The 72,089-nt window shown below is 37.3% G+C and overlaps 2 protein-coding genes across 2 annotated transcripts; one reads left to right on the forward strand and one right to left on the reverse strand.

The window, feature by feature from the left end:
• The first annotated feature begins 29,229 nt into the window (after positions 1–29,229).
• Positions 29,230–30,035, forward strand: LOC141614731 (uncharacterized). Its single transcript, XM_074433476.1, has 2 exons — positions 29,230–29,539; positions 29,980–30,035. Exons 1-2 carry the CDS (start codon positions 29,230–29,232, stop codon positions 30,033–30,035), a joined length of 366 nt encoding a protein of 121 aa, XP_074289577.1.
• LOC141612401 (uncharacterized) lies at positions 30,033–33,499 on the reverse strand. Its single transcript, XM_074431166.1, has 5 exons — positions 33,371–33,499; positions 32,375–32,441; positions 31,600–31,738; positions 31,299–31,506; positions 30,033–30,454 (listed from the first exon to the last, which is right to left on the reverse strand). Exons 2-5 carry the CDS (start codon positions 32,431–32,433, stop codon positions 30,258–30,260), a joined length of 603 nt encoding a protein of 200 aa, XP_074287267.1. The 5' UTR covers positions 32,434–32,441; positions 33,371–33,499; the 3' UTR covers positions 30,033–30,257.
• Positions 33,500–72,089: the final 38,590 nt, after the last annotated feature.

Raw genomic sequence — 72,089 nt, forward strand, 5'->3', positions numbered from 1 at the left:
TGAGCCGTTCGGGAGGTCGTACCGGACCCAGTTTCTGTTTCTACCAGTTATTCTATCACGCGTCCGAGTTTATTTCAGGAGTTAACCTATTCAATTCATCCTCTAATAACGAGCATTAATCCATTTTTTACGATTATCTAAGGTTCGACGAATAGTGGATTATGGCATACCGGCACCCGTAATGTCTTCCGTTGCTACTCAAATTTAGAGTCGCCTCTTTAGCTGACCCGAGGAACTTTTTATGTGATTTCCGGAGAATTTTGTTCCATGTCCCTGGAATACTGAAAAACCGTGTATTATACACTTCAATTTGAGCCGTTCGGGAGGTCGTACCGGACCCAGTTTCTTTTTCTCCCGGTTTTTCTATCACGCATCCGAGGTCATTTCAGGAGTAAACCTATTCAATTCAGCCTCTAATAACGAGCATTAATCCATTTTTCACGATTATCCGAAGTTCGACGAATGCTGGCTTATGGCATACCGGCACCCCCAAATGTCTTCCGTTGCTACTCAAATTTTGTGTGGCCGCTTTATCTGACCCGAGGAACTTTCTATATGATTTGAGGACAATTTTGTTTCGGGACCCTGGAATCCCGAAAAACCGTGTATTATACACTTCAATTTGAGCCGTTTGGGTGGTCGTACCGGACCTAGTTTCTTTCTCTTCCGGTTTTCTATCAGGCATCGGAGGTCATTTAAGGAGTTAACCTATTCAATTCAGCCTCTAATAACGAGCATTAAACGAGGATTAATCCATTTTTCACGATTATCTAAGGTTCGACGAATGGTGGTTTATTGCATACCGGCACCCCCAAATGTCTTCCGTTGCTACTCAAACTTTGTGTGGCCGCTTTATCTGACCCGAGTAACTTTCTATGTGATTTCCGGAGAATTTTGTTCCGGGACCCTGAAATCCCGAAAAACCGTGTATATACACTTCAATTTGAGTCGTTTGGGTGGTCGTACCGGACCTAGTTTCTTTTTCTTCCGGTTTTCTATCACGCATCGGAGGTCATTTAAAGAGTTAACCTATTCAATTCAGCCTCTAATAACGGGCATTAAACGAGCATTAATTAATTTTTCACGATTATCCGAGTTTCGACGAATGCTGGTTTATGGCATACCGGCACCCCCAAATGTCATCCGTTGTTACTTAAATTTTGCGTGGCCGCTTAATCTGACCCGAGAAAATTTCTATGTGATTTCCGGATAATTTTACTCCGGGACCCTGAAATCCCGAAAAACCGTGTATTATACACTTCAATTTGAGCCGTTTGGGAGGTCGTACCGGACCCAGTTTCTTTTTCTCCTGGTTTTTCTATCACGCGTCTGAGGTTATTTCAGGAGTTAACCTATTCGATTCACCCTCTAATAACGAGCATTAAACGAGCATTAATACATTTTTCACGATTATCCAAGGTTCGACGAATGCTGGTTTATGGCATACCGGCACCCCCAAATGTCTTCCGTTGCTACTCAAATTTTGTGTGGCCGCTTTATCTGACCCGACGAACTTTCTATGTGATTTCCGGAGAATTTTGTTTCGGGACCATAGAATCCCGAAAAACCGTGTATTATACACTTCAATTTGAGCCGTTCGGGAGGTCGTACCGGACCCAGTTTCTGTTTCTCCCAGTTATTCTATCACGCATCCGAGTTTATTTCAGGAGTTAACCTATTCAATTCAGCCTCTCATAACGAGCATTAATCCATTTTTCACGATTATCTAAGGTTCGACGAATAGTGGATTATGGCATACCGGCTCCCGTAATGTCTTCCGTTGCTACTCAAATTTTGAGTCGCCTCTTTAGCTGACCCGAGGAACTTTTTATGTGATTTCCGGAGAATTTTGTTCCGGGTCCCTGGAATACTGAAAAACCGTGTATTATACACTTCAATTTGAGCCGTTCGGGAGGTCGTACCGGACCCAGTTTCTTTTTCTCCCGGTTTTTCTATCACGCAGCCGAGGTCATTTCAGGAGTAAACCTATTCAATTCAGCCTCTAATAAAGAGCATTAATCCATTTTTCACGATTATCCGAAGTTCGACGAATGCTGGTTTTTGGCATACCGGCACCCCCAAATGTCTTCCGTTGCTACTCAAATTTTACGTGGCCGCTTTATCTGGCCCGAGGAACTTTCTATATGATTTCAGGAGAATTTTGTTCGGGACCCTGGAATCCCAAAAAACCGTGTATTATACACTTCAATTTGAGCCGTTTGGGTGGTCGTACCGGACCTAGTTTTTTTGCTTCCGGTTTTCTATCACGCATCGGAGGTCATTTAAGGAGTTAACCTATTCAATTCAGCCTCTAATAACGAGCATTAAACGAGGATTAATCCATTTTTCACGATTAGCCGAGGTTCGACGAATGCTGGTTTATGGCATACCGCCACCCCCAAATGTCTTCCGTTGCTACTCAAATTTTGTGTGGCCGCTTTATCTGACCCGAGGAACTTTCTATGTGATTTCCGGAGAATTTTGTTCCGGGACCCTCGAATCCCGAAAAACCGTATATTATACACTTCAATTTGAGCCGTTTGGGAGGTTGTACCAGACCCAGTTTCTTTTTCTCCCGGTTTTCTATCAGGCATCTGAGGTCATTACAGGAGTTAACCTATTCGATTCAGCCTCTAAAAACGAGCATTAATCGAGCATTAATCCATTTTTCACGATTATCCGAGGTTCGACGAATGCCGGTTTATGGCATACCGGCACCCCCAAATGTCTTTCGTTGCTAATCAAATTTTGCGTGGCCGCTTTATCTGACCCGAGGAACTTTTTATGTGATTTCCGGAGAATTTTGTTCCGGGACCCTGGAATCCCGAAAAACCGTGTATTATACACTTTAATTTGAGCCATTCGGGAGGTCGTACCGGACCCCGTTTATTTTTCTTCCGGTTTTTCTATCACGCGTCAGAGGTCATTTCAGGAGTTATCGTATTTGATTCAGCCTCTAATATCGAGCATTAAACGAGCATTAATCCATTTTTCACGATTATCTAAGGTTCGACGAATGGTGGTTTATTGCATACCGGCACCCCCAAATGTCTTCCGTTGCTACTCAAACTTTGTGTGGCCGCTTTATCTGACCCGAGTAACTTTCTATGTGATTTCCGGAGAATTTTGTTCCGGGACCCTGAAATCCCGAAAAACCGTGTATATACACTTCAATTTGAGTCGTTTGGGTGGTCGTACCGGACCTAGTTTCTTTTTCTTCCGGTTTTCTATCACGCATCGGAGGTCATTTAAAGAGTTAACCTATTCAATTCAGCCTCTAATAACGGGCATTAAACGAGCATTAATTAATTTTTCACGATTATCCGAGTTTTGACGAATGCTGGTTTATGGCATACCGGCACCCCCAAATGTCATCCGTTGTTACTTAAATTTTGCGTGGCCGCTTAATCTGACCCGAGAAAATTTCTATGTGATTTCCGGATAATTTTACTCCGGGACCCTGAAATCCCGAAAAACCGTGTATTATACACTTCAATTTGAGCCGTTTGGGAGGTCGTCTGGACCCGCTTTCTTTTTCTCCTGGTTTTTCTATCACGCGTCTGAGGTTATTTCAGGAGTTAACCTATTCGATTCACCCTCTAATAACGAGCATTAAACGAGCATTAATACATTTTTCACGATTATCCAAGGTTCGACGAATGCTGGTTTATGGCATACCGGCACCCCCAAATGTCTTCCGTTGCTACTCAAATTTTGTGTGGCCGCTTTATCTGACCCGACGAACTTTCTATGTGATTTCCGGAGAATTTTGTTTCGGGACCATAGAATCCCGAAAAACCGTGTATTATACACTTCAATTTGAGCCGTTCGGGAGGTCGTACCGGACCCAGTTTCTGTTTCTCCCAGTTATTCTATCACGCATCCGAGTTTATTTCAGGAGTTAACCTATTCAATTCAGCCTCTCATAACGAGCATTAATCCATTTTTCACGATTATCTAAGGTTCGACGAATAGTGGATTATGGCATACCGGCTCCCGTAATGTCTTCCGTTGCTACTCAAATTTTGAGTCGCCTCTTTAGCTGACCCGAGGAACTTTTTATGTGATTTCCGGAGAATTTTGTTCCGGGTCCCTGGAATACTGAAAAACCGTGTATTATACACTTCAATTTGAGCCGTTCGGGAGGTCGATCGGACCCGCTTTCTTTTTCTCCCGGTTTTTCTATCACGCAGCCGAGGTCATTTCAGGAGTAAACCTATTCAATTCAGCCTCTAATAAAGAGCATTAATCCATTTTTCACGATTATCCGAAGTTCGACGAATGCTGGTTTTTGGCATACCGGCACCCCCAAATGTCTTCCGTTGCTACTCAAATTTTACGTGGCCGCTTTATCTGGCCCGAGGAACTTTCTATATGATTTCAGGAGAATTTTGTTCGGGACCCTGGAATCCCAAAAAACCGTGTATTATACACTTCAATTTGAGCCGTTTGGGTGGTCGTACCGGACCTAGTTTTTTTGCTTCCGGTTTTCTATCACGCATCGGAGGTCATTTAAGGAGTTAACCTATTCAATTCAGCCTCTAATAACGAGCATTAAACGAGGATTAATCCATTTTTCACGATTAGCCGAGGTTCGACGAATGCTGGTTTATGGCATACCGCCACCCCCAAATGTCTTCCGTTGCTACTCAAATTTTGTGTGGCCGCTTTATCTGACCCGAGGAACTTTCTATGTGATTTCCGGAGAATTTTGTTCCGGGACCCTCGAATCCCGAAAAACCGTATATTATACACTTCAATTTGAGCCGTTTGGGAGGTTGTACCAGACCCAGTTTCTTTTTCTCCCGGTTTTCTATCAGGCATCTGAGGTCATTACAGGAGTTAACCTATTCGATTCAGCCTCTAAAAACGAGCATTAATCGAGCATTAATCCATTTTTCACGATTATCCGAGGTTCGACGAATGCCGGTTTATGGCATACCGGCACCCCCAAATGTCTTTCGTTGCTAATCAAATTTTGCGTGGCCGCTTTATCTGACCCGAGGAACTTTTTATGTGATTTCCGGAGAATTTTGTTCCGGGACCCTGGAATATCGAAAAACCGTGTATTATACACTTTAATTTGAGCCATTCGGGAGGTCGTATCGACCCGTTTATTTTTCTTCCGGTTTTTCTATCACGCGTCGAGGTCATTTCGGAGTTATCGTATTTGATTCAGCCTCTAATATCGAGCATTAAACGAGCATTAATCCATTTTTCACGATTATCTAAGGTTCGACGAATGGTGGTTTATTGCATACCGGCACCCCCAAATGTCTTCCGTTGCTACTCAAACTTTGTGTGGCCGCTTTATCTGACCCGAGTAACTTTCTATGTGATTTCCGGAGAATTTTGTTCCGGGACCCTGAAATCCCGAAAAACCGTGTATATACACTTCAATTTGAGTCGTTTGGGTGGTCGTACCGGACCTAGTTTCTTTTTCTTCCGGTTTTCTATCACGCATCGGAGGTCATTTAAAGAGTTAACCTATTCAATTCAGCCTCTAATAACGGGCATTAAACGAGCATTAATTAATTTTTCACGATTATCCGAGTTTCGACGAATGCTGGTTTATGGCATACCGGCACCCCCAAATGTCATCCGTTGTTACTTAAATTTTGCGTGGCCGCTTAATCTGACCCGAGAAAATTTCTATGTGATTTCCGGATAATTTTACTCCGGACCACAAATCCCGAAAACCGTATTATACACTTCAATTTGAGCCGTTTGGGAGGTCGTACCGGACCCAGTTTCTTTTTCTCCTGGTTTTTCTATCACGCGTCTGAGGTTATTTCAGGAGTTAACCTATTCGATTCACCCTCTAATAACGAGCATTAAACGAGCATTAATACATTTTTCACGATTATCCAAGGTTCGACGAATGCTGGTTTATGGCATACCGGCACCCCCAAATGTCTTCCGTTGCTACTCAAATTTTACGTGGCCGCTTTATCTGGCCCGAGGAACTTTCTATATGATTTCAGGAGAATTTTGTTCGGGACCCTGGAATCCCAAAAAACCGTGTATTATACACTTCAATTTGAGCCGTTTGGGTGGTCGTACCGGACCTAGTTTTTTTGCTTCCGGTTTTCTATCACGCATCGGAGGTCATTTAAGGAGTTAACCTATTCAATTCAGCCTCTAATAACGAGCATTAAACGAGGATTAATCCATTTTTCACGATTAGCCGAGTTCGACGAATCTTTGGTTTATGGCATACCGCCACCCCCAAATGTCTTCCGTTGCTACTCAAATTTTGTGTGGCCGCTTTATCTGACCCGAGGAACTTTCTATGTGATTTCCGGAGAATTTTGTTCCGGGACCCTCGAATCCCGAAAAACCGTATATTATACACTTCAATTTGAGCCGTTTGGGAGGTTGTACCAGACCCAGTTTCTTTTTCTCCCGGTTTTCTATCAGGCATCTGAGGTCATTACAGGAGTTAACCTATTCGATTCAGCCTCTAAAAACGAGCATTAATCGAGCATTAATCCATTTTTCACGATTATCCGAGGTTCGACGAATGCCGGTTTATGGCATACCGGCACCCCCAAATGTCTTTCGTTGCTAATCAAATTTTGCGTGGCCGCTTTATCTGACCCGAGGAACTTTTTATGTGATTTCCGGAGAATTTTGTTCCGGGACCCGAATCCCGAAAACCGTATTATACACTTTAATTTGAGCCATTCGGGAGGTCGTACCGGACCCCGTTTATTTTTCTTCCGGTTTTTCTATCACGCGTCAGAGGTCATTTCAGGAGTTATCGTATTTGATTCAGCCTCTAATATCGAGCATTAAACGAGCATTAATCCATTTTTCACGATTATCTAAGGTTCGACGAATGGTGGTTTATTGCATACCGGCACCCCCAAATGTCTTCTGTTGCTACTCAAATTTTGTGTGGCCGCTTTATCTGACCCGAGTAACTTTCTATGTGATTTCCGGAGAATTTTGTTCGGGACCCTGAAATCCCGAAAAACCGTGTATATACACCTCAATTTGAGTCGTTTGGGAGGTTGTACCGGACCCAGTTTCTTTTTCTCCCGGTTTTTCTATCACGCATCTGAGGTCATTTCAGGAGTTAACCTATTCGATTCAGCCTCTAATAACGAGCATTAAACGAGCAATAATCCATTTTTCACGATTATCCGAGGTTCGACGAATGCCGGTTTATGGCATACTGGCACCCCCCAAATATCTTCCGTTGCTACTCAAATTTTGTGTGGCCGCTTTATCTGACCCGACGAACTTTCTGTGTGATTTCCGGAGAATTTTGTTTCGGGACCCTAGAATCCCGAAACACCGTGTATTATACACTTCAATTTGAACCGTTCGGGAGGTCGTACCGGACCCTGTTTCTTTTTCTTCCAGTTATTCTATCACGCGTACGAGTTTATTTCAGGAGTTAACCTATTCAATTCAGCCTCTAATAACGAGCATTAATCCATTTTTCACGATTATCTAAGGTTCGACGAATGGTGGATTATGGCATACCGGCACCCGTAATGTCTTCCGTTGCTACTCAAATTTTGAGTCGACTCTTTAGGTGACCCGAAGAACGTTTTTTGTGATTTCCCGAGAATTTTGTTCCGGGTCCCTGGAATACTGAAAAACCGTGTATTATACACTTCAATTTGAGCCGTTCGGGAGGTCGTACCGGACCCAGTTTCTTTTTCTCCCGGTTTTTCTATCACGTATCCGAGGTCATTTCAGGAGTAAACCTATTCAATTCAGCCTCTAATAACGAGCATTAATCCATTTTTCACGTTTATTCGAAGTTCGACGAATGCTGGTTTCTGGCATACCGGCACCCCCAAATGTCTTCCGTTGCTACTCAAATTTTGCGTGGCCGCTTTATCTGACCCGAGGAACTTTCTATGTGATTTCAGGAGAATTTTGTTTCGGGACCCTGGAATCCCGAAAAACCATGTATTATACACTTCAATTTGAGCCATTTGATTAGTCGTACCGGACCCAGTTTCTTTTTCTCCCGGTTTTCTATCACGCATCGGAGGTCATTTCAGGAGTTAACCTATTAAATTAAGCCTATAATAACGAGCATTAAACGAGGATTAATCCATTTTTCACGATTATCCGAGGTTCGACGAATCCTGGTTTATGGCATACCGCCACCCCCAAATGTCTTCCGTTGCTACTCAAATTTTGTGTGGCCGCTTTATCTGACCCGAGGAACTTTCTATGTGATTTCCGGAGAATTTTGTTCCGGGACCCTGCAATCCTGAAAAACCGTATATTATACACTTCAATTTGAGCCGTTTGGGAGGTTGTACCGGACCCAGTTTCCTTTTCTCCCGGATTTCTATCACGCATCTGAGGTCATTTCAGGAGTTAACCTATTCGATTCAGCCTCTAATAATGAGCATTAAACGAGCATTAATTCATTTTTCACGATTATCCGAGGTTCGACGAATGCCGGTTTATGGCATACCGGCACCCCCCAAATGTCTTCCGTTGCTACTCAAATTTTGTGTGGCCGCTTTATTTGACCCGACGGACTTTCTATGTGATTTCCGGAGAATTTTGTTTCGGGACTCTAGAATCCCGAAAAACCGTGTATTATATATACACTTCAAATTGAGCCGTTCGAGAGGTCGTACCGGACCCTGTTTCTTTTTCTCCCAGTTATTCTATCACGCGTCCGAGTTTATTTCACGAGTTAACCTATTCAATTCAGCCTCTAATAACGAGCATTAATTCATTTTTCACGATTATCTAAGGTTCGACGAATGGTGGATTATGGCATACCGGCACCCCTAATGTCTTCCGTTGCTACTCAAATTTTGAGTCGCCTCTTTAGCTGACCCGGGGAACTTTTTATGTCATTTCCGGAGAATTTTGTTCCGGGTCCCTGGAATACTGAAAAACCGTGTATTATACACTTCAATTTGAGCCGTTCGGGAGGTCGTACTGGACCCAGTTTCTTTATCTCCCGGTTTTTCTATCACGCATCCGAGGTCATTTCAGGAGTAAACCTATTTAATTCAGCCTCTAATAACGAGCATTAATCCATTTTTCACGATTATCCGAAATTCGGCGAATGCTGGTTTATGGCATACCGGCACCCCCAAATGTCTTCCGTTGCTACTCAAATTTTGCGTCGCCTCTTTATTTGACCCGAGGAACTTTTTATGTTATTTTCGGAGAATTTTCTTCTGGGTCCCTGGAATACTGAAAAACCGTGTATTATACACTTCAATTTGAGCCGTTCGGGAGGTCGTACCGCAACCAGTTTCTTTTTCTCCCGGTTTTTCTATCACGCATCCGAGGTCATTACAGGAGTAAACCTATTCAATTCAGCCTCTAATAACGAGCATTAAACGAGCATTAATCCATTTTTCACAATTATCCGAAGTTCGACGAATGCTGGTTTATTGCATACCGTCATCCCCAAATGTCTCCCGTTGCTACTCAAATTTTGCGTGGCCGCTTTATCTGACCCGATGAACTTTCTATGTGATTTCCGGAGAATTTTTTTTCGGGACCCTGGAACCTCGAAAACCGTGTATTATACACTTCAATTTGAGCCGTTTGGGAGGTTGTACCGGACCCAATTTCTTTTTCTCCCGGTTTTCTATCACGCATATTAGGTCATTTCAGGAGTTAACCTATTCGATTCAGTCTCTAATAACAAGCATTAATTGAGCATTAATCCATTTTTCACGATTATCCGTGGTTCGACGAAAGCCGGTTTATGGCATACCGGCACCCCCAAATGTCTTTCGTTTCTAATCAAATTTTGCGTGGCCGCTTTATCTGACCCGAGGAACTTTTTATGTGATTTCCGGAGAATTTTGTTCCAGGACCCTGGAATCCCGAAAAACCCTGTATTATACACTATAATTTGAGCCATTCGGGAGGTCGTACCGGACCCCGTTTATTTTTCTCCCGGTTATTCTATCACGCGTCTGAGGTCATCTCAGGAGTTAACCTATTTGATTCACCCTCTAATAACGATCATTAAACGAGCATTAATCCATTTTTAACGATTATCCGAGGTTCGACGAATGCTGGTTTATGGCATACTGGCACCCCCAAATGTCTTCCATTGCTATTCAAATTTTGTGTGGCCGCTTTATCTGACCCGGGGAACTTTCTATGTGATTTCCGAGGAATTTTGTTTCGGGACCCTGGAATCCCGAAAAACCGTGTATTATACACTTCAATTTGAGCCGTTCGGGAGGTCGTACCGGACCCAGTTTCTTTTTCTCCTTGTTTCTATCACGCGTCCGAGTTTATTTCAGGAGTTAACCTATTTAATTCAGCCTCTAATAACAAGCATTAATCCATTTTTCACGATTACCTAAGGTTCGACAAATGGTGGTTTATGGCATACCGGCACCCGTAATGTCATACGTTGCTACTCAAATTTTGCGTCGCCTCTTTATCTGACCCGAGGAACTTTTTATGTGATTTTCGGAGAATTTTGTTCCAGGTCCCTGGAATACTGAAAAACCGTGTATTATACACTTCAATTTGAGCCGTTCAGGAGGTCGTACCGGACCCAGTTTCTTTTTCTCCCGGTTTTTCTATCACGCATCCGAGGTCATTTCAGGAGTAAACCTATTCAATTCAGCCTCTAATAACGAGCATTAAACGAGCATTAATCCATTTTTCACGATTATCCGAAGTTCGACGAATGCTGGTTTATGGCATACCGGCACCCCCAAATGTCTTCCGTTGCTACTCAAATTTCGCGTGACCGCTTTATCTTACCTGAGGAACTTTCTATGTGATTTCCGGAGATTTTTGTTTCGGGACCCTGGAATCCCGAAAAACCGTCTATTATACACTTCAATTTGAGCCGTTTGGGATGTCGTACCGGACCCAGTTTCTTTTTCGCCCGGTTTTTCTATAACGCGTCCGAGGTCATTTCAGGAGTTAACCTATTCAATTCAGCCTCTAATAACGAGCATTAAACGAGCATTAATCCATTTTTCACGATTATCCGAGGTTCGACGAATGCTGGTTTATGGCATACCGCCACCCCCAAATGTCTTCCGTTGCTACTCAAATTTTGTGTGGCCGCTTTATCTGACTCGAGGAACTTTCTATGTGATTTCCGGAGAATTTTGTTCCGGGACCCTGGAATCCCGAAAAACCGTGTATTATACACTTCAATTTGAGCCGTTTGGGAGGTTGTACCGGACCCAGTTTCTTTTTCTCCCGGTTTTTCTATCACGCATCTGAATTCTTTTCAGGAGTTAACCTATTCGATTCAGCCTCTAATAACGAGTATTAAACGAGCATTAATCCATTTTTCACGATAATCCGAGGTTCGACGAATGCCGGTTTATGGCATACCGGCAGCCCCAAATGTCTTTCGTTGCTAATCAAATTTTTCATGGCCGCTTTATCTGACCCGAGGAACTTTTTATGTGATTTCCGGAGAATTTTGTTCCAGGACCCTGGAATCCCGAAAAACCGTGTATTATACACTTAAATTTGAGCCATTCGGCAGGTCGTACCGGACCCCGTTTATTTTTCTCCCGGTTATTCTATCACGCGTCCGAGTTCATTTCAGGAGTTAACCTATTTGATTCACCCTCTAATAGCGAGCATTAATCCATTTTTAACGATTATCCGAGGTTCGACGAATGTTGGTTTATGGGATACCGGCACCCCCAAATGTCTTCAGTTGCTACTCAAATATTGCATGGCCGCTTTATTTGACCCGAGAAATTTGTCTGTGATTTCCGGAGAATTTTGTTCCGGGACACTGAAATCCCGAAAAACCGTGTATTATACACTTCAATTTGAGCCATTCGGGAGGTCCTACTGGACCCAGTTTATTTTTCTTCCGGATTATCTATCACGCGCCCGAGATCATTTCAGGAGTTAACCTATTCGATTCAGGCTCTAATAACAAGCATTAATCCATTTTTCACGATTATCCGAGGTTCGACGAATGGTGGTTTATGGCATACCGGCACCCCCAAATTTTTTCCGTTGCTACTCAAATTTTGTGTGGCCGCTTTATCTGACCTGAGGAATTTTCAATGTGATTTCCGGAGAATTTTGTTTCAGGACCCTGGAATCCCGAAAAACCTTGTATTATACACTTCAATTTGAGCCGTTCGGGAGGTCGTACCGGACTATGTTTCTTTTTCTCCTAGTTTTTCTATCACGCGTCCGAGTTTATTTCAGGAGTTAACCTATTCAATTCGGCCTCTAATAACGAGCATTAATCCATTTTTCACGATTATCTAAGGTTCGACAAATGGTGGTTTATGGCATACCGGCACCTGTAATGTCTTCCGTTGCTACTCAAATTTTGCGTCGTCTCTTTATCTGACCCTAGGAACTTTTTATGTGATTTCCGGAGAATTTTGTTCCGGGTCCCTGGAATACTGAAAAACCGTGTATTATACTCTTCAATTTGAGCCGTTCGGGAGGTCGTACCGGACCCAGTTTCTTTTTCTCCCGGTTTTATATCACGCGTCCGAGGTCATTTCAGGAGTTAACCTATTCAATTCAGCCTCTAATAACGAGCATTAAACGAGCATTAGTCCATTTTTCACGATTATCCGAGGTTCGACGAATGCTGGTTTATGGCATACCGCCACCCCCAAATGTCTTCCGTTGCTACTCAAATTTTGCGTGGCCGCTTTATCTTACCCGAAGAACTATCTATGTGATTTCCGGAGAATTTTGTTCCGGGACCCAAGAATCCCGAAAAACCGTGCATTATACACTTCAATTTGAGCCGTTTGGGAGGTCGTACCGGACCCAGTTTATTTTTCTCCCGGTTTTTCTATGATGCGTCCGAGGTCATTTCAGGAGTTAACCTATTCGATTCAGCCTCTAATAACGAGCATTAATCCATTTTTCACGATTATCCAGGTTCGACGAATGTGGGTTTATGGCATACCGGCACCCCCAAATGTCTTCTGTTGCTACTCAAATATTGTGTCGCCGCTTTACCTGACCCGAGAAACTTTCTATGTGATTTCCGAAGAATTTTGTTCTGGGACCCTGGAATCCCGAAAACCCGTGTATTATATACACTTCAATTTGAGCCGTTCGGGAGGTCGTACCGGGCCCAGTTTATTTTTCTCCCGGTTTTTCTATCACGCATCCGAGGTCATTTCAGGAGTTAACCTATTCAATTTAGCCTCTAATAACGAGCATTAAACGATCATTAATCCATTTTTAACGATTATTCGAGGTTCGACGAATGCTGGTTTATGGCATACCGGCACCCTCAAATGTCTTCCGTTTCTACTCAAATATTGCGTGGCCGCTTTATCTGACCCGAGGAAGTTTCTATGTGATTTCCGGAGAATTTTGTTCCTGGACCCTGGAATCCCGAAAACCCGTGTATTATACACTTCAATTTGAGCTGTTCGGGAGGTCGTGTCGGGCTCAGTTTCTTTTTCTCCTTGTTTTCTATCACGCGTCCGAGGTCATTAATCCATTTTTCACGATTATCTAAGGTTCGACGAATGATGGTTTATGGCATATCGGCACCCCCAAATGTCTTCCGTTGCTACTCCAATTTTGCGTGGCTGCTTTATCTGACCCGAGGAACTTTCTATGTGTTTTCCGGAGAATTTTGTTCCGGGACCCTGGAATCCCGAAAAACCGTGTATTATACACTTCAATTTGAGCCGTTCGGGAGGTAGTACCGGACTTAGTTTCTTTTTCGCCTGGTTTTTCTATCACGCGTCAGAGGTCATTTCAGGAGTACACCTATTCGATTCAGCCTCTAATAACGAGCATTAAACGAGCATTAATCCATTTTTAACGATTATCCGAGGTTCGACGAATGCTGGTTTATGGCATATCGGCACGCCCAAATGTATTCTGTTGCTACTCAAATTTTGCGTGACCGCTTTATCTGACCCGAGGAACTTTCTATGTGATTTCAGGAGAATTTTGTTCCGGGACCCTAGAATCCCGAAAAACCGTGTATTATACACTTCAATTTGAGCCTTTCGGGAGGTCGTACCGGACCCAGTTTCTTTTTCGCCCGGTTTTCTATAACGCGTCCGAGGTCATTTCAGAAGTTAACCTATTCGATTCAGCCTCTATAACGAGCATTAAACGAGCATTAATCCATTTTTAACGATTATCCGAGGTTCGGCGAATGCTGGTTTATGGCATATCGGCACGCCCAAATGTATTCTTTTGCTACTCAAATTTTGCGTGACCGCTTTATCTGACCCGAGGAACTTTCTATGTGATTTCAGGAGAATTTTGTTCCGGGACGCTAGAATCCCGAAAAACCGTGTATTATATACTTCAATTTGAGCCTTTCGGGAAGTCGTACCGGACCCAATTTCTTTTTCGCCCGGTTTTTCTATAACGCGTCCAAGGTCATTTCAGGAGTTAACCTATTCGATTCAGCCTCTATTAACGAGCATTAAACGAGCATTAATCCATTTTTCACGATTATCCGTGGTTCGACGAATGCCGGTTTATGGCATACCGGCACCCCTAAATGTCTTTCGTTGCTAATCAAATTTTGCGTGGCCGCTTTATCTGACCTGAGGAACTTTATATGTTATTTCCGGAGAATCTTGTTCCGGGACCCTGGAATCCCGAAAAACCGTGTATTATACACTTCAATTTGAGCCTTTCGGGAGGTCGTATCGGACCCAGTTTCTTATTATCCCGGTTTTTCTATCACGCGTCCGAGGTCATTTCAGGAGTTAACCTATTCGATTCAGCCTCTAATAACGAGCATTAAACGAGCATTAATCCTTTTTCACGATTATCTAAGGTTCGACGAATGCTGGTTTATGGCATACCGGCACTCCCAAATGTCTTCCGTTGCTACTCAAATTTTGTGTGGCTGCTTTATCTGACCCGAGGAACTTTCTATGTGATTTCCGGAGAATTTAGTTCAGAGACCCTGGAATCTCGAAAAACCGTGTATTATACACTTCAATTTGAGCCGTTCGGGAGGTAGTACCGGACCTAGTTTCTTTTTCTCCCGGTTTTTCTATCACGTGTCCAAGGTCATTTCAGGAGTTAACGTATTCGAGTCAAGCTCTAATAACCAGCATTAAATGAACAACAAGTGAGAACTATGCAATTATACAACTCAACTACTAACTGTGTTGTGTATCATCTAACCAAGTAACTCGACTTCAAGTGTGTAACTCGTCATGTAACGCCTCCATAAGTCGGATCCTTCCTCAAGGCAACCCAAATGCATGAGAGTGTCACAAGACTTGGTTTCCCAAGTTTGTAGTGGGAACAAACGAAGTAGAGTACTTTAAAACAATACTTATTTAACGACAACTTAACATATATAAGTGGTTAGGTCAAAAGATAACAAATGCTACAAGTTTAAAGGAGGCACCAAGCTCTCCCAATTAATACAAGCATAAGAATAAAAGGAGTCATGGAGTCAAAAACTAGATAAGCTAATATGTCGACAATCTAAAAGTGAGAACGCTCCCCAAAAGCCTCCAACCACGTATATGCATGCTATATGTCAGACACTGCTCCTCATATGGGAGGAAATCACCATATCTTAGCTCCCCATATGAGCGAAAATCACCATATGACTCACTACAGATATTTGAAAACCCAAGTGTTACCTTAATAATACAAATGCGCAATGAATGCTACTAAGAAACACTAAATGATCATATGATGGATGCTAAGATAACCAAACATGATTCCAACATATATATGAAATGCATAAGCTCATTCTCCAAGTTCTCACCTCTACATCACCGATGCCAAAGACACGTCCACGACACAATATACCAACACTAAGTACTCGAAACACGTCCGTGGTACCTAGCCTGAGAGCGACTCGAGTTGTAATACCACGGATTTATGACCTGTTGGGTACTCTAACGATTAGGGCTTACTCTGTCGAGTAAGTTAATTTTGCATTGTGGAGTGTGTTCTGCCTGATGGATACTCGATCGAGTGAGGGCAACTCAATCGAGTAAGTCGGGTTATAAGGGTTTTTGGCCGGGTTTGATCAACACGTGAAAGTTATATAAAGTGAAGTCGTCAGTGTCTTTTACCTTTTTACTTTATTCTAAACCTTTTTACAAAAGAAAACAAAACAACGTAAGTTCTTCTATCGCATTACTATCAATTCCAAGGGCTAGAATCGTCGGATTTCGGAGTTCTTTATACCGTTGAGATCGTCGTATTATGGGTAAGGTCCTTATACCGTTTTTATGTCGATTCATTAGTTTTATTTAAACCCTAATTAGGTGAATTAGGGACTATTGGGAGTATTGTTGATGTTAGATTGTAATTGTATGATTATGTGATTATCAGAGGTGATTTCGTAAAGGAATGCTTTTGATCTGTTGCTTGTGATTGTTGATCGGTGATTTCATTCCATGTAGGGTTTCCCTACTCAGTTATTTTGTTAATTATTATAATATGGATGTTGGTTGATTGGTATGTGATTATATCGTAATTGGTATTGACATTATTTTATATTAATATTGTAATTGGTTGTTGTTGATTGTCTGTTATTCGCGAGGTGCGCCCTCGGCTGAGTGGAGTCACTTGCGGGAGTTGCTTCACACCCTTGATTCGCCTCTTGTAGTTCTCATCACAAGGGGGATGTGCACATTAAGGAACATGGGTTATTCGCTCAACGGAGATAAGCGCGCGGGGCTAGGGTAGGAACGGCTGCGGTCCCCCACTGGCGGTGTGGAATATCTGTTGCGATGTATATTCTGGCAAGGCTAGACACTTTAGTGTGTAGTTAGATATTGGTGATGTGATGGTGTTGGAGATTGTGATTGTGTAATTGTTTGCTGTTTTATCTTATATTGTTTATGCAGTAACTGACCCCGTTTAAATGTTTTGAAAATTGTGGTGATCTATTCGGGGATGGTGAGCAGTTGTTTAGTAGGCATGGCTTGGATGCGCGCGGGTTAGTTGGGGATGAGTCACCACGAGCCAACTAGTAGTCTTCCGCTGTTGTGTCATGACATTTTTATTTACTTTAGTTGAATTTTGGTTTGGAACAGTTGTATCGCACTTTTAGTTTTGGTTTTCATGTAAACACTTTAAATTTATTTACTTAAAGTACGTTTCTTGATGGTCACTTTTAATTACTATGCCTCGGGTAACCGAGATGGTAGCATTATCATGCATTAGGTGTTCTTGGTAAGGCACCTTGGTGTATTGGGTGTTACAAAGTGGTATCACATCGACGATTTTGGAACCTGTAAGTAATGAACTAATGAACTTAGAGAGTCAAACTAAAATGAACCCGGGTAAGAGTTGTTATGAGCTAATGCAAAGGCTTAGGAGACGTCCTAAAGCCGCGGACTCGCCCTACAACTTTGAACCGGTCACTATTCGTGTCATGGAATCGCTAATTGCTTATTGATGTTCATATGCATATGTTGGTTGAAGTATATGATGGATGTTGTGGGGGGAAAGATGAAGGTAATTGTTGCATGATAATATGATTTGTGGTTTAAGCATGTTTATGACGGAAGTGAATTTATAATGTGGTTATTATAGTAACATGTGAATAGGGGTTGCAATATATAACATGTTTTTGGTTTTACGAAAAGTTATAAAGTTAAGGCATGCGGGTAATGTAGCATCGTCAGCATGACTCGATCGAGTAGGTGGGGCTCGATCGAGTTGGCTGAGCTCGATCTAGTGGGAATATGTATACGTTGGGTAGTAGCTACTGGTTTGTGCAACTCGATCGAGTAAGGGGAGTGCTCAATCGAGTGTTCGGTACTCGACCTAGTACATATGTGACTCGATCGAGTATGTTTTATGATAGTTCTAGGCAGGTTCTGGAGCTGGGGTACTCGATCGAGTTGGTGGCTTACTCGATCGAGTGACTCCTACTCGATCGAGTATGTGTTGTTACTCGATCGAGTAAGTTCTGTGCGGGTCATATTTGCTTTGAGCCGTAGGTTATGTGCTTACGTTTATCTCCCTTTATAGCTCAAAGATATGCCGCCAAAGAGGTCATATTTGTACGTTAGGGCTCAGGAGATGATGTAGAGGAGATCGCAAAGATGCTTGAGCATCAGGACGCGCTTATCGAAACCCTCGAGAAGATGGGGAAGGATAAGGAGGCTGGGGTAGACTTTACCAAGATGAGCAGTACGATATCTCGCTTCAACCCCACGACTTATGTGGGTACGGGTGCGCCGATTTTGTTCAACAACTGGAACCGGGAGATGAAGAATATCTTGGTAGTGGTACACTGTCCGGAAGAGTTTAAGGTGGAACAAGCTGCGTTCTACCTAAAAGATTCAGTTGGGGAATGGCAACGTTAACATGGGTTGATTATAGTGAACATCTTTATACATTAGGCATATGGGTTTTTAGAGTACTCTGTATAATTTTGATTGAATGTTTGTTTAACTAAAATCAAGATATTTGGAAATATTACTCCACCCGTCTTAATTATTTGTTTACCTTTGCATTTGGCACAAAGAGCAAGGAATGAAACCACCATTCATAGCTAATTTTATTGGATGACAAGCGGGCTAAGATGAGTGTGGATTATTAAATTATCACTAAAAACATTCTCAAATTAGTAAGGTAAACAAATGACCGACATCCAAAAATAGAATAGGTAAACAAATGACCGCGACGGCGGAAGTAAGAGGATAAAACTGGGAAAGGAGAAGGCATAATCCCACAAAGTTATCTTTTCAATCAAGTTCTGAGTCTAATGACATGCTTAAAAAAATATTTTCAAAGTAATTCATATGAAGTAGCTATTTCTTAAAAAATTTCAAATATTCTATTTTTTAAGTAGATCAAAGCAAATAAACAAAACCATATCAAAGCAATCAAGAAAACTCCATCAAAACTCAAGCTCATATCACTCAATAAAGAGTAATTATTCTAGCACTTAAATGTTTGTTGGGTTAACAAAACCATTCATTTCGAATTCATATTCTATAAGTCGATCAAAGCAATAATAGTTAAATAATAAAAAAAAAATTGAAAAAAACTCATTGCAAGTGAAACGAGAAAATTGAGTCATCGGTTTTCTTTCTATAAATTCTCATCCAAATAACAATTTATATTGTTTTATTTGATGTCAATCATGGTTGTCCAACCAGCATCAGATGTCCTTAGTCCTTACTGAAGGTCAATTTTTTTCTCTCTATATATACTCCTTCCATTCAACTCCACTTTGCATGTTTCTCTTTTACACACTATTCACAAGCGGACATTCAACTTCAATTTTCTCTCGATACATAAGTTAAAATTTATTCATGTAAGATCTTATTTGAATCATCTTTAAGAGTATATTAAAAATATCTAACTTTTATAATTTTTGCAAATACGTAGCTAAAGATATTTACCGCGTAAAAGTCGCGTTGGCAAACGTAATAAAGCAAATATGTAAAGTGGAGATAAATGGAGGGAGTATAATTTAGAGTCATTTATTGAAATTTTCGGTTTTTTTTTTCCTTTTGCATTTAGATTTAAAAATAGTTTTAATTAGAGATGGTGCCATCTAATTCAATAGATAACTTCATCAATCATAATATTGTAGAAGATATTTATATGTTAATGCAATCCTAACATGAGTGTGCTTTAAACTTGGCTAATCATTTTTTAGCCCAAATGGGATAAGAAAATATGTTTATGTGATTAGCATAATTATCCCTATATACTAATTGAGCAAGGATTTTTCTAAGCAATACTACTACGAGTTTTAGAATTTTAACAGGAGTATATTTATTGAAATTTCATATCTTTATGTGTACTTACTAAATTGAGTAATAAGAATGTTAGTTACAATTTGGTAAAGAAGGAAAGAATAATGCTTGAAAAGTAATCACTTAACATATGCTGGATTTAGTCATCATTGACATGAATGTTTATTTAAGATAAGCTCACATTGAATTGGCGCCTCAAGAGGAGGTTATAAATACATATGGAGAAATAGAGTATAATATAAATTTCAATATAATTTGTTCATATATATAAGGGAGACTTCTTTTAATGTTTTTGATTGGTAGTTGTTGGTACTCATATTTTTAAATCTTCTTATTAGGGGCCGAGGATGGAGCACAAACTTCATGTTGCGTATCTCTATGGCCGTCAAGATTGTTCATAAGTACCCGAAAGCTCATTTTCACTCTGCTTCAAACTAACGGACAACTCCCTCTGTCCTCTCATTTGTTCGCCCTTTTTATTCTTTGTGAGCGGTTTTCTAATCTAGTATCTAGTATCTAGTATCAATATATATACTTAAAAGAGGAACTTTTGAAGTGATTTCATTGGCTACTACATTTGTTCAATAAATTATGGGTATAAATAAAAAGAAATTATTAGATATTAAATTAAGGGATAAAGTTTGATGTATTTTTAATCGCCACCTAATTTGTTGAATACTCTAACAATAATATATTGTGTATAAAAAATATACATTAAAATTGTTCTTAATTAAGATAAAGTTTGATATATTTTTAATCGCACTAAACGTAAAAGACCCAATTGAGAGTTTTACTCATAAACAACTACTACTATTGTATATATAGCTATAATGATCATTGATCAACTCATATTTTTTCCAAGCATTGTTTTCGTTATCAATGCAGTAGTCATACTGAAATGATGAATTTGAGTTCTTTTGTTTCTTATTTATTTATTTATTTATTTGCGTGACTTTTAATTAGTTGTTCCATACTTCCATCTATATAAATCTTTAGACTAATCCTAACTATTTTGTATTTTTATACGTATATCATTATATTTTTTTCACTTATTCGTTTGCTTCTTGATTTTAATTTTTAATTTTTGTCATCCTTTTGTCCCAGGTCAAATTATCATGCATGATTATACTATTGGAGAAAGATCTCGACAGACATGTGCAACTCATATAATAAGGTAACTAATACTAGCATACATAATATTTTACAATTGAGTTTAATCGAGACTTTTGTGCTACATATAACATAGTACGATGGATGTAGTGGTGGAGTCAGGGGGGGGGCTAGCGAGGCGGTCGCCCCGTGGATGAAAATTTTGAAGTTTTTAATTAAATTTTTGATTTTTTTTCAAATGTACTTTATGAAATTAGTCGTTCACCCCCCCCCCACCTAAAAATTTTTCGCCCCCCTAAGTTCAAATCCTAGCTCCGCCACTGGATAGATGACAATGATTTAAAAAGTATTTCTTACGAGTAATTAACTAGAATTTGAACATGATGCAATAAAATAAATTAAAACTAGAGGCTTCGAGTGAGCTACGTGCATTGTTAAAATCTTTAATACAAAACTTAAATCCTACTCCAAAGGGAGTATAGGTTTGCCGTATAAAATTGTAACTAATAATCCAATTGACTGACGCTCTTTTATATAGCAACAAATTATGTTGCAATACTATTCCTATTTGGTTTATAGCTTCTCCATGACGTCATATAATATTTGTTTAATTAATGATTAATATTCGTTTTTGTAATAAAATCCTCCTATATGAAATATGATTACTAGATCTAAAGTATCATTCATAATATTATAAATGTAAGTGAAGGCTTTTAAATAAATAAGTAATTTTGTGTCTACCAAAAAAAAAAAGTGATTTTACGAACACTACTTTTTATCAGTCAAATTAGTATTACTAATTAAATCACTGTAACCAACAATTCAGAAATGACCCAAGTAACCCCAAATTAAAGTGACCCACGCCTTCATCCAACCTGATTCGAAATGACTCAAACTCAGAAAACACTTGACAATGGCACATCCGAAATCAAACCAAAATCCAAATTTAACTACCACAACTCGCAACTTTCTCTTTCAGTTATGGATAGTAAATATGTCGGAGCTTATATATAGATCGGTTACTCAAGTTTGATAAAAAAAATTTATATTGGGTGCTTAATTCATATTCATGTTGTCACGGGTCATTATATGCTAAGCCCAATCCTATCTTAATTTATGCTTAAGATATTAATGATTGATTAATTAACACTTGGTTAATGAATGAAAGTTTAAGACAACTCTAATTGGATGTGAATTATGACTATTGGTATCATATGAAACTTATTCTTTCAATTAGAGATGAAGCTCATTCCACTCGCAAACATTAAGCAAAATATTTTTAATAAATAAAAGAAGTATAGGGTATTCATCCCTTAAAACTAAAAGAGTAATCCGTTGATTTTAGGATTATATTAATTCCTTAATCGCTTTAAGATTGAAATACAATTTAGACGTAACTATGTAAGGTCATAAATCAGTTTTTCCCTATGATCAATTTAAATATGATAAATTCAGATACAAAGTTCTACCACAATTTGTTGAGAAAAATGAACATACATCGGATGTACTACCTTAAACTTTTTTGTTTTTGAGCACATATATGCGGATTTGGAGTTAGGATTTTAAGGCAGTGGGGGCGAAAATTTTCAGCGGGAACGAAAGGAAAATATTATAGGGGGTCTTGAAAAAATTCGAAAATTTTAACTAAAAATTTCGAAATTTTCAAACTTCGTAGGGGCGATCGCCACTGCACTTTAAATGACTATGACTCTATGAGAAGCTCGACTATTTTTGACTTAAGACATTACTCCGTATTTTCTAACTCTTGAATACTGTGGTGGCTAACTCTAACATTATTTATGTCAATTGTTAAGCATAAGGCTTTTCATATAAGTCATAGTATAATATATTTATAATAAAATAAATCTCTAACACCCAGAGCGCAGATAAGATGTCGTTCCGCAAAAAGAAGTATTTTATAAAGCCAACCTCATGTAAATATATAAGGCCATGTTGTGATATGACCCGGGCGTTGCCCGGGCTTGAAATCTAGTATATATATAAAAGAGGCTTTTTTCAGGCAATTCTAGAGACTCCAAGTTTTTTGAAACACTTTAATTAAAATAATAATATTAGTCTTAGAAAAAAGATAAGTACCATATTAATAAATACCAAAAATAAATCTTAACCTTAAAAAGATAAAAATAAAATAATCAGTGTTTGTTCCGTATTAGAATTAGAATGGAAAAAAATCATTCATTAACAGTATCATTGTGTATATAAACTCATGCCATGAATTCTTCTCAACCATTAAATGTTCCCCCTCCCCAAAAATTGAGCACGGCTCTCTAATTTTGCTTGCTATGTATTATGTTAATATTTGTCGCACCGAATATATTTTTTTATACAATGAGATCTAATTATGTACTTTTATATGATTTTTCAGGAAACAACGAAGGATAGTAATTTGAACAACGGTATTGAATCAATGCAACATCAACAATAAAATTAGTAGTTTTTTACTCTGTGTTACCCTATTAATGGAAAAAGGTGCTTTTCGAAAGAATGGGAGGGAATATCTTTTACTCCGTAATATGGCACATACTTGGTATTCTGTGTAGCGATCTTCTAACAATCTGTTACTCGTTTCTTTGTATTTGTCTCTTGAAGGACTTAATTGGTAAAATTTTATTATTATTTTCATGTATCTGTATTTATAAATTATTTATTTTATGTATTTATGATTGATTAAGTCCTTTTAATTTCATATTTTATGTTATATGTATTATGTATTAATGGGTGTGTGTTTTTTTGGTTTGCAGAAGTACAGTTAATGTATTATACAACCGGTTGTATAATACAACTTATTCAGGATTGTGGAGCTTTGTTACAAAATTGTCGAGCGCTATTAAGAAAATTATCGAGTTATAATACAAAGTTGTTGAGCTTAACAGAATAATTATTAAGCTCAATAACTTAGTAAAATAGCTCAATAACTTGTAAAATAACTCAACAACTTTGTGTGAGAGCTCGATAACTTTGACGCGGTTGTACATAACTATTATACAACTAGTTGTAGGATAGTATTTGTGGCAGAAGTACAGGTACATGCCAACGGCCGAACGTTTTAACTTATAACTTACTAAGCAAAATATATGGTATATTGGCTTCCTCTTTGTTTTTTACTCTATATAAGATTATTTTGATTATATATAAGTTTCTCCTTTGTTTACTACTTCCAGTTTACGTTCCTTTGTTCCTACATTCAATATGACGGAATATGAACGAATTAAGCTGGATCATGATTACTCGTGAATGGATCCGCAACGGGCTCGGTTTACGGTGTTAAGAGTGACTTTGAATCCGAGTTCTTAAAAACTTAAATAGGAGATGGATAATATTTGTAACAAATATGAATTGTATTATTCCCTTCGAGCAAGTTCGATTTCGATTCAGATTTTGAACAATTCAGATTATTTCTATGTCTTTTGTCGTGAAGAGTATACCTGTATATGTATTATTTTAATCACACACTATAGAATAAGATGGTCTAACATTAATAACAAACTATAATTGTCTTTTTTATAGAATGGGACCGTCTTATAGTGTGAAGCCGTCTCACACAATAATTATTGACGTAGACTCGGAGCATTACTCTGCATTTTGTATACCATTTGACTTCATTTCAGGGTCTACTTACCAAAGCCGGTGTAGATTGTTGGTGCACGAACACAATTTTACGCGATCGGTAATGATAGTCTCTTCAACAGTAACTCAAAACGACCTCGAACAATTGCTAGGGATTGAGCGCTTTAGAGAGGTTTTTGATTTTTGTTAATGGTCCAATGCTTAGTTATTTATGTTGCCATGCTTCGTTTTTAATTTTTAATTAAGGTTTGCATTTACATATAATGATGAATTATAGAAGTACTATATTGTCGAGTTCCAACTTTTATCTTTTAAGGGAGTGTTTTCTAAAATTTTATCTTATAGTAAAACTAAATGGTCGTATGCATATGAAAAAAAGATTTACTTAACAAATATATTACACTCCTTGCTAATTTAGACTCCTCTCCAATAAGAATCCTAACTGGTATATTGTATTGTAATAATTATATTATATTTTCTAATTTTACGTGATTTATCTTAGGGAAAAAAAGAGGGTTACCCTACGATATTTAAGAGTGTAAATAACCGTACTTTGGATAAAGAGTATAGAGTTGAAGTAATGCACATAGTAAAATAGAGTTATTTCCGAACATCTTTTCTATCCTCTTTCTTCTTCAAAATTCACTTTTAATTTTTCTAAAATACGCTTCTTGACGGGGACGGGGACGGAGCCCAAGTTACAAAGCTGTACCACCAAATGCTTCACACCAAACAGGGGAGGCCTAATATTGTTCCTTAATTCTGGAGGAATTGTAAAAAAGCCTATTTTATATATAGATATATTGATTGATTTATTCTACGAAGAAAAACTTACATTTTCCAGATCCAAAAAAAACTACATTTGTACAAGCTCACTCACAAACAGAACACTATTTAGTTACTCGTGCATGGCGATTATAAATATTTCAATGTATTTGTATATACTCACATTCTCACGAGAAAACTAATGTTAAGAAAGTAAACATAGCTTCTCAATTGCGAAGATACAATTAAAGACGAATCAATATTATAACCCGTACAACGTACGGGCACAAAATCTAGTTAAAGTTAAAACAAATGATTAAGGTAGATCAATGGGGTAGTCCATATAAGTTATGCACAAATTAAATACATAAAACTATAAAGTTATTAACGGTCCCGTTATTTTCACGGGTTCCAAAACTAGTTAGTTTAGAAATGTTTGGATGTAACCCAATGACTAGGGCTGAGCCAAAAATCCGATTATCCAAACCAATCCGATATCCGATCTGAATCCGAGTTTGGATATCTGATCCGAAATATTTGGTTTTGGTTTGGATATGGATATTAGAATTAAAACATTTGGATATCTGATCCGATCCGAAATTATATTTTTCTAGTATAATTTCGAGAAAATAAAATTTTATTTAATACGACGACTTAATTAATGTTTAAAATATTAGAGAAATAACTAGGTATTACTTAAATTTTATGTCGAGAACATTGGAGTAAGAATACTAAAGAAAATCATCATGTAAGACTATAAATATAATCGTGTTTCAAACTTAATTTTAAAGTAAATTCAAAAGTATGGATATCCGCATCCGGTCCGATTATTTTGGATACCCGAACATTGGATATCCGAAACATTTGGTTTGGATATTGGATATCTAATTTCAGGATTTTTAATATAGATATCTGATCTGAACTAGCACTTTGGATCGGATACCCGATCCGTACTCTGTCCTTCCAATGACAATAGAATTTGCTTAGCTCTATACTGTTGTACATCTCTACGGTTGATTATCCGCAACGATCTTATAATATCCCTAGATATATTTTGTATTAAAAAAATATTTTAGGTAGCTTCAGAAAGTTAGAGACCCAAAAATCGCTCAAAAAAACTTTATTAATATAGATAGATAGATATAATCACAATGAATTATTATAAAGCAGTCGTAAAATTTTAAGAGGACTAATATGGATGTCCTAGCTACGAGTTCCATAAAACTTTCCGGTTTGAACAAATATGGGTGGGTGAGAAAGGGTGGGAGGATACGGTTAGGAATGCATGGGATGAGGGTGGAGAAGATGTGGTGGCTTCACTGCAGGCCTGTGCGAGTATGCTTCAAAAATGGAATGGGAATAGCATTGGGAAAATAGTGAAGGAGCTCAACAGAAAACGGAGGAGGCTTGCACAGTTAAACGAGGGAGGGAGGGGGCGTGATGAAGTCCAGGAGCGAAAACAATTGGTGAAAGACATTGCTAGTCTTTTAAATCAAGAGGAAATTTTTTGGCGACAACGATCGAGGGCGTTATGGCTCAAAGAAGGAGATCGTAACACAAAGTTCTTCCACCGTAAAGCTGGGCAAAGAAAGAAGCGGAATCATATAGCTATGCTTATTGATAACGCCGGGCAGGAGCAGGTCGGTGTTGAAGCTATCACGGGTGTGGCCAAGAATTATTTCGAGGAGCTCTTTACATCCGGGCAGCCGAGGCAGTTTGAGGCGTTGCTTGATGGAGTGGAAGGGAGAGTGACGGAGGGGATGAATGCTATGCTCAAATGCGAATATTCAGAGGAGGAAGTGGTAGATGCACTTAATCAAATGAATCCTTTGAAAGCTCCAGGACCCGATGGTATGAACGGACTTTTTTATCAGACTTATTGGCACATCGTTGGGCCGTCCGTGATACGAACTGTTCTTGGCATCTTACGGGGAGCTCCTTTTCCAGAGGGCCTAAATATGACTAATATTGTTCTTATTCCTAAGAAAAAAGCTCCGGACAAAATGACTGATTTTCGCCCTATTAGTCTTTGCAATGTGATATATAAATTGGTGGCAAAAGTCTTAGCTAATCGGCTTAAGAGGTTTCTGGGGGATATTGTGGCAGAGAATCAAAGTGCGTTTACACCGGGGAGGCTTATATCCGATAATATTCTCGTAGCTTTTGAAATGTTTCATTTTATGAAGAATTCGAGAAATAAGAATGGGAATATGGCCCTAAAGCTTGATATGTCGAAAGCCTACGATAGAGTTGAATGGGTGTTCCTGGAAAGGGTCTTGCTGCGGATGGGTTTCGAACGGAGATGGGTTGACCGTGTCATGCTTTGTGTCTCGTCTGTTACTTTTGCGGTACTGGTGAATGGCAAACCGTCAGAACAATTCCGACCAGGTAGGGGTCTCCGCCAAGGGGACCCGTTATCTCCATATTTGTTTATCCTTTGCGCGGAAGTATTATCAAGCCAATTGCGAAGGGCGGTCGAACGGGGTGCTTTGTCAGGTATTAAAATTGCTCCTAATGCCCCTACGGTTTCACACTTATTGTTTGCAGACGATAGTATTTTCTTTGTCAAGGCGAAAAGGGAAGAAGCGGAATGTGTGAAGGCCATCCTAGAGGACTATGCTAATGGTTCGGGGCAGTTGGTAAATTATGACAAGACGACGGTAAGTTTCAGCAAAGGGACGAGATTCACTGACCGAGAGGCGGTTATGGAGTGCCTAGGTGTACGAGTGGTGGAGGAACAGGATAAGTATTTGGGACTGCCTACTGTTGTGGGGCATTCACGGAAGGGAGTGGCGGCGGTAATTCGAGATAAATTATGTAAGAAGTTACAGGGTTGGCGAGGGCAGTTGTTTTCGAAGGCAGGACGGGAAGTGTTGATAAAGGCGGTTGCCCAATCAATCCCGACCTATGCTATGAGCGTCTTCAAGCTACCGGCTAATTTCTGTGACGAACTACGATCTATTGTCTCGAGGTTCTGGTGGGGATCAAATAATGGAAGAGGGAAGATACCGTGGATTGCATGGTCTAAGCTATGTAAGCCCAAATGCTTTGGAGGGCTTGGATTTAGAGACTATCATCACTTTAATATGGCTCTCTTGGCCAAGCAGGCGTGGAGATTTTTAACGGATAGGTCGAGTCTTATGGTGCGAGTTCTTGGCGGGAAGTATTGTCCGAATGGGAATTTTTTACGGGCTGAGCTAGGCAATAACCCGAGTTTTACATGGAGGGGTATTTGGGAGGCAAGGGAGGTGATTCGGCTAGGAGCAAGACGGCGTGTGGAGGATGGACTGAGTACGTATGTATGGACTGATCCGTGGATTATAGGAACGCAAACCCGAAGGGTAATCTCACCGAGGAGGGAGGAGAATGTGAACATGGTGGTGGCTCAGCTATGGAGACCAAATGGAGAAGAATGGGACACGAGTAAGGTGCGTCGGTTATTCCTTCCTTTTGAGCAGGAAAGAATTTTGAATATGCGAATTAGTAATACAAAGCCGAATGATACGTGGACTTGGGAATTTGAAAAAGATGGCGAATATTCAGTTAAATCGGCTTATAAATTACTAACGGGAGGAGGGGAAAATGAGGCAAGCTCGTCGGATAGGACAAAGGAAAAAGCTCTCTGGAATAGCATATGGAAGGCGAATGTGCTCCCGAAGATTAAGATATTCATGTGGCAATTGTGTAACGATGCCTTACCTACGAAAGGCAACATCGCAGCTCGCATAAGGAGTGGGAATGAGGGCTGCCCGATTTGCTGCAGTGAGGTAGAGTCGTGTTTACACCTTGTTCGGGGCTGTGGGTGGGTGGGGGAATGTGGGATAGGATGGGACTGGAGTTGCGCGGGATTGATGGGTATGTGCGGGTGAGGGAGTGGGTGGAGGATGTGTGGAGGGAGTTGGAGGGAGGTGAGATAGATTTATTTATCATGGGATGTTAGGGCATATGGGAGGAAAGGAACAAATGGGTGTTTGAGAATAGAAGGGTATATGGGGACCGAGTGGTGGCACGGGTGGAAAGCTTGCGCAAGGAAGGAGGGGAGGTGGTAAGATGTGGAGCTGGGAAGGCAGGGGAGAGCAAAGATGAGGGTGTGGTGATATCGATGGGAAGGGGGGCAGGAAGGGAGAAACGATGGTCCAAGCCGGAGGTTGGAGTGGTGAAGCTAAATGTGGATGCGGGCACAAAGGAAGGTTGGGGTACGGGGTTGGGGGCAGTGTGCAGGGACAGTAGAGGAGAAGTGCAATGGGGGTTCACGGAGGTCAGTTTGGTGGTCATGGAGCCAAGGGAGGCGGAGGCTTTAGCAGTCCTTGAAGGCGTAAAGGAGGCGGCCAAGAAGGGGATCTCGAAGCTTGTTGTCGAAAGCGACTGTAAAGTGCTCATGGACGCGTTGAAGGCTAAGGAACAAGGAAGAAGTGATTTTCATTTGATTGTTGCGGACATCTTATCGTTTTGTTGTGTTTTTAATTTTATTTCGTGGTCGTGTGTTAGTAGATCGTTAAGTTGTGTTTTTAATTTTATTTCGTGGTCGTGTGTTAGTAGATCGTTAAATTGCGTAGCTCATGAACTAGCTCATTTTAGATCAAGATTCGTAGGTAGGAAACTTTGGAATGATGATATGCCGCGGCATATTATTGATTGTGTCAGTTTTGACCGTAATGATATATAAGAACCCGCTTTGGGATTTCAAAAAAAAAAAAATATGGATGTCCTAGCTTAGCATGAAATTCTGAATTTCGGATGGTTACAGCAATTCGTTAAAAAAAGGGTGCGATTCGTGAAACACAGAGTTCCATGCTTTTGACAAAGAAAAACAGTAGATTTAGAGCTAAACAAATGGGTTGATACTTGATAGTTGATACACTGATATTCCCTCTGAAGGTTGATTCAGTATACTGCAATACGGAGTAACTAATAAGGATATTCATATTGTGGTTCACACCGAAGATTAGATCAGGCTGATTACAAATATTATCCAAAATCAACATATTAAGTAGCTAGCTTATAACCAAATGGTAATTCAGAGAGTTCGGAGTTTGTATCTCGGCACAAAAATAAGTGATCTTCATAGCAATCACAGATTCACAGAAGTTAAATACCTACAAAATACATGGCTACTGACAGATCGAGATTTTAATTAGTTGGAAAAAGGCTAGGACCATAGGGTACCCACTCTGTCACCTTTGCCTTCTTGCTTTCTTGAAGAACTTTCCCATTACTCCGAGGGCGCAAGGCACGACTCTGGAACTGATAACGCCCGTAACGCAACCCGGTTGTAGGATGCAGCATGAAGTTGTCTCCACACATTTCACAGTGCTCAGTTGTTTTACCTACAAGAAAAAGATATGGTTATGTAAGGAGGGATTGGGGGAGGGTGGGTGGTTGTTACTTGTTACACAAAATTTGCAAGACGATTAAAAAAGGGCAATAAATGAACCAAAAACTGAGAGGGAAAAAGAAGACACAGGAGAGACCTAAGTGAGGAAGATTCATAGCTGAAACCAATGATCTCAGACGCTTCAAGAGAAATCGAACTTAAGACGCAGAATAAAAATCACAGCACATACTATATCATGTAGGGGTTCAAAAATGAAAATTTCCACTCACATAATCTCAAACTCCGTAGAATAACATCACAACAATCTAAAAATCCACCATAATGCAACGCATCAAAATCTACCATTAATTTCATATCAATTTGAAAGATACGGCAAATAGTATGACATCACAATAATCCAACACATGAAACACAATCAAGGAACAAATAAACATATACCAAACCAGCAAACATTAAAACCAAAAATTCACAAATAAATTTTTAATGATTTAGAACAGAAGGCAAACATAAAGCTCCCCAATCATTCAGGAATCCGCAATCTCATAGTATAATCTGATATCAACAAAAAAGATAGCAACAAAAAGTATGCTCATTTTCACAAAAAGACGGCAACAGAAAAGCAACGAACAATCAAGCATGTAATGAGTGGATGGAAAAACGTATAAGCTACCTTTGTACTCCAACAAAATGCCAATATTGATTAAAAATTTACTCATATTACAAAAGAACTAATCCAAATTTAATAGTTGCTCCATAATTCCTCCCGAAATACACAAAAAAACAGCTAACATATTAATGTGGGGTGTAACTATTTGCAAAGATGAGTAGGGTCTTACCAGCCAAGGGACGACATGTGGTGCACATAAACTTTGTGGTTTTAGATATAGGGTCGCATTTGGCAACCTTTAGCTCAGCAAAGAAGACTTTGGTCAATGAACTATCTTGACCCTCCGGCTTCGCACTGAAATTGCAATGATACCAAATTCCACCACCTCGCACGTTGCCAGAACTGGTAATGGGATCCACTAGCTCAAATTTCACATTCTGTTAACAAAAAAATATTCATTAGTCTAAGTAAAGTGTAAACATAACTACATAAGTTTGATTGATTGTAAAAGGGGAAAAAAATTCATATACGTTTTTTTTATTATAGTACTCCAACGCAGGTTTTGCAGTTCTAATGTTTTGTGCTACTTGTGTAGCCTTGTCTTCAGCCTTTTCTTCATCAGAAGGGGGAGGCCTCTTTGCGGGAGTAGAGTAGGAGTAAGCCAAATACCTGCAAAGATACGGATCAAATGAAGTCGCAATAGGGACTAAGTATCGTATCAACTAAAGGAAGCAAATTTTATTATGAACGATACCAACAACAACCATGACAACAAATATGATCTTAAAAAAAATTGATCCGCGCGATGTCAAATAATCAATCAATTGTTGACAGCTAGTGAGAATGACTAAGTGAGCATGAAATTTGGAATAATGGATGGGGTGGGATCTATTTTAAAGGGTGGTCTTTTTTACGACCTGTCACAAACGCTTTTAATTTCAACCTCTATTTTAATCGGTTTTCAAAGCTGTTTGTAAGTTAAGACGGTTTCAAACAAAACTTGGTGTATTTCAAATTGGTTGAAAATAATAGAATCGGAATTTGGTTGGCTTTAGACCAAACCCAAATGTTTCAGATTGCAGTCAAACCATGAATTTGGGTGATACCAAACAGGCTGCTATCAAGCTAATCACTCACAATTCCATTATTCGGCGGTCGGCACTATCGCCATTCTAGCCAACAAACTTGATTTTTCATATCACAAGATACTTGAACCAAAGCTCTATCAATTACCAAAGAAATACAAAGCCAAACACAAAAAGATTAATACGAGTAATGAAGATAACTTTCATGCATACGGCATACCGGTTTTTCTCGTCGCCAAAGCTCGTACTACGGTTATCCTTCACTGTTTCCGTCGCCATTGTTTTACCTTCGTCAAAATTAAAAAACCAAACAGTGCAAATTTGCAAAATTCGTAAGAAACGGATAGTAATTGAATATATATGATGACGAATTCAATGGACAAAAAAAATTGACGAAGAAGGCAGGGGCGGAGCCAGCTTTTCAAAACTGGGGTAGCGGAAAAAAGTAACCGACGAGTTCTCATATTTTGTAACATAAAATCTCATTTAAGACAACATTATCCTCATAAACTTAAGAAGATCAAATAACATACCATTTACATATATAAGATAAGAATAAAATGCTTGGATATTAGCAAAACACTTGTCTCGTCTGTGCAAATGGTAGATTATTTAACCCATTTTAATTTTAAGACGAATATATCCGTCTTAAAAGAGACTTGTTAATTTTGAAAATGGTTTACAAATTACAATCTGATCGTTGACCACATTACAAATAAATCCATTCAGTAAAAGTAACCAAATAATTATTCAACAAATCATTTCCCATAATGCGAATTTTATTTTTTATATGAGTCATCCCCGAAAATGCTCTTTCCATACTTATCGTCGTCAAAGGTAGAATCAAGACGAGTTCATCCTCAGAGGTAGAATCAAGATGAGTTTAAGCTGTCAATAATGGAATAAGAGTAACGAGGAAGAAGGATAAATTGAAGTTTTACTCTAAAAAGATGAATATTTGTGATTGATAAGTTAGAAACATTTGATTAATACTTATTTTTATTGGAAAGCACACAAAATAAACACAAATATAAAACTCTAGGAGTAATACTCAAGGACTCCTTATTTTTAGTCAATTCAAAGCCTATTTAATTGGTTAAGAGGGGTAGCAGAATGATTCTTTCTGTTTGATTTTTGTGGACTTGGGGTAACATGGGCAACCCCATGTTACTAGCTACATCCGCCCCTGGAAGAAGGGGAAAGAGGAGATACAAACCCTAATTTCGTCGACACTCGAGAGTAAAAAATGCGTCCAATTTTTTTATCCTGCAAAGTGTAAAGTTGGTAATCGAGGGATGATTGACAACTTTTACACAATTCCCCTCAAAAACACGTGCGATGTTGATAATCTTTACCCCCTCCGTCGGTCATTTTTTTTTTTTTTTTTTTTTTTCCAGTCAATTATTGTCCTTTTTATTTTAGTATTATATTTGATGAGCAATTTGATAACCGGGACGGAGGGAGTACTCCGTAAATATTTTCTACGTCCTACTTATTTGAAAATATCATTTGTAAATAATTATGGGGTTGTAAAGAACCGCATATATTATATGTGATCTACACTAATAATAATATTAGATGGAATGTAATGAAAAACTTGGGGGAGGTGGGCGTGGGATTGCAAGATGGGAATTGACTTAGAATTTCTTAAGTACTAATTTTAAACCCGTGTATAATTGCACGGGATTGTATTATCAACAATTTGACTAAATATATAATATAGTATGAATGCTTGATTTACGTTATAAATATTATTATTGTCAATGTCGAAATTAATAAGTATCCATATTTTTGTTTTTAATTATATTTTTCACTGTAAAAATAAGCGTTGATAATTTGAAATTAATTTCAATTTTTTTACAGGAAAAAATCAAACTATATAAATATTTCTTAAAAATACATAAATTTATATTTATATTATAAACATTATAATTATAAAATGTGATTAAAGATAAAGTTTGTTTAGTCTAATTCATGATGTTCGAAAATCCCTAAAAGCTACAATTCCTGATGTTCGAAAATCCCTAAAAGCTACAATTCCTATTAAAATGAAGGAAGGGAGGGTGGTGAACTTTGATGTAAAATATGAGAGGTTACCTATCTTCTGCTATGGCTGCGGTGTGATGGGTCATGGGGAAAAGGACTGCGACAATGGGCCATATGAGGAGGATGAGCTTCCTTTTGGGGAGTGGCTCCGGGCATCCCCGTGGAAGGTTACCAAGACGAAGGCTGATGGGGGAGGTCAGGCGAGGAGGGATTTGAACGGATTGTTTGATGCGGAGAAGAAACGTGCAGAGGAGAATGATATTAGTTTGATGATCGAAAGATTACAATCAATTGCTATTGACCTTAAAACTAAGAAGGCGAGATCAGTTTCAGGAGGGAGGGAGCAAGTAGTAGACGTGGTCAGTAATGGGCAGCCGCAGACTGAGAGTTTGAGCGTGGTGCTAGGGGAGGATGAGAACTCAGGAAGGGGGAACGAGGGTGGTACTGAAGGGGAGCAAATTGATGCTGATAGTACTGTTGTACAGCATCTTGAAGAAGGGGGGAGGGAAGCTGGTGTGGAAGTGGATATTATGATTGGGGTTGATATGAGTGGCGGAATTAAAAGCTTATCAGGGGGAGGGAATTGTAATACGACAGGGGGAGGTAAGCGCAGGGAGTGGAAGAAATTGGCAAGGGTGGGAGAAAGGGAGCAGGTGGGTGAGATTAGTTGTGGAAGCGGCAGTAAGAGGAGCAGGGAGGAGGAGTTGGCTGTTGGTGGTGAAAAACGAATGAGGACAATTTTAGACGGGGGCGTCTTAGTACCTGAGGCGGAGGTTGGGATATCTCAACCCCGCCAGGCCCAATGAATCTCCTAAGCCTCAACTGTCGGGGCTTGGGCAACCCCGACACGGTGAATGCCCTTCGTACTTTGGTACGAAGGGAAGCCCCGGCCATGATGTTTTTATGCGAGACGAAACTTTGTGGTCGTGATATGCGGAGGGTGAGGGAGAAATTAGATGGCTATGATGGGATTGAGGTTGATAGCATGGGAAGATCGGGGGGTCTTGCGTTCTTATGGAAGAGGGAGGTGGATTGTAGGTTTGTGTCGGCTTCTGTTCATCACATGGATTTCCATGTTCGGGAGGGGGAGAAGGAATGGAGAGTTACGGGCTTCTATGGCTGGCCAATGGTCTCAGATCGTCATCTTTCTTGGGAGCTCCTTCGTCTGCTCCATGGACAATCATCTTTACCATGGGTTTGTGTGGGGGACTTTAATGAGATTCTTTTTTCTACGGAGATGAAAGGGGGAAGTCGGGCTCAATGGCAAATGAATAACTTCCAAGCTGCGATTGATGATTGTGCTCTGAAGGATGTTCCATGGGAAGGATACGCTTTTACCTTCGATAATGGTCAAGCAGGTCTTGACAACCGACAATGTCGATTAGACCGTGCCTTCTGCTCTGATTCTTGGCACGATCTTTACCCGTATACACGGCTCTTTAACCTTGATAGAGAATGGTCCGACCACGCACCTATCAAGCTGGTTTTTGACAGACGGGAGATTGGAGGAAGAGCGAGAAGTCGGTTTCGATTTGAACAAATTTGGGTAGGGGAGGAGGGGTGCGAAGAGGCTATAGTCCGTGGGGTGGAGAGAGGCAATGGGGACCTGATGGAAGCCTTACGGGGATGTGCACGAGAGCTGCAAGCCTGGAAGAAGATAAGCATAGGCAAAATAAATCGATCTTTGGAGGCAAAACGCAGACAATTGGCCCGGTTAAATGAGGGGGATCGTTCGGAAGTGGCGGTGAAAAGACGAAGGAAATTGATAGCTGAGATAGCTGGACTGTATAAGCAAGAAGAACAATATTGGAGGCAACGCTCGCGTGCTCTTTGGTTACGGGATGGGGACCGAAATACGAAGTTTTTCCACAATAGAGCGGGGGAAAGGAAGAGGAAGAATTTTATAGGGATGCTTGTTGACGATGAGGGGCGGGAGCGAGTAGGTGATGAGGCCGTGTCCATGGTTGCTAATAACTATTTTCAGGAACTGTTCACTTCGGCCGAACCAAGCAATTTTGATGATGTATTACTCGGGCTGGAGGGGCGAATTACTGACGATATGAACCGAGTATTACGAGCTGATTATAGTGAAGCTGAGATCGTCGAGGCACTCAATCAAATGCATCCTTTAAAAGCTCCCGGTCCGGATGGTATGAATGGCTTATTCTATCAATCGTATTGGCAAATTATTGGTCCAGATGTGGTGCACACGGTCCTTGGAGTCCTGAAAGGTGAAGTATCCCCGAGTGGTCTAAATAAGACCAATATTGTTCTAATCCCGAAGAAAAAGGCGCCGGATAAGATTCGTGATTTCCGACCGATAAGCCTGTGTAATGTGGCCTATAAACTGGTATCCAAGGTCCTAGCTAATCGCCCAAAGTGTTCCTAGGGAGATTATATCGAGAAATCGAGTGCCTTCACTCCGTGTCGGTTGATTTACGATAATATTTTAATTGCGTTCAATTATTTCATCATATGAAGAATAAAGACGAGAGAGAGGGACATATGGCGGTAAAGCTAGATATGGCTAAGGCGTATGACAGGGTGGAATGGGTCTTTTTGCGACGGGTCTTGAACACGATGGGGTTTGATGGAAGGTGGGTAGCGAGAGTTATGGACTGCGTTTCGACGGTAACTTTCTCGGTCCTTATCAACGGGTGCCCATCTGAGGAGTTTCAACCTGCGAGGGGGCTACGACAGGGGGATCCTCTATCTCCATATTTATTTCTTTTATGTGCAGAGGCCTTGTCTAGTATGATCCGAAGAGCTGTGGAGAACAATTCGCTGCATGGGATACGTATTGCTAATGCGGCTCCTACGATTTCGCATCTTCTCTTCGCTGACGATAGCATATTCTTCTCGCGGGCCACGTTAGAGGATGTTGCGGTTATTAATGACATTTTGAGGAGATATGAGCGAGCCTCGGGTCAGTTAGTGAGTCTTGATAAGACAACTGTCTCGTTTAGCAGAGGAGTGGAGAGGGGGAGAAGGGATATCATTGCGGCTGAGTTAGGGGTTGTGCAGGTGGAGGAGCAGGCTCGTTATTTGGGCCTGCCCACGGTCATTGGTCGATCAAAGAAGGTTATAACGGATATTATTCGCGATAAGCTTTGCAAACGTCTACAAGGATGGCGCGGGAAGGTGTTGTCGAGGGCTGGTAAGGAGATTCTCATAAAGGCTGTTGCCAATTCGCTCCCTACCTATGTGATGAGTGTGTTTAAAATTCCCGCTAGTTTTTGTGACGAATTGCGATCGATTGTGGCCCGTTTTTGGTGGGGACATGATGAGAACAAGAGAGGGATTCATTGGGTGGCGTGGAAACGGATGGCTCGGCCTAAAGGTGTGGGAGGGATGGGCTTTCGCGATTTCCAGCTGTTCAATCTTGCGTTGCTGGGTAAGCAGGCGTGGCGTCTTATAACCAATCCGGACAGCCTTTGGACCCGTTTAATGAAGGCGAAATACTTCCCGAATGATGACTTTATGACCGCTAGATTGGGTAGTAATCCTAGTTATACGTGGCGAAGCATTTTCGATGCTCGAAAGGTTATGGACCAAGGTTTGCGACGGCGTATTGGTGATGGACGAGACACGTTGGTATGGGGTCAGGCGTGGCTTCCAAATTCGCATTCTGGGTGTATTATATCGCCGTGTGGTCCGGGGAACGAGGTGTTGAGGGTTGCGGACCTGCTGATGCCGAATGGGACTGATTGGGATGAGGTGAAGCTAAATCATTTCTTTCTGGAGTTTGAAAGGGAAAGGATAAGAAATATTCGGGTTAGTCCTAACAGACCGCGGGATATATGGTATTGGGGGCAGGAAAGAGATGGTATATACACCGTTCGGAGCGCGTATAAGATGCTGGCTGGTGAGGTGGGGGATGTGGCTGATAGCTCGGATGGGGATAGAGGGAAGCGTCTTTGGAAGCGGCTGTGGAACTTTTCGGTTTGGCCTCGCGTGAAACTCTTCTTTTGGCAACTGTGTAGCGAAGCACTAGCTACGAGGGCGAACATTGTGGCACGAGTTGGAGGTGAGTCTACTGCTTGTTCTTTATGTCAGTCTTCTTTTGAATCTAGTTTACATTTGTTTCGGGATTGTGGGGTGGCTAAGTGGGTGTGGGAGGGCTTGGGGATTGAGGGTGTGGCGGAGCAACAAGGGAGCGATGTGAAGGAATGGGTAGAGGCTTGCTGGCAGGAGCTGTGTGTGACGGAGGGCGTCATGTTAATGGTGGGATGCTGGGCTATCTGGGAACACCGTAATAAGGTCATTTTCGACAATATTCCAGTTGACCCGGAGCATATTGTGCGCAGGACTAGGGATGTGATTAATGAGGGAGTAGGGGACTGTGGTGAGGCGGCTCGGGATACTGTAGGCGTGGGCAGACTGAAGCGTGGAGAGAGGGAGGAAGGAGGGTGGAAGGGAGCACGGCCGGGGTATGTTAAAATTAATGTTGACGCGGGGGTGAAGGAGGGTGAGGGAGTGACCACGGGGGTCGTATGTCGAGACTCAAATGGAGATGTAATGTGGGGCGTGTCAACGAGTCGCGAGCAAAGTTGGGAGGTACCTGTGGCTGAGGCGTGTGCGGTGCTTGATGGGCTGGAGGAGGCGGTGCAGCGAGGGATTCAAAATGTTGAAGTCGAGAGCGATTGTCTGCAGGTTATTGAAGCTCTCAAAGACAGGAAGACGGGACGTAATGGATTTGCACTATTGATCGAAGACATTCTTGTTTGTAGTACTCAGTTTCAGTCGGTCATATGGTCACATGTGTCTCGTAACAATAACTGTGTAGCTCATGCTTTAGCTCATTGTTTTCCTCGCGTATTGGGTAAAGTTGTATGGGATGATGGCTTACCATCGTCTGCAAACTCTGCTGTTCGTCTTGATAAGTTATTAATTGAGTAAAGCCTTCGGGCTGTTGTTTTCAAAAAAAAAAAAAAAAAAACTCTAATTATGGAGTAATATTTACAATTACTCCCTCCATTCAACTCCACAAGGCCCTTTTCTATTTTACACACTATTCACAAGTGAGCATTCACTATCAATTTTCTCTCAATACGTAAGTTAAAATATATTCATGTGAGATCTTGTTTGATTCGTCTTTACGAGTACATTAAAAATATCTAACTTTTATAATTTTTGCAAATACGTAGCTAACGATATTTAGCGCGCAAAACACGCGTTGGCAAACGTGAAAAAAGAAAAGGGTCTTGTGGAGTTGAATGGAGGGAGTATATTTTTTTCACACCTGAAATCACAATAAAAATAAAGTTGGTGGGGCCATCTATTCCTTAAATCAAGTAGCCAATCTCGTATTTCTACTAGTTTATTTAGAGGTTTTAACGGAATAAAGCGGTGTTTGGTTGAGATTTTGCACAAGTATTGTCATATTTGCTCATTTACCAAGTACCAATGTAATGATCGGGTTTTAAGACTCATTCGGGAGTGAAGGTGTTACGATAGGTAAATCATAGCTTGCCTCTTCCATTATACGACATATCAATATATAGTACATATCGCTTAGGGTTAGAACTCAATATTACTCAAGACGGGTCGTGGGATCGGCCATACATACATGACTCTATTACCCCCACCAAAGAGGCCGCCTCCAACCGATGCAGACAAGGCTGGACAGTTAGAGCAGGATATTGAAACCGCTAAAGTAGCATTGGACTACTACAACACGAAACATGTATATTATCATGAAATGTTTATGCGTTTTCATTCTTATAAGCAAGCAAGTTAATAAGGAGTCTGGAATGTTTAATGATTACGAAATGGTATTTTTTTATTGACAGAAAGTCAAGTATGAGCTGGTTGATGCCATTAACAGTAACGGCTGCTTGTGGGCTAGCGGACTTTGGTTTCATTGCAGTTTCAGGGTTAAGCTTGAGGGTTCTAGCGCCTCATCAACGAAATTTTTTTTTGCCGAGTTGAAGGTTGCCAAATTCGAGCAAGAAACTAAAACTACAAAATTTTTGGTCACTGTGTGTCGTCCCTTAGAGGGTGAGAATATGTCTAAAACTTATGTAATACAACCATTGATTTGCATTAATCGTTTTGTAATAATACAAGTAACTTTTGCAGGTAAAACAACTACACAATGCGAGATGTGTAAAGACGATGACACTCTACTACATCCGACTTGTGGATTTCGCCAAGGCCGTTACCCATATCACACACGTGTATTACAACGTCGTGCTAAAGGGAAATTTCTCCCGAGCAAGAATTCAAAGGTGTCGCCATACAAGGCAGAGGGTGCGGCACCACCATTGTCGTTTGGCCCTAGTTGTTAGTAGAGCTATATATTTGCAATTGGTCTTGCTTCAAACGGGTCATTTTGATACAAAATAATAAGACGAAATTTTGTAAACATTTTACGTTTAAATGTGACTAGTATTGAAAACAAGTTAGCATAACCATAAAATGATCACATATACCCGTCTGAAACTTCAGGCGAAAAGTTGCCGTCTGAAACAAGAACTTGCTATATATTTGGTAGAGATGGCATGTTTTAAGTCTTGTAGTGGCTGACATTACTTTGGTTTTATGTCATGAGTTAGGTGGTATAGTACCACAACCGCTAAGGATTTGATTTCGGATTCCTTGAATAAGCAAAAGAGCTAGAGGTTTTAAAAAGTGTAAACTATTGACTGAAACACCCAAAAAGTTCCAAGGGACCAACCAATTTACAAGTTACCCAATCATCAAGACTTGCTGATTACAGATATCATCTAAAACCAACAATTATTAAGTAGCTAGCTTATCACAAAATCTCATTGAAGACGGCACGTATCCGTCATTTTGGAGTGACGGATACCATTTCCTCTCACAAATGACCCAAATAGAGGAGAGAGGGAAACACATGGAGGTGCCCCCACCTTGTCCCCCCTATCCGTTTTATGAGTGGCATTACCCGTCACTTGCTCCAACCCGTCTTCAGCAAGACTAACTGCTAGCTTATAACCAAATGGTAATTCAGAGGGTTAAGAGTTTGTATCTCGGCACAAAAATAAGTGATCTTCAAAGCAATCACAGATTCACATGAGTTAAAATTCCTACAAAATACATAGCTACTGACAGATCGAGGATTAATTATGGGAAAAAAAGCTAGGACCAACGGGTGCACTCTCCACCACCTTTGCCTTCTTGATTTCTTGAAAAACTTTCCCATTACTCCGAGGGCGCAAGGCACGAGTCTTGAACTGATAACGCCCGTGACGAAACCCGGTTGTAGAATGCAGCATGAAGTTGTCTCCACACATTTCACAGTGCTCAGTTGTTTTACCTGCAAGATAAAGATATGGTAATGTAAGGAGGGATTGGGGGAGGGTGGGTGGTTGTTACACAAAATCTGCAAGAAGATGAAAAAAGGGCAGTAAATGAACCAAAAACTGAGAGGGGAAATGAAGACACAGGAGAGACCTAAGTGAGAAAGATTCAGAGCTGAAACCAATGATCGCAGACGCAGAATAAAAATCACAGCACATACTATCAGATATGGGTTCAAAAATGAAACTTTCCATTTTAAAGGTAAAAGAGGCCATGGCATGCACATCTCCGCAATCTTCACCAGACGACATTATCAATTTATCATCAAGTTAAATAAAAGTAAAAGAATTGATTAAGTTCAGTCAAAAGTTTTGCAGTTTCCAATTCATATCATATCATATTATAAGCATAAATTGTTGTTTATAAATAGCAAAACTTATTTTAGCAGTCAAGAACTGCTGAAACAGCTGCCGTGTATGTAAAGTACGTTATGAGTTGACGATAATATATACTCAAAACTTATTTTGCCAGCCAAGAAGTCGGCCATTTTTCAGTCGATCCATTCAAAATTTCAAAATGTTGGATCAATTTTTGTGCGAGTCTAAAACATTCCAATACGATCTAAAAATCCACCATAATGCAACTCTCATAGTCTCAAACTCCGTAGAATAACGTCACAACGATCTAAAAATCCACCCTAATGCAACGCATCAAAATCTACCATTAATTTCATATCTATTGAAATTCATATATTAAACGGCCACATTAGTTGTGGTTGTTACATTATCTTTGTGATAATGAGGTGAGATTAAGACGTGATTAATGACCAACTAAATCAGAATTTAATTGTCATTAATCTCCTTAATTTCACTCCTTGTAACTGCTCTTTTAGAGTAGTATAAGTAGTGATTGATTCTATGTGAATCGACACATAACACGCAACAACGATATACGACAAGAACACACACAACATCACTATAATCACGGTTAAACTCTCCATCATATTATTGGAGCTTTGGAACTTGGGGTGTGAATATATCCGGTGACTCTAATAGCCACCGGAATTGGTTTCGGATTCGTGGGCAGAAATCGGCACTCGATCATCGTATATGTTCCGCTATTAAGGTACGCATATTTGAAACAGTGGTATCAGAGCCAAACGTGTTTCGGCTTCTGTCCCGACATTCTATAACATGATTAAATTAAAATTCGTATCATGTTTCACCGACCGTGCTATTTTTGTAAACCGACATCTATAATTCATATGTTGAATTCATTAATAATGTTTACATATCTATAATTCATTTATTGAATTAGAATTCATTAATGGTTACTGCCCCTATTCCTCCTGACTGACCTCTATCCCACCATTTGTCGCCATGGCGTGATAACACTCACTTCTTTTTGGACCTTTATCCCAGTCATTCCGACGTCAGCCGCCGATTCGAGTAAAGTCGCACACCTACCTTCGTGACTGGTAACGACCGTGTGTGTCACAGTCGTCGTCGTCATCATTCCGCGCATTCGAGAATGTGGGTAAGTTTAATCAAAGTGCCCATCGCCAATCTGTGTGACAGTGGTGATAGTTTGTGTTATAATGGAAGCAAGAAAGAACAAATAAAGAACAATAAAAGATAAACGCACAGATTTACGTGATTCATTAACAGTGTGTTAGCTACGTCCACAGGGCAGAAGGGAGAGAGTTTTATTGATATTTGAGGAGTTTTCAGAATACAGATTCAGACGGTATGATAAGCATGACTGCTAGGTAGAGTCTTAGAGAGATTATATAATACTCTCTAAGACCTAACACGGAAAGACCTAATAAAGGCCCAAGACAGACCTAACCCAATAATAGATACGAATACCGTTTTAGTTTCGGGGGCGTTGCCCCTCAGATATTGCCCACAAAGGGGCAATTACAAACTTCAGATATTTAGCAAGTCCAAGTAGTGTTGGAACTTGCTATGCAGAACTCGCTTGGTAAACATGTCAGCTGCAGTACCCACTTTGTTCACCTTTATCCTCTTCTCATTTCTCAAAAAGTGATATCTCACATCTATATGCTTAGTCCTCTCATGATGGACTTGATCTTTAGCCAAGCATATTGCACTAAGACTGTCACAGAATACAATAGCTTGCTCCTGATGTAGACCCAGATCACTGAGCAACTCTTTCAACCAGATACCCTCTTTAGCTGTTGCAGTCAAAACCATATACTCTGCTTCAGTAGTAGACAAAGAAATTGTAGGCTGCAATGTAGCCTTCCAACTAACGACTGAACCACCAAGAGTGAAAACATAACCAGTCATTGATCTTCTGTGACACCCCCATACTCCAAGTGCCTTACCAGGACCACTAAAAGTATGAGAACGCCACCATCTCGGTTACCCGAGGCAATGATAATCAAATAGACAATAACGAAACATACTTAAATGATTACAAAGTTTAAGTGATACAACTAAACTCCAAAACTGTTAAAAAAAAATACAACTGTTCTCAAATGTTAAACCAACTAGCTAAAGAACAACGTTCGACACAGCGGAAGACTTCTAAAATAGCTCGTGATGACTCAACCCAGCTATCCCATGCGCATCAACCAAACCTGCTCAACAACTACTCACCACCCCCGAATGGATGACCACAGTTTTTAAAACATTTAAACGGGGTCAGTACTAATTACACAAAAACAAATACCATAAAGGAACAATATCACAACAGCACAAACAGCTCAACAAACCCCAGTCTCCATCTCAAATCTCCACACAACAGACTACACACTAAAGTGTGTAGCCCTGCCAGAGTACCCATCGCAACAGATACTCCAGACCGCCAGTGGGGGACCGCATCCGTGCCCACCTAAGCCCCGCTCATCTCCATCGAGCGATAAACCCATGTTCATTAATGTGCACATTCCCTCCTATGGCGGGTTCCACATAGGGCGAATCAAGGGCGTGAAGCCACTCCCGCAAGTGACTCTACTCAGCCAGGGACGCACCCCGAAGATCACATACAGATAAACAGTAATCACAACACAAAATCAACAACCGTCTGAATCAATCAATAATACGAAATCACAACCGTCTGAATCAATCAACAATCACTAACTACAGCACAATCACCAACATTATGTAATTAATACTGAGTAGGGAAACCCTACCTGGAGAAGCAACCACCACAGACGATCTAGCAGCTAATCAGAATTCTCCTCTACGAATCCTCCTCCTATAACATGTATACATCCAATTACTACCACACACATACAAATCACCCAAAATCCTCAAAATCACCCAATTATGGTTTTAAAGAAACTCAACCAAATGCTATAAAAATTATACAAGGAACTTACCCTTGACACGATGATCACAACGGCGTAAAGAACAAGATGATCCGACTCTCCTAGCCTTGGGGATTTGCTAATGATGCGATGAATCAACTAACGTAACTTTCTTCTCTCAATTTAGGTTTTTAAAATGATAAAAAGATTTAAGAAAAGTGACGGAACTGATTATATAATAATCTTGCATCATTAACAAAACCCGTCAAAACTCAGCCCGTAAACTCACTTACTCGATCGAGTAAGGCACTTACTCGATCGAGTGCCCCCTACTCGATCGAGTACCCAACTTACTCGATCGAGTACCCTACAGGCAGACTACTGTTTTGCGTCAAAACCTACTTACTCGACAGAGTAAGCCCCACTCGATAGAGTACCCATAGACTCATAAAACCGTAGTATTACAGTCTTCCCTCCTTAAAAAGAATTTCGTCCCCGAAGTTCCAACCCATAAACAAAAACAAAACATACTAACTCGATCAAGACATAACAACGCAAATAAGAACTCAAAACAAAACTCCAACCCATCAAACATGGGACTCCCAACACCAACTCCACCAACTATGTCTACCCCCACTACATGACTCACGATATCATATCCACCAAATTATAGCCTCTCTCGACACTAACTCCATACACTAGTAACTACCCTCCACAAGCGTCGCTAGCTCCGTTTCACTAACAAATTATCCAATAGAAAATCCAATATCAAGACACTCATAACCATCAAACGGTGAAGAGTCACGGACGAGGGTACCTAAGAGGGGGAGGGGGTGAATTAGGTGTCTATTTAAAATTTAAGCTTAATGAAAGCTTCTTTTAAAACTCTTAAACACTTTAAACAATGCTTAGATGAAAGGAGAAGTCGATACTTAGAACTAGAGAGTTAGAAGTATTCAACAACGATTCAGCAAGCAGAAGTTACAGTGTACTCAACAGTTGATTCTGTAGATAAAAACTTGAGTAGAGTGTGCAGCGGAAATAAAACAAAATAGACACGACTAACGATGTTTTTAAAAACTGGTTCGGTCACTACTCCGCGACCTACGTCCAGCGCTATTTTATTAAACGTCTCAGAAGTAAACTCATACAAACTAAGACCACCCCGAATAATAAAACAACTCCCCAACCTACTCCGGTTGCTAATGCTTAAAAGCTACTCCGCTTCCAAGACTTTTGCTTTGGGCTACTCCGCCGAAAGACTCCTTGCTTAAAGCTACTCCGCAATAAGACTTTTAGTTTGGGCTACTCCGCCGAAAGACTTCATGCTCAAAAGCTACTCCGCTTCGAAGACTTAATGCTTAAGGATAGCTCTATCCTAAGACTTTTTTGTTCTACCCGTTTGTTACAAGACCACTTATCTCAATGTTGTTCACTCATTTGAACGGAGGAGATAAAGTTTAAGTACAAAACACGGGATCCTTGAACACGACTAAAACGACTAGGTGCAACAACATACTCAAGTAAAAGATTCAAAAGATAAATAAAAAAACTTTCAAAAGATTCAAAGATTTTGAAATGATAAACGGTTTTGCAAAGTTAATTTACTCGATTGAAAGCTTAAGTCTTTTTCAGTTTAAAACTCGTTTGTTGCACACTTATAAAAATGAATTAAGCAAGTTATTTATAATGTTCAAGTAGTATACTTTACATTAAAATATCTTACACTCATAAGCACAAGTGATTAAAATAATGTAAGTAGTTTGCTTGGGCAACATGCACAAGCCATCCGAATTCTTCACCAAGCAACCGAGTATTCTTCCTCAAGAAATCGGTGCCTAAGATTACAAGAAATTAGATTGTGCACATATACAAAAATAGGCTGGGTTTTTCAACAAGAAACAAGCATAAATGGTTGTGTTTATGGGAACCATAAACATTTCCATAAATGTAAAAGCAAACAACCCATTTATAGTAAGTGTCTTATTGTGCAAGCAAACTCCTTAGCAAGTCATTGAAAGCTCTATATTCTTTAAAAGACTTCAAAATATTTCCAGAAAACATTTGTGAACATTGAAAGCATTTTAACAAAGATTCAAATATTTTCGAAATATTTCTTTCAAAGACGAGCCTTAATTAACTGTTGACTCAACTGTTGTTTTTGCACCTAAACGTAAATTCGTGTTAAACGATCACCATACAACACATGACATTAGCACTAATGACTATCTTCATCTTTGATCTTCATGATGACATTCTTGATAACCTTGAATTGACAATTGGAGCTTCATGCTACATGGTTAAACTTAAGAGGCACACAATTAAATAACAAATGAGATTAATTTGTCTTAAGGCATCATCAACACTAGCTTAATCAAATTGGGTTTCTTCAAACGGAATGTTACATCTTCTGTTGTCAACATCTCCTACATAATCAGAATCTGAGTACCCTGGCACAAGGCACTCTCTATCACCTCCATAAATGAGACCAACATCAGATGTACCCTTAAGGTACCGGAAAATTCTCTTCACAGCTTGTCAGTGCTCTTTACCTGGATCACCCATGAACCGGCTCACCACACTGACTGGCTGCGCTAGATCAGTTCTAGTGCAGACCATAGCATACATCAAGCTACCCACTACTGCACTAGAGTACGGAACTCGGGACATGTACTCCTTTTCTTCAACTGATTTGGGTGCAAAAGCAACAGACAGTGCATTTGATGCACTAGGAGTATCTATGGATTTAGTAGTAGACATGCTAAATCTTGACAGTACCTTCTGAATATAGCCTTTCTGAGATAAGAAAAGCTTTTTCTTACTCCTATCCCTGTAGATCTCCATTCCCAGAATTTTTCTTGTTGCACCCAATTCTTTCATCTCAAACTCAGCACTGAGAAGACCCTTCAATTTATGAACATCAGACTTACTTTCTGCAGCTATCAACATATCGTCTACATATAGGATCAGATAAATGAGAGACCCATTCTTCACTTTGTTGTAATAAACACAAAAATCATACGGACTCCTATTGTAGCCAATTTCCAACATGTAGTTGTCGAACCTTTTATACCACTGCCTCGGTGATTGTTTTAGCCCATATAAGGACTTCTTCAGCTTACAAATGTAGTCTTCTTTACCCGGAACCTGGAAACTGTCTGGCTGAGTCATGTATATCTCTTCTTCCAACTCTCCATGTAGGAAATGTGTCTTCACATCTAGCTGTTCGAGTTATTTTAAATCCTGATGTGCAACTATTGCTAGTAACACTCTGACGTAACATTTTTTTTACGGGGGTATAATATAACACCGCATTAATTTGTGGTCATTTATGATAGTAATTTAGCTAAGTGTGTGCTCGTTCATCATTTAATTGCTTGGTTGCGCGGTAGGAGTGGTGAACTTCGGGACGAAGTTCTTTTTAAGGAGGGAAGATGGTAATACTCGGTATTTTAATTAATAATTTACAACTATATTTACATGAGTTGTCATAAATAAATAATAAGTTGAATAAATATATAAATAATAAGTTGAATAAATATTAAGTGAAATAAATAAATAAATAATAAGTTGTTGTCGTAAAAGAAAATAAGTAAAATAAAATAAACAAATAAGACGGGGTGGAGACCGTGTGGGGTACACGGTTGGACCCTGTATATGGACCGTGTGGGGACCACGGTGAGACCTAACTTGAAGGAAGGTAGTATTTGGTTTGGGTGTTACCTATGCTCCAAAATATTTTCCTTATTTTAATATTAAAAACACTTTCCTAGAACCTTCCAACTTCTCTTACCAACTAGTATAAATACCAACCCAATGCCTCACCATCATAATTATTCTTCATCATAAACTCAATACATATTTGTGAGGAGAGCTTTTGTGAGACAACTTTAAGACGGAGTTTTACCTTGCGCTAATTAAATTGTAGTAAGTAAACTAATCACCTAATATCAATTATTTGCGTTTGACCTTGACCATACCCTTGACCGTGGCCGTGAGGACCGTTGACCGGCCGTGACCTGTTTGACCGGTGGGTTGACCACCGTTGCTTGGCCGTGTGATTGGGGGTTGATTGTGTCGGCTTTGCGGGATTTGTTTTAGGTAGTTTACATCTTAAATTCATTAATAAGATTAGTTAACAATTATACATAATTCAATTATTTGTTAAGGTGGTAAAATTGTTGAAGAGGCTTTTTAATTAATTGATTTAGAAGATTTGCTCAAGATAGGTTAACTACTCAACTATACTATCTTGATAATTGGTGAATTGTTGAAAGATGGTTTATTGTTGTGACTGACGTCTTGAGCATATTATTATAATTGTTGTCTTATGATCATATTATTATCTTGTTGGTTGGTTCTATATTGTTGGTTGGTTTTGAGAAGGAGATTGGCATTGCTATTGAGATTAATTGGTTGGTCAGGCATGGGGATGTGGAAGAGCCGTGGTCTTGTACGGTTTTGGTCGGACATCCACGGTGGCGTTTCGGGATTGGTCGTGGACCTGAGCAGTACACCGTGTAGTGTTGTGTGGTGTCGGATTTATGATCACCGAATGGTGCGTGTGATATGGCACGATTGAGCCGTGTGTATGAGTGTGTGTGACGGTCTTGGTTTGGATCGTTAATTATATTGCAGGCTATCGTATTGTTATTATTATTGTTTAGTTATCCTACTCAACTTTGTGGTTGACCGTGTATTCGTGAACACATATGATGAACCAAATATTAGGGAGCAGATTGATTTCAGGTTAGCATGTGTGAAGTATTGGATGCTTAAAAGTGGAGCTTGGGACGAGATCACTAGAGTCTAGAGATCTCCTTAATTAATATTCAGACACTATTTATTTTATTTTCCGCTGCAGTTGTTTAAAAGTATTTCATATTATTTATTTATAACGTTGGATATTTGTAATAGAACATTTTGAGGCACTTTAATAATATATCGTCTTAAAGTACTTTGGTACTGTTTGTCTTTTATACTTATTACCTCAGGCAACTGAGATGGTGACACCTTTATTTATTTGGGAATGTCTTGCGAAAGGCTCTTAAATAAATGGGGGTGTTACAATCCTCCCCATTAATAATTATGGACTTTCCACTTGTCAAATTATTCCATAACTTTTTATAATACACTACAGGGAGACAACCGTTCTCAACTACCTTTCTACTTATCTCCATTACTTATCCATAACTAAACTTATTAGAATACACCTCATGTATAAAGCTAATGGCACCTCCAACATATTGATTTTTCTAATTTGCACATGTATATTTGCCACCAAAATGTAGTCTAATGTCCATTCTAAAAAGTGTCTCACCCTCCATCCTAAACAAATCAAATAAAAAATAGTAGATTAAGAAAATAAAAAAAAAGTACACAAACAGCAGTACAAAACTAGGTTAAACCAAGTATAAACAAATGGGGGAAAAAAACACAATAAGAAACAAATAAAGTCATCAACATCAAAAGAAACATAGAAAGCAACAAATAGATACTAAAAAACAAACAAAAAAATACCGGTCAAATAAAGACTAAAAAACAACTCAAAAAAACAAAAAAATAATTTCAAATAAAGACTAACCTGGTAAATAACAAAATAAAGAACTTTGGATTAACTAGCAAATGGGTCAAAGATTTGGGGAGAATGAACAATAGGAAAAGAACTTGGGAAGCATTTTAAGAAGAAAAGAATTAGATTGGATATCGTAGAAGTGTGAGATGAGATTAGAAAAAGAAGGATTAGGTTAAAAGCAAGGGTATACCGGTCTCTTTGTAACAAATTTCGACTGAAAAGCCCATTTGGTGGTGTTTTTAGGTCGGACTTATTAATTTGGTATTGATTTTGTAAGTTTATTTAAATTGGTACTGATTATGAAAAGGCCAACTTATGTTGGTACTGATTATCAATTTACCCTTTTATTAATGAATGATGCTTCATCTATACAATACTATTAAAAGGCTAGTGTGACATGGCAAATTAAATGTGACATGGCAAATGTGACAAGGCAAAATTAAATGTGACATGGCAAATTAAATGTGACATGGCAATATCATAATACACATATTATCAATCTATACAATCTATCTATACAATACTATTAAAAGGCTAGTGTGACATGGCAAATTAAATGTGACATGACAAATGTGACAAGGCAAAATTAAATGTGACATGACAAATTAAATGTGACATGGCAATATCATAATACACATATTATCAATCTATACAATATAGTTTAAAAGACTATATAAAACATTAAATTTTATTCCATGAGCCATGTTTACAATTAATTTATATTTTGTATTTGATTATATAATATATTTTTAGTGACAAAATACAATACAATATTGACGTCTTGACGGATAATTCTTACTAAAAAACACACATTAAATGATAATTGAGTTAGTGCCCTACCAAAAAAAAAGTAAAAGCCTATTTGGGGAGGTGTATATCAATTAAAAATAATTTTCTATAATAAAAAAATACCACATGAACAGCGAAACTTTTACTATTTCTAATATAACACTGTTTATTTTGAGTGAGACCATTACAAGTAACTAAATTACCCTACAAATTAATATTTACAAATTTTTGCGATCAACTTAAAAATAGTTGAAGCATTTGTGACTTAAAAATTGAGAAAATATTGCGGTCATACAAAAGAACGGTCTCACAAAAAAAGATTATCTTTATGTAGAATTTAGAACCTAATCAACACAAATATTTATTATAATATTTATGTCATAATAATGAAAAAAATGATGCTCAAAAGTCATGAACTTTGCTCCATATTTATGCCTATATTAAAGATGATAATAATGAAAAAGGATGTTCAAAAGTCATAAAAAATATCCTCAATTTTTTATATATTGTTGATGGATGACAAAATTTGTGAAATAAAAAAAAAATCTAAAATATTAAATGCAAATAGCATAACAAATATTAAAATTTGGCCTTTTTAATTTTTAGATAAATTAAACAACAATTAAAAATCAAATAATTCACACTAAATTTTAAATTTCTATTTTATTGTTAGAATATTCTAAGCAACAGATAAATATCACATAATTCGAATTTTACGCCGTTTATAAAATAATAAAGAATTTGTAAATATTAAGGGCAAATAATAAAATACTTAACATTAAACATTGACCTTCTAATTTTTCAAATTAGAATAGGTTAAATGACAAATAAAAATTTACATCTTTCTAATTTTAAACTGTTTATATATGCAATTCTCTCTTAAATCTTATTGCAATAAACTTGCTCAATTTCATTAATTGGATACATATATAAATCTATAAATATAATTTTATAAATAAAAAACAAGGCAGAATATCTATCATCTTTTAGTTTTGTAAGATAACTCCCTAAATAATTCCCATGCAATGTGGATTAAAGCAAAGCTTTTACATTTCATTTCTCCTTACTCTATATTTACGTCTATATTAAATTTGCTAATAATGAAAAAGAATACTCAAAAGTCATAAAACTTTGCTACACATTTATGTATATATTAAATTGATAATAATAAAAAAAGACGCCAAAAGTCATAAAACGCATTCTCATTTGGCTATAAATGTTTGATGGAAGAAAATATTTGTGAGCCAAAATAAGCCAATATCTTTTTGCCCCCATCGCCAAAAGAATTGTAAATATGTGTCAATAATCTTTCTTATCATTTTATTAGCATCAAAGTAAGTGTATTAAGGTTTTAAATTAATAATTTATTTATTTATTTTTACGTTTTATTGGTTATGAAGTATTATTCACATTTTTAACCTTCTCATATATGTTGTTTTGTTCCATCTAGGGGTTATCAAGATTTGTGGAGTTGTGCTATTCAAAGGTAAATATACTTACATCTTTATGATTAAACTGTTTATATATGCAATTCTCTCTTAAATCTTATTGCAATAAACTTGCTCAATTTCATTAATTGGATACATATATAAATCTATAAATATAATTTTATAAATAAAAAACAAGGCAGAATATCTATCATCTTTTAGTTTTGTAAGATAACTCCCTAAATAATTCCCATTCAATGTGGATTAAAGCAAAACTTTTACATTTCATTTCTCCTTACTCTATATTTACGTCTATATTAAATTTGCTAATAATGAAAAAGAATACTCAAAAGTCATAAAACTTTGCTACACATTTATGTATATATTAAATTGATAATAATAAAAAAAGACGCCAAAAGTCATAAAACGCATTCTCATTTGGCTATAAATGTTTGATGGAAGAAAATATTTATGAGCCAAAATAAGCCAATATCTTTTTGCCCCCATCGCCAAAAGAATTGTAAATATGTGTCAATAATATTTCTTATCATTTTATTAGCATCAAAGTAAGTGTATTAAGGTTTTAAATTAATAATTTATTTTTTTATTTTTACGTTTTATTGGTTATGAAGTATTATTCACATTTTTAACCTTCTCATATATGTTGTTTTGTTCCATCTAGGGGTTATCAAGATTTGTGGAGTTGTGCTATTCAAAGGTAAATACACTTACATCTTTATGATTCAATGCTCTTTTTTTTTTCATTATTTATGGGAAAACTTAAATTAATAACGATAAGATTAATATTACATAAATCAAATTCCACCATTTTGTTTGTTATTAATCACTTAGTGGTTTTTTGTTTTATTTTTTGTAGGAATATTTCATTGGAGAAAAAGCACTGTATGAAGAAGAAAATACTAAAATTGCATAAATAAATACTCCCTCCATTCCACTCAATACTATATTATAAACTAACTACAAGATTGACAACACGAATTGAATATGAATGACTAATTGTTTTTAGGTTTCATAAATTTTTTTTAGGATTTCAGAAACTTTCAAAAGTATGTTTTATTTGGGTATGTGTTGCATTTTTATTCATCAATTTTCCTTTGAATAATAGCTCTCATAGAATGAAAATTATTATGTTGAGTATGTGTTGCAAGGATCTCAATCTTATTAACAAGTTAGACAAAAAAATCATATTAACATGGATAATGGCTAAATGTAAATTATTATCTAATATTTATGCGTACATGTCATATTATCTATCTAATGTATATATACAAAACATATAATGAGATTGAAATGAAATTTATAGTAGGCTACTATATATTTAATTCATTTTATCATTTATGCAAAAAATTTAAATTTAGGATTTTTGACAAATCGATATAGATGATATACTAAGACTAGCATTTATTAAACTTCATAACTATGTTTTAAACTCATTACATTGTGGGATTTATCATTCTCAAAAAAAGAAAGAAAAAAAAAAAGAGAAAGTAATTCAACATTATGCATTAATTTGTCCTTTCATCTTCACTTACTAACTTTATTTATCCTAAATGACAAAGGACTTTCAAACTTTCACATAGAAATTTTAGTACAAAATCTATACAATCTAATTAAAAGGTAACCTTAACCATTTAATTTTGTTTTACATGGGTGCCATGAATTACTGAACTCATTGATGATTTGAAGGTATTTTTTGGTTTATTTAAACCACATGTTATTAGTATATTAATCAAAACAACAACCAAAGTACAATATATAGTTTAGTTGTCAAATAAATGAGGCGTTAACTAACTGAATTTTATATATTTCAAGACTATATTTTTTAAATGGATCAACTAATTGTACGGACAAATATAAACAATACGATAAAAATAACAAAACTAAAGCAGATAAACCCGTGAATTTCACGGGTCACAAACCTAGTGTACTTTCAATTGGGCATTGATGTTTGAATATGTTGAGAGTTGACATTTGCACTGCATGCTTGAATTTCTTGCTTTTTTTTAGGAGAAGAGAATTTCTTGCTTTTAATTATGGATTCATGATTTCACGTTAATATGAACATTGATGCATGTATATTTGAGATTAATATGAATATTGATGCATGAGGTAATAATGAATCATATGGCAAATTTTGTCTATGGATTAAGATGATTTATTTTCAGATTAGAGATATGATTATTAATGGGTTCAATACTTAATATGGTCAAAATATTAAGTGGATGTACTTAATTGTTTGCTATAGCTATGAGGACATCTCTGAAAGAGTGTAAATATAATATGCATGTAAACTCTCCTTGATATATATAATACACGGGTATGCAGGACTGAGCGTCATTATCATGCGGGTGCTCGTTATGTCTCAGAGCATAGTGTATTGGTTAGAGCGTGGTGTCAAGTTCCGATTTATGGTGACTTGACACCCTAGGTTGGTTGTTTAAAGTGAAGTTGGAAAGTCACCTATGAAAGAGGACATGTTTTATAATAAGTGATAAGTGATAACTATTTGGTGTTGAAATCACCAACATAGTCCAGTCTTGTTTTAGGGCCATTAGTGCAGCTATAGTTGCGCTTTGCCACACCCAATTTTGTATTCATAACAAGCTCTATCCAAAAACAATTTCAATTTTTTGATAGTAATCAACATAACCAAATTAAATTGATGGAAAAACTCTCATAATCAACCGAAGACGTTTTTTCTTGGAATTATAATTTTGTAATTTTTTTGGCCGACACTATAAACATCCTCCTCCAAAGTCACCGAACTCGAGGAGGCACTTAAACCGACTCGACTAACTAAAGCAAGTAAAAAAACTAAACTAACAGCAACTAACTAAAGCAAGTTAAAAAAACTAAACTAATACCTTTGCACACCATATGGCCTGTATCTAATAATAACAACAAGATCGAGTGAGTAACAACCATTCAACTAATCTTCAACCATCCAAGCTAAGCCTTTTATGGTGCTGGAGGATTTGGCTTCCAAAGAACTTCTGGTGTCACGCGACTAACATGACGAAAAGGCTGAACCGCATTTGCCCATTGTTGTTGAAGTTGAATGCTTGTACCTTAAGTCTCGGCACAATATGCCTCCTCCAACACACAATGTTTCACCACATCTAAGCCGTTTTTAAGGTAATTTAGGATTGGATTACCGTCGGAATTCTGATAAATCCAAAGAGGTTCCACGGGATCATTGCCAAACAACGACTCATCTTTGTATTCACCGACAATTACTACCGCATGAACCTTCTTTACTTTGTTCACCTCAATCCAACTACCTTTACCCATATAGGGCACATTACCATCAGCAGAGTAATCTTGATGGACACGAAAGACGGCCACCAATGTTCTTTGAGTCTTTGCCTCATTAAATTTACGTCGGGGGACTTACCAAACAAACTTTGCCCGTCAATTCTTAGTTTAAGACCATTTCATAGTGGCACACCATTTAGACGAGCATCCGTCAACAAATTCATTTTTTTTGTAACCGTTCCACCCACAACCACACTTAGAATTTCATCATGCCATCTTTCATGATTGATTAACATGTCATCCGGTAGCAACTTCGTCGGTTCCTGAACTTGTATACCATAACTTATTCTCAAGTTATAGCCAATGTGCGCGCTTACGGCAGCAAACGCACACGAATCTACAAATAAAAATATAACATAAATGACATATAAGTTTCACCATTTCATAGTTCCATGCATTTTAAGAGATAATATTTAAATATTTAATATGATAGATAAATCAGTAGCATATGATATGATGATACTCGTAATAACCATAGAAATAAGGACACACAAACACAATACCTTAAATTAGGTCGTCATAACTCGTAACTCGTAAGTGTTTTGAGTTAATTTGATGAGTAATATTAATGATTTAGTAAAAAAGGAGAAAATAACTACGGAGTATAACTTAAACACCCTAATAAAATATGATTTTCGTACAACATTAATAATTTTATATAAAATGTGATTATTTTTCGTGATGATTTTCTAAGTCATTCATAAAAAACACTAATAATTTTATATAAAATGGATTATAATTTTGACGAGTTACGTGACTAATAAAACACGGTTTTTTTGTTTTTTTTGTAAAATAGGTAGAAAGAATATGTTTGTGGACATAATTTAGTGAGTTTTTTCATACACCATATGTTTTTATTACAACAAATTAAAAGTATCAAAAAATTGCCATAAAAAAATAAAAGAAAATGCAACATTCTAGAATGAAAAATAAAGGCATATGCAAAAAAAAAAAACAAAAATCGAGAAGTTATCTTTGCTTAAATATGTTTTTATCACAACAAATTAAAAGTGTCAAAAAATTATCATAAAAGAAAATGCAACATTCTAGAATGAAAAATAAAGACATGCAAAACAAATTCGACGAGTTATCTTTGCATAAACTTTTTTTTTTTTTTGAATAAAACCCCAAAGGGTTTTCTAATACCGTTTTTTAATTAATTCTTTTGCTTATTGTTTTTGTTATTACATATATGTAGCTCTATATAATCAACTTGAAATATTATAACCCTAACTTCAAAGAAGAATTAATTGAAATGTGCTAACCCCTTCGTTGTTAAATAGCCGGTTGTACAATGGGAATTTTAGGATTAGGATAAGGAATAGCATAATCCCAAAAGTAGAGTACTTTATTCCTACATATATATAAACAAAGAATAATTAGCATTTAAGGTTAGTAAAAAAATAACCTCTTGTAAAATAAAAACCAAGACCAACCAACGCTATTCAACTAACAAATTTCTTGTGAGATGGTTTTACACTAGTATTATGTAAAACAAATCTTACAAAAAAAATTAGTTTCACGAGTAAAATTTTTCTCGCACAAAAACTTGTGTTCGTCTAAAATATTACGAATATTTCTATTTAACCAAACAAAACTCAAAATCAAGAAATAATTAATTTAAAAAATATACACTTTTGAATGTACTAGGTAATAGATCATTATGTTTCATGCTTACCATCTTGCATGCATGCTCATTATAGGTTGAAGTGTACGTAGCTAAGAAAAAGTTACTAATAATGTATCTTTTTAAAGGGTTTTGAATTGGTTTAATATTGTTAGGTTGAATAGTGCGGTTTCTAAAACCGAGATACGTTTCGTTTATATAGACACGATGGTAATGTATTTTGAGGATCGATTATATGGCGGATTGTAAGTTGTAAGAGTTAAAGGAGAGATATATAAAAGGGTGGTGAAGGGATGTATTAAAGGTAATTTAAGTGGAGGAGATGGAAGAAGTTAATGTGCACAGGAGATGATGTATATGATGGATGTTCGATATGCATGCTCTTTTTTCCCTATTGTCTATATTTCTATTCCCATGCAAATGCTAGTTTTTATTTATTTTCATTTTCTTAAATTTGTCTTCCAAATTCCATTTTAGACAATATTTTTAGATTTTGTCTTTATTATTGATGCCATCGGACAATTGTATGTAGATCATCTGCATACATCAAATTTGGGGTAGATATCTTTTTAATATATTGCTCCTTTGAAATAATTATTTTGTAATATGTACTACACAATTCTCAAAAAGAAAAATGAACTTGAAAAAATATTGTGAAAATGAAAACAAAAAATGATAGACCTTAAATTATCTTACATACGATATTCATTCCATGTATACTTTTATGAGTGCATCTGTGCGTACATGTTTCTCGAAAATAAAATTGTCTACATATGCTTCATATAATCATATGCCAATATTGCTCATATGTTATGATTCACATCTACCATGAAAAATGAGTGACACTAGGAAACTCGTGAACAATAGGTTGTTCAGTTTGATGCTCTCTTTATAATGCAATGAATTTCTAATCCCAAATTATTATTCGTAATTTATATACATCTTTAGCCATGGATTGTCATATAATAATTTGAGATTATAAACTTAATTCCTTGCATTATATTATAAGTTGACCTAATATAATACTCCCTCTTTCCTCTTTGTGCTTAGTTAGATGTTCCTCACTATTTCCTTATTTAGAAAGCTTTTGTGTGGTCCAAAATCCAAAATGCTTGAACGATATCATTATCGGAGCCATTAATTGTACTCTTAACTGTTTTAAGAGTGATTCCATATTACCCTACAAGAGCTACAAGCCTAGCTACAATGCTACAATTTAGGCTACAATGCTACAATTTATGGTTATACGATAAAATTATCAAAATCATGGAAGTACAAAATACAGATTTAAGGAACATCGGATGGTTATACTTTCCTACTTTTTGTCTTCTATCCACCTTTTTGTTTTGTTGTCATTTTTTCAAATAGTTCCCATCAATTCACATAAAAGCAAGCTATAAGACGAATAAAATGTTCGGAGTAAGTGTCTTTTTCGAGACATTATGTATCAAATATTACCTTATCGTTCTTCACAGAAAAGAAAATAAACCTCCATTTGATTAACCCATACGGAGTACTATCTTAAACAAGATAAGTCTTACAAATTAAACACTTTAACACAATTCAACTTAGAACGAACTAGATTATATGATAAACAATAATAAAACCGAAGAACTAAACACTTGAAACATAAAACTAGATAAGATGATAATACTAAAACAGAACTAGGAGTACTAAAAGAACATTAGGAGACATGCATGGTATCGGTCGCACTCTAATCAGTAGAATTGGATTGGATTGAAAAAATTACAATATGTTAACTCGTGGCTTGGTGCGATACGGCTTCACTTTCGGAACAAAATATTGGTGGAAAATCAAACTTGTAGCATATGTTTCAGCGCAATAAACTTCTTTTAATAAACCGTGGCGAACCACATTCATGCCATTGCCTAATAAACTCGCATTTTTATCGTCGTATGAATTTTGGTAAATCCATAGCGACTCCACAGTCTCGCCAGCCGCGAAAAGGCTGTAATCCACGTACTCGCTCAATATAACCACCGTGTGCATGTACGGTTCATTATTATTCTTCGTAATTGGACGGTGACCCATATACAGAACTTCACCGTTTTTCGAATAATCATCTCGAACCTCCATCACGGCCAGAAGAGTAAAATCCTTGAATTTTTGGCGCATAGAATCTACTGAAAGTGGGAGTGGGAAATGGCCATATTCATCAATTTGGACCTTGAGGGTATTGATTAGGGGAACGCCATTTTCTTTAGCGTCTCTAAGAAAATGCCACATCTCATGAACCACCCCATGATGAACCTTGATTTCATCTTCTCAATGGAGGTAGTCCACCAATAACTTACCCGGTAACGCTGCATATCCACCTTGTAGGACTGATGCATATGCTATCCTAAGGTTGTAGTCAATGTGCATGCCTAGCACATTTATCTGCAAATTTCACATGCATATGCATTATACATTTATATTTAACATTATTTGTGAAATGGAAATGATTCTTCTACACGGTAAAAATTTTTTGAGTAGATTACAAGGTTAATGACTTAGCGACGACCCCAAACCTGAGTCCACCGAAATTCTAGTCGAGTAAACAAAGGGTGGAAGGTGCACCATAAAATGAGCAACCCGATTTCGTTTTCTTTCCACAAAATTAAATTCAAAAGACTAAAAACAACTAGCTAATTAAATCTAACTACTCTACCTATGTTACCAAAATTGTTACCAAAAATGTTGACCTAGAGCTTTTTTTTTTACTTAAGCATATAGCGATCAACGTGATTTAGTCGGACTCAACTATTTTTATTTTTTTTGGTAAACAAAGCCGGACTCAACAATAATATTATCAAGCTTCATTTATCTTGTGATATTTAATTAGTCTGAACTTATGATGAAAATAAAATTAATTCTACCAACATTTACATTTTGAGTTTTGTTGTTAATTAAAGTCTAATAATAATAATGAAAGACAAATGAATACGATTATACTAACCAGGTCGTTGTTGCACTACATTTTGAATAACCTTGACCGACCCCGCATATTTCCATATAGTTCGTATATTTTGGCTGCTCAAATAGTAGAAATAGAAAATTTTGGAATTAGTCGAATATAATATTTGAAGAAAAATTATGATGTTAGATGATTTCTAAGGTTTAATAATAATAATAATAATAATAATAATAATAATAATAATAATAATAATAATAATAATAATAATAATAATAATAATAATAATAATAATAATAATAATAATAATAATAATAATAATAATAATAATAATAATAATAATAATAATAATAATAATAATAATAATAATAATAATAATAATATATTTTGGAATTAATTAATTACCTTAGATTATATACTATTAATAATGGTAATAAGAATTATAAGAACTAAGTTAAAATCACAAGAACGATAAAAAAAGTAAGAATCACTACTTACTGATACGCATTCATGATTGAAGTCAAAGTCGAAAATGTTGAGGTGTAGAGGAGCGCAAATGAGCTAAGATGGTGGATTGCAAGAGTTGAAGGTGAACATATTTATAAAAGGTAGGTGAAAAGGTTATTGTATTAAAGGTAATTTAAGAAGGGGGGGAGAGAAGAAAATGTTCTACATGCTATTTTTTACCCTGCTGCCTATTACTCTATATTTTATTTTCCATGCACATACTATTTTTTTTAAGTTTCTTCCAAATTCCAGTTTATACAATATCGTTAAACTTGTCTTTATTATTTATGTCTTCAAGTATATATTGCTCTTTTCAAATAATTACTCCGTAATAGTTTATTAAAAACCAAAAAAAATTGAATCGGAAAAAATATTGTGAAATGAAAAATAAGAATGATATTTTACCGTATATAACTTAAATATCATGCATCGTCATACATTTACTGATTTATTTTGTATTTCATCAATATTTTCATAGTTTTATGAGGGGTATACATGCATGTTTCTCGAAAATAAAAGTGTCTACGTAAATAGGTTATGATTCAAATCTATCATGAAAAATAGGTGACATTAGGTAACTCATGAACAATAGGTTAATTGTTTACCATAAGATTTACGGCTTTACACATAGATCGATATATAATAATTTGATATTAGAAATTTCCTTACATTGTAAGTGGGCATCAAATTGAAATAGACATATATCTCAAAGGAAAATGAGATGGCTTCAACGGGTTTATAGGGTGGTACTCAAATTGAGGGTGTTGAGGGTGTTATAGTAAATTATGTAGATGTTCTTATTTCCCTTCTTTAAAATTTGAATTTCAAACTAATTATTGAAAAAGGATAATTTAGGACTTAAAATAACATAATTAATTGTAGGGAGTAGCAATGACCAATAAAAAAAATCAATATGATATTCCTAGTGTTTTGCCACTTTTTTGAGGAGAAATGTTGCAACAAACAATTTATAAGATCATGGCTTTGTTTATACGGAGTAGTTCATGCAATTTATATTTTTGACGAATTGTGGAGTGGTATTTGATTCATGGGTAGGGTAGTGAATATATATAGGGGGTAGTTCATGCAATTTATATTTTGACGAATTGAAGTGGTGAAAATCAACCTTTTTTTTATTATCGGACCGTTTTATTATATACCTAGTCCAAAAAAAATGGCAAAAATATAATCTCTTGTGTATATCTATGTTAAATATTTTGTGACAACTTTATACGGAGTATTTTATTATAATTATAACCTATTTATATTTATATTTATGATATATGGAGTAATTATAAATATGTCGATTATCATGCATGATTGGTGGTTCACAATTCACAAGTGATGAAACACGTTGAAGATTGTGGTACTATGATGAATTTTTTTTTTGATAAGGTAAGGAAACTAGGCTAATCGAAATTAACCCATAACATCCTTGCGGATGGGAGCGGTAAAGAAAGACAACGGCTTCGAAATTGCCATAATCGAACTAAGATAACAAGGGCAAAGATAAGACTTTCAAATGAAAGTCAAAATCTTTAAAAGCCCAAAAGAAAAAAAATTACAAAAACAAAAATTAATCCCCAAAAGTAGAGAAAACATATCTATGAGCATCAATTCAAGTTGAACCTACTTTTGCAAAAAAATAGTCCAAAACTAATTCAGTAATCAAGTAACACCGAACCTTATAGAAAGTTGTGCTTCATGCTATCCATCTTTATCTTCGAAACACTATACAAATCCCTTTGTATAGTTACAAATCAAAGCAAAACAAATACTCTAAACACAAAAATTAACATAGTTCATTGTTTTTAAATAATCAAAACATAAAAATAAACTCAAAGAATGTTCTATGAAACTTCTTGACTTCTTGATTTAGACCATCATTCTTAAGATAAATGACTAAATAAGCTCTCCTAGGCTAAAATGGAGAGCAAATAAAGTCGGATCTTATATGGGGTTAAAATCAAGAAATTAGAAAGAAGAAAATTTCTGGAAAAAGACACAAGAAAAAAGTTCTATATATCAACGGCTACCCGAGACAATATCCAAACAGCTGAGCATAAGCTTGGACTGAATATGTGAGAGACAAACAATGATCATGAAGTAATGATTAGATGAAGATGTTTTTGTTGTAGTTTAGGTTAATATTGTACATTATTTTGGTGTATACCACTTTTAATGTAGTTAAAATTCTATTTGATATAAATAAATAAAAAATTACAGTAATACCCTTAAGACTTTGGCGCAAAACTAAGGTTAATTCTTTAATTTTTTATTTGTTTTAATTAAAGTGCTATTGAGATTCCGTCTCAGTACCATCTTAGCAAAGGAGCGAGTTGAAGGTGAAGATATTTATTTATAAAAGGGTGGGTGAAAGGTAATTTAAGAAGGGGGAAAGGGAATAAGATGTTCTGCATGCTATTCTTTACCCGACTAAATGCCTATTAGTCTCTATTTTCCTTTCCATGCAAATACTAATTTTTCTTCCAAATTCCACTTTAGACAATATTGTTAAACCTGTCTTTATTATTTATGTCTTCAAGTATATATTGCTCCTTTCAAATAATTACTTCGTAATAGTTTATTATTACAAACTTCTCAAAAAAAAAAAGAATCAGAAAAATTATTGTGAAAATGAAAAAGAATGATATTATACCGTATATAACTTAAATACCATGCGTCGTCATATATTTACTGATTTACTTTGTATTTCCATGCATATTTCATATTTTGTGAGGTGCATGCATGCATATTTCATCGTCAATACACTCGAAATATGCTTAAATATGACAAACGGCTAAACACAAATTTATATGAAACGGCTTAAACCTAAACTAAATCACTATAATTAGTTATTGGGTTTTTCTATCATGTGCCCAATGGGCACATGATAAGGAGCCATTTAAGGAAAGAAATAAACCAATATATCATGAGATTTTAAATTATAGACTCATAACTAACAAGTACTTGCTCATTAGAGCATCCACGATAGAGAGGATGATCTCATCCTCTTATATTTTTAACCCCCTTCTAATTTTTTGACATCCATAGCCTATTTCATCCACCTAGTTTTCCACTATTATATCCTCTTCATCTATTTTTCTCCCACAATAAAAAGGATCCTCTTATATTACTTTTCTTATTTTATTTATATATTATATTTAATACTCCGTATTATAAGTCGCTTTATATTTATTTAATAATTTACAAATCAACAAAATTAATTTAATAACGACCATGATAATCTATACAATATTATTAAAAGGGGAACTTAAAATGCCACGTAGACCATGCCACCTAACATTAACAAAAAGCCACGTCACTTACTACACATGACATGGCAAATTTTGATGTGACATGGCGAATAAATATGACATGAATTATCAACTTTTTATTACATGACATTAATTTAAATATATTATTTTCTAAAATTTATGTAACCCTTACGAATTTACATCAAAGTTTCATAATTTATAATTAAAATTGACATTTTAATTGAATTTTTTTGTAATAAAACATGTTAATAGATTAATTAAAAGTTTTCATATTATTTAACACCCATCATTTTTATTAAGTGTTTTTTCCTATTTAATTCATTTTTTTTAATAAAATATGTTAATAAATTGATTAAAACTCTTCATAATACTTAACATCCACCAAATTAATTAATACTTTTTCCTATTTAATTAATTTTTATAATAAAATATGTTAATAAATTGATTAAAACTCTTCATATTGCTTAACCCCCACCATTTTCATTAACATTTTTTCTTATTTAATTCACCTCTTGAGTTTCTCGGCATTCAATTATCTTATTTAACAATAACTCATAATAATTTAAAAATAAAATTTTAATGTTAGAATCGATGGTTGTGTAATGGCTATAAAAGCTATAATAATATCTATAATAGTTTATATTCACTTCATTTATTTATTTAATACCTATTTTCCATTTACTCATCAGTTTCTAAGTTGTGGGCTATATATTTTATGGTTTAATTTATTTATTAATTATAATGAGAGCATATATTTGTATGTTGTTGTTGTTGTTGTTGTTGTTGTTGTTGTTGTTGTTGTGGTGGTGGTAGTGGTGGTGTATTCCTACAAATATATTTTAATTTTTATGTTTTTGGTTTTTATGAATTGTTTGCTTTATATCTGAATTCATGTTTTCCATTTTTTTTTTTTTTGATTAGGTAAGAAAACTAGGTTGATCCTCTTGGGTAGGACCAACCTATCTCATCCTTTCGAATGAGGGAGGTAAGTTGAAGCCACCGGCTATCAAACCACCTCGAAAGAGTTGGACATGAATGTCCAATAGAAGCCATGAAGTCAGCAACCTTGTTGGCTTCACGAAAGCAATGTGTAATTATCACTTCATCGAAAAAATGAAGGTCTAATTTCACATCCTTGATAATACTAGAAATTTCCCAAGAAATTTGCCAAGTACCTCGAATTGAGTTAATAACACATAAATTATCACCCTCTACAATTAACTTTGAGATTCCTAAATATTTAGCTGCTAAAATACCTTCTTTTAAAGCGAGAGCTTCCGCAACAAGGATACTATTGGATCCGCACTTTTTTGCTCCCAACAAAACAACTTTACCATTGTGATCTCTTATAGAATATCCTAAAGCAGCTTTATTACCTTATATCCTCGATCCGTCAAAATTTAGCTTTAGGAAACCGTTTCTAGGTTTTTCCCACCAAATATCTTCCTTACTAGAGTTGTTTCTAGCTGACTCTTCTATCTCGGGATTGTTGAGATCCTTAAATCTAGTCACATTCCAGGTCTTAGTGCTATTATTACATAAAGTAATAAGTTTGCTGAAATTCATGTTTTCCATTTGGTTTTTAAATGATTTACATGTGACAATGTTATTATTCGTTTGCCAAGTTGTTGCCATGTTAATGTTTTACCCTTTGGTCAATATCATTTATTTTTAGTATATAAACTTTAAAGTATCATGAAATGTATGTGACTGTAGATAAGCAAAATATCATGTGGATAATTTGAAGAGGAAAGAAATACAAAAGGCACAAAAATGAGGTAAAATCAAAGGTAAAGAAAATGTAAGGTATAAACTCATATGTTATGAATGTATTGTTTATTATTTGAAAATCTCAAATAAAAGGGCACATATTTTGTGTCAAATATCAATGGCTTGTAAAGTTTCTGGAACAAATTTTGGATATCAATTTTGTTCAAATAACGATAATTTATTTCATAGTCTCATATTTGTTTTTGTAATTGACACAAAAAATTAAAATATTTGTCTTCGTAATTCAAACTATTTATATTTTATAAAAAGACGTAATTGTCTTGTATTATATATCTTAATATGTGCAAGATTTGTTACACATTTATACTCAAAGTTAAACATTGGTGTTCAATTTTACGTTTAAAAATAAACGTCAAAATTCTAATAAAACATAATTATTTTGTTGGTTAATTTGTACTAATTACTGAGTTATTTTTTTCATAGGGACGATTCATTGGAGAACGAAGACGATATGTAGAAATTAAATAATAGGATTAATTAAACAAATATATATTGTAGACTAACTACATACAAGATTGAAGACATCAACGTGAATGACTAATATTTTTTTTTCAAATGTATGATTTATTTTGGTATTTGTTGAGTTTTTTCATCATTTTACCTTTGAAAAAATAGCACTCTTCACCTACTTGACTTATTTAATTTATCGATTTTGATCTTTACGTTAACATGTCAATGCCTGTTATTTAAGCACACGGTCCATCATCAATTATTCATGAGACGATTTTACTATGTGGTTTGATATTTTACAAATTACAATTTCTAAAAACACAAAAAAAATCACACTAAAAACAAAACATTCCGTGAATTTCACGGGTCACAAAACTAGTTAAATACTCCCTCCTATTCTAAATAACTCTCCCTATTTCTTTTTTCGTCTATTCACAATACTCTCCCCATTTCCTTATTTGGCAAACTTTTATACTTATTTTAATCACCCACCCTACAATAATACCCCACAATACTCATACTTTATCTTATTTTAATCACCTTACCCCACAACAATACTTATTTTAATCACACAATTCCTTCCCTCTATCCAATCTCCTACCCCACTACAATACTTTACCATATAATACTCCCCTCCCTTAATTCCCGTGCCCTACATGAAAGGGGAGGGTTATTAAGAATAGGAGGGAGTATTATTTTGTTGGCTTAAGGGCCTATGTCTATTTTCCTCTAAAACTAGAGGAAAGACTCATCTTCTTCTATGTAAGAGGACATCCAATATAGTTCCCACAATAGAGAGGATGTCCTCTTAGAAGAGAGAGAGGGTTAAGAGGATGCTGAATCATCTCTATTGTGAGTGCTCTTAGCAATTTTATTTGTCTTTTCCTATTCATTAAGGTTTTTCAAATATAAGTAAATAGATAAATGGGACGAGGCAATATGGAAAAACATTATTATATTCTCTCTATTTCAAAGATATTTATAACGAAAGTATACAAGCATTTCCTTAGTGTTTCTTCGATTTATGTCAACAAAAAATTAGACTTTTGCAAACCTTTTGTTAAGAAGTTACGTTCTGCATAATCCCCTATATACTAAAAGATTAACATATCTTTAAATGTTTCCGCTTAGTTTTCCCGCCTAAGTGACACTTTACAATAAAATATTTGTCTTCTATTTAATTGATCACACTATCTATATTTACTCTTATTACAAAACTTACCTCCTAATTAATTATATACCATAAATATTAACGGTAATTATGGTCATAATCCCCCTATATAATAAGAGAATAAAATTTCTCTCCAAAATTCTCAAGCTTAAATATGGAAATAAATTAGATTTTCATTCATTAAACTAATTTTTCATTAAAAATAATCTTTTCATCATCAAATTTAAAAATATAATCTTTTAACTAAAATAAAACAAAATTGGTATAAAACTATAAACGATTAATATAATAAACATAAACTATTACAGTATTACCCCTATTATTAACTTTGTAACGAAAAAAGAATTTATTAAAGAATTTGAGATAATTAAAATATTTTCATAAAAAATACACTTCAAGGAATTACTCAATTCTCTTAATTAAGTTTAATAAAATTCATGAGATATAAATCCAAAATCTATAAGTAATACAGTAAAAATTAAAAGTTCTATATATATCGCGCATTTGCGCGGAATCTATACTAGTTTTGTAATATCAATTATAGCATCGATCTCGATATTTCATTTTTCAATTCCATAACAATAGCTAAATTATTCACTCTTCTTCTTAATTAACGCATTAGCTACGTAAGTAGCACTATCTCATAATAACAAAATGGTTCACATTTAAGATCAAATCTTTGCCAAAAATAAATTCACTTGATTTACTACCAAAAATAGACCCGAACTAAAACACAAAATATAAGCTGTTATGTAATAGCTTTCACTCAAAGTGGTTGTTGATCTGAGTTATGAAAGATGAATATATTATAAACTGATAATGATCACAATAACAAGGTTACAATATATAGGGAAGTATACAATATGAACAAAAAAAATCATAATAACTAATTACTATAAATTATAATATTTGTGCATGATTTGAGGAGAGAAATATGGGATTGATTAGGAAATGATTATTTCCTTAATAATAGGTTTGACTTGAGAAGAGGTATCCTTGATAGGCTCTTGCAAGATGGACGGTCGTAGAGTTAGGCCGATCTTGGAAGTGAGTAAAGAATGTCGCGGCCGAGGAAGAGGCTTTGTTAGCGAGTCTGACAATTGATCATCACCATTGATATGTTGGACTCGAATAGTACCTAGCTGAACCAAGCTTGTCACGAAATAGGATCAGAGCTTTGGTGGGACGAATGTTGAGCTCATATAATAAGGATTTTAACCAAAGCACTTCAGCAGTGGTGTCCGCTACGACACGAAATTCAGCTTCTGTCGAGGAACGAGATAGGGCACGTTGCATATTGGAGGACCATGAGATCGGATTTTTACCTAGGAAAACAATATAACCTATGGTTGACACGTAGTCATCTTTGTCTTTGGCCAAGCCGGCATCAAAAAATGCATGAAGATTGAGCGGAGTGTCTTTTCGTAACTGAATGCCGAGGTGAAGGGAGCCACGTAGGTACCTTAACAATTTCTTAAGAGCAATCCTTTGTGTGGCTGTGGGATGAGTTAGGAATTGGGCGAGTTTATTGACCGGGTAAGCTATGTCAGTACGGGTGAGGGACAAGTACTGTAGGCTACCGACAATGGCTCGGTAATTTGTGGCATCTTGAATTGGCTAATCACGTAAGTGCATGAGGGGTAGATGATTGAGCATAGGCGTAGAGGAGGGGCGACAGTCCGACATATTGTGGCGGGTTAATAGGTTGGATATGTATTTGTACTGGTTGAGATGGATACCTCGGGATGTCAGAGTTACTTCCATGCCGAGGAAGTAGGAAAGCGAAACAAGATCCTTAAGAGAGAAGCGGTGTGAGATAGCGAAAACAAACTTCGTAACTTCACCAGTAGAAGGACTTGTAAGTATTATATCATCCACATAGACTAAAACAAATAGCACTATATTAGGACGATCAAAAATAAATAAGGAAGAATCGAATATGGACTTTCGAAAACCGTAGGCAATGGGATAGTTTTGAAGTTTCGTATACCAAGCACGCAGAGCTTGCTTGAGACCGTAGATAGCTTTGCTTAACTTACAAACATAATTTGGCTTGTCGGGATTGACAAACCCAGATGGTTGTATCATATAGATGGACTCATGTAAAGTACCTTGAAGGAAAGCATTATTCACGTCAATTTGCCTAATCGACCAACCATGAGTGACGGCTAGGGATAGGATAAGGCGGATGGTAGTAGGCTTAATGACGGGACTAAATATTTCGGAGTAGTCAAGACCGAGGCGTTGATGGAATCCTTTAGCAACAAGGCGAGTCATGTGTTGTTTTAAGCTTCCATCATAGTTGTATTTAATTCGATAAACTCATTTACAGCCGATTGTGTTAGGAGTGGAGCCGGGTGGGACAAGTGACCAGGTATGATTGCAGATTAGAGCATCGTATTCAGCTTGCATAGCAGCGCGCCAAAGGGGGTCAACAAGGGCTTGCTTAACCATCGTAGGAGTAATGTATTGGGAAGAAATGGATGCGAATTTAGCATATCTTGGGTTCGGTTTTCGGATATTATTAGAAAGACGAGTTACATGATGAGGAAGAGGGAGAGGTGGGGGCGGTGGTGGAATAGGGGAGGAGGGAGATGGCTGCGGGGAGGTTGATACAGGTTGTGGAGTGGCAGGGGAAGTGGGTTCGGTGAGTGGGTCGGGGAGGAGGAGGGTGAGGTCGATGGAGGAGGAGTGACGGCAGGTTGCAGAGTGGTAGGGGACGTGGCCGGGTTAGAGGAGGGCAGCGGAGTAGAAGTAGGGGTGAAGATAAGGGGTATGGATAAAGGGCACTAGTCATTGGCCGTCATGGACGTCGGGGCAGTGGCGAGTTTGAGGAGACGTGTGTAAGGAAATTGGTCATCAATAAATTTCACATGTCAGGAAGTGTATATGCGGTTGGTAATGGGATTGAGACAAAGACTGGCGCTTTGAGTTGGTGAATAGCCAACAAAGACACATTTAAGTGAGCGAGATTGGAGTTTGTGATTAGTGTACGAACGCAACCATGGAAAAAACAGACAACCAAAACTATTGAGCTTGAGGTAGTTGGGTTCTTGATTAAATAATTTATAATAGGGCGAGTTATTGTGAAGAGACGGAGTGGGCAACCTATTGATTAAATAGGCGGCCGTGGAGAACGCATAAGGCCATAGCGTGAGAGGAAGATTAGCATGAGTAAGGAGTGCTAATCCGGTTTCGACTATGTGCCGATGTCGTCGCTCATCTAACCTGTTGTGTTCAGGGGTATGAGGAAGAAAAGTGGGGTGGATGATACTGTAATACCCGTCCTTTTAGAGACCCGTTGACCAACGTTGACCGACCTTTGGGGACAGGCAATATCCCTTAGTGATGTGTGCCGGAGTTACCTGGTGTCTTGATCGCCTTTAGAAGTGAGTGATACTCGATAGAGTAGAGGCTACTCGATCGAGTAGCTTGGATACTCGATCGAGTAAGGGCCACTCGATCGAGTAAGTGGGTTACTCGTCGAGTAGCGTCTTTTCAGCAAGGGTTTATAATCGTGTTTTGTTAAAACCGCAAATCATTTACGCCTCATTCCTTCAGATCTATAGGTCGCCTCCTTCCCTTCCCTTCACCAAATACCTTCCACGGGAGCCTTTGAGGATGTTAGTTCCTTGGGGATGCGTTGCTTGAGTCGGGTAGCGGTCTTAACGCCGTTGTGAGATGCGTAGATACGTCACCGTCATCATCTTTGTCTTTGTTGTTCCTTGTAGGGTTGTGTTGGTAGTAATAGGCTCGTGTACTGTTTGTATAGGGATTGCTTGCGTGGTTGATGTCGTATGGTTGATCGAGGAATCGCTGCTTTTGGTTAAAGGTAGGTTCGCCTACTCAGTTTCTGTTGATTGTCTAGTGAGTCGGTTGTTGTGCCATTATTGTATTGTTGTTGTGACCGTGTGGTTGAGTATACATGGTAGTCGATTGGTGTATGCTGTTCTGTTGGTTGTCGTTGTATTGCAGTTGTGTGTGATTGATTGTCTCTGGTTCTCGAGGTGCGTCCTCGGCTGAGTGGAGTCACTTGCGGGATTGGCATCACGCCCTAATTTCGCCCTCCGTGGAACCCGCCACGGGAGGGGATGTGCACATTAATGGGACAGGGTTATCGCTCGGTATGATGAGCGGGGATTTGGTGGGTACGGCTACGGTCCCCCACTGGCAGGGCTGGTCCAGTGGACAGTCGGTGACTGAGATTGATTGGAGTGGGTGTGCTTGCGTGTGTGTTTGGATGTGTTTGTGTTATGTGACGGTTGATTGTTGTGTCTTACCTCAGTTACGTAACTGACGTTGTGTGGTTGTCTTATTTGTCTTATGTGTCTGCTGTGATCCCTTATGGTGAGCAGTCCATCTTAGCAGGTGTTGTCTTGGATGCTAGCTGGAGTCCGGGTTGGGAAGAGTCCTCACGAGTATTGTCAGAAGTAGTTCTATAGCTTCGACGAGATGTACCTTTGTTTTAATAGTTTAGGTGT

The sequence above is a fragment of the Silene latifolia genome, chromosome 11 (genome assembly GCF_048544455.1).
Source record: "Silene latifolia isolate original U9 population chromosome 11, ASM4854445v1, whole genome shotgun sequence".
Taxonomy (NCBI): Eukaryota; Viridiplantae; Streptophyta; class Magnoliopsida; order Caryophyllales; family Caryophyllaceae; genus Silene; species Silene latifolia.

Bases quoted from the DNA above. Each gene is read 5' to 3' on its own strand.
- LOC141612401 (XM_074431166.1), bottom strand. From the start codon at position 32,433: ATGGCGACGGAAACAGTGAAGGATAACCGTAGTACGAGCTTTGGCGAC. The intron at 31,507-31,599 runs GTATATGAATTT...TTTTGTTAACAG, and splicing joins AGTACTATAATAAAAAAAAC to AATGTGAAATTTGAGCTAGT. The intron at 30,455-31,298 runs GTAAGACCCTAC...TTTTTCTTGTAG, and splicing joins CACATGTCGTCCCTTGGCTG to GTAAAACAACTGAGCACTGT.
- LOC141614731 (XM_074433476.1), top strand. From the start codon at position 29,230: ATGGGAAGGGGGGCAGGAAGGGAGAAACGATGGTCCAAGCCGGAGGTT. The intron at 29,540-29,979 runs GTGATTTTCATT...GATACTTGATAG, and splicing joins GGCTAAGGAACAAGGAAGAA to TTGATACACTGATATTCCCT.